Raw genomic sequence first — 52,549 nt, 5'->3', positions numbered from 1 at the left:
GGTATCTCTCTATGGTGTCTCTATGCTATCTCTATGGTGTCTCTATGGTGCCTCTATAGTGTCTTTATGGTGTCTCTATAGTGTCTTTATGGTGTCTCTATTGTGTATCTATGGGGTCTCTATGGGGTCACTATGGTGTCACTATTGTATATGTATGGTGGCTCCATGGTGTCACTATGTTATCTCTATGGTGTCACTATAGTATCTCTCTATGGTGTCTCCATGATGTCCTTATGGTGTCTCTATGGTGTTTTTATGGGGTCTCTATTGGGTCTCTATTGTGTCTCTATGGGGTATTTGTGGTGTGTCTATGGTATCTCTATGGTGTCTCTATGGTGTATCTATGGTGACTCTATGATGTCTCTATGGGGTCTTTATGGTGCCTCTATGGTGTCTCTATGGTGTCACTATAATATCTCTAAGGTGCCTGTATGGTGTATCTATGGTGTCTCTATGGTGTCTCTATGGTATCTCTACGGTGTCTCTATGGTGTCTCCATACTATCTGTATCATGTCTCTATCGTGTCTCTATGGTATCTCTCTATGGTGTCTCTATGGGGCCTCTATGGTGTCTCTATGATGTCATTATGGTATCGCTATGGTGTCTGTATGGTATCTCTATGGTGTCTCTATGGTGTCTCTATTGTGTCTCTATGGTATCTCTCTATGGTGTCTCTATGGTATCTCTATGGTGTCTCTCTTGTGCCTCTATGGTGCCTCTATGATGTCTCTATGGTGTCAGTTTGGTATCTCTATGGTGTCTCTATGGTATCTCTATGGTGTCTCTATGGGTTCTCTAAGGGGTCTCTATGGTGTCACGATTGTATATTTATGGAATCTCTATGGTGTCTCTATGGTGTCTCTATGGTATCTCTCTATGGTGTCTCTATGCTATATCTATGGTGTCTCTACGGTATCTCTCCATGGTGTATCTATGGTGTCTCCATGATGTCCTTATGGTGTCTCTATGGTATCTCTCTATGATGTCTCTATGGGGTCTCTATGTTGTCTCTATGGGGTCTTTGTGATGTCTCTATGGTATCTCTATGGTGCCTCTATGGTGTCTCTATGTTATCTCTATGGTGTCTCTATGTTATCTCTCTATGGTGCCTCTATGGTGCCTCTATGGTGTCTCTGTGGTGCCTCTATGCTGTCTCTATGGTATTTCTATGGTGCCTCTATTGTGTCTCTCTCGTGCCTCTATGGTGCGTCTATGGTGTCTCTATGGTGTCAGTATGGTATCTCTATGGTGCCTCTATGGAGTCTCTATGGTATCTCTATGGTGTCTCTAAGGTATCTCTATTGTGTCTCTATGGTGTCTCTATGGTTTCTCTAATGTGTCTCTATGGTATCTCTATTGTATCTCTATGGTGTCTCTATGGTGCCTCAATGGTGACTCTATAGTGTCTCTATGGTGTCACTATGGTATCTCTATGGTGTCTCTATGGTATCTCTACGATGTCGCTATGGTGTCTCTATGCAGCAGCTATAGGGCCTCTACGGTGTCACTATTGTATATCTATGGTGCTTCTATGGTACCTCTCTTTGATGTCTCAATGTATCTCTATGGTGTTTCTATGGTATGTCTTTTGTGTCTCTATGGTGCCTCGATGTTGTCTCTATGGGGCCTCTATGTTGTCTCTATGGTGTCTCTATGTTATCTCTCTATGGTGCCTCTATGGTGTCTCTGTGGTGCCTCTATGCTGTCTCTATGGTATTACTATGGTGCCTCTATTGTGTCTCTCTGGTGCCTCTATGGTGCGTCTATGGTGTCTCTATGGTGTCAGTATGGTATCTGTACGGTGCCTCTATGGAGTCTCTATGGTATCTCTATGGTGTCTCTATGGTATCTCTATTGTGTCTCTATGGTGTCTCTATGGTATCTCTATTGTGTCTCTATGGTTTCTCTAATGTGTCTCTATGGTATCTCTATGGTGTCTGTATGGTATCTCTATTGTGTCTCTATGGTGTCTCTATTGTATCTCTATTGTGTCTCTATGGTGTCTCTATGGTTTCTCTAATGTGTCTCTATGGTATCTCTATGGTGTCTCTATGGTGTCTCTATGGAGTCTCTATGGTGTCTCTCTGGTAACTCTAGGGTGTCCATATGTTGTCTCTGTGGTGTCTCTATGGGGTGTCTATGGTATCTCTATGGTGTCTCTATGGTGTATCTATGGTGACTCTATGATGTCTATATGGGGTCTTTATGGTGTCTCTATGGTATCTCTATGGTGTCTCTATGGTATCTCTATGGTGCCTCTATGGTGTCTCTGTGGTGCCTCTATGCTGTCTCTATGGTATTTCTATGGTGCCTCTATTGTGTCTCTCTCGTGCCTCTATGGTGCGTCTATGGTGTCTCTATGGTGTCAGTATGGTATCTCTATGGTGCCTCTATGGAGTCTCTATGGTATCTCTATGGTGTCTCTATGGTATCTCTATTGTGTCTCTATGGTGTCTCTATGGTTTCTCTAATGTGTCTCTATGGTGTCTCTATGGTATCTCTATTGTGTCTCTATGGTGTCTCTATGGTGCCTCAATGGTGACTCTATAGTGTCTCTATGGTGTCACTATGGTATCTCTATGGTGTCTCTATGGTATCTCTACGATGTCGCTATGGTGTCTCTATGCAGCAGCTATAGGGCCTCTACGGTGTCACTATTGTATATCTATGGTGCTTCTATGGTACCTCTCTTTGATGTCTCAATGTATCTCTATGGTGTTTCTATGGTATGTCTTTTGTGTCTCTATGGTGCCTCGATGTTGTCTCTATGGGGCCTCTATGTTGTCTCTATGGTGTCTCTATGTTATCTCTCTATGGTGCCTCTATGGTGTCTCTGTGGTGCCTCTATGCTGTCTCTATGGTATTACTATGGTGCCTCTATTGTGTCTCTCTGGTGCCTCTATGGTGCGTCTATGGTGTCTCTATGGTGTCAGTATGGTATCTGTACGGTGCCTCTATGGAGTCTCTATGGTATCTCTATGGTGTCTCCATGGTATCTCTATTGTGTCTCTATGGTGTCTCTATGGTATCTCTATTGTGTCTCTATGGTGTCTCTATGGTTTCTCTAATGTGTCTCTATGGTATCTCTATGGTGTCTCTATGGTGTCTCTATGGTGTCTCTATGGTGTCTCTCTGGTAACTCTAGGGTGTCCCTATGTTGTCTCTGTGGTGTCTCTATGGGGTGTCTATGGTATCTCTATGGTGTCTCTATGGTGTATCTATGGTGACTCTATGATGTCTATATGGGGTCTTTATGGCGTCTCTATGGTATCTCTATGGTGTCTCTATGGTATCTCTATGGTGCCTCTATGGCGTCTCTATGGTGTCACTATGTGGTCTCTATGGTGTCTCTATGGTATCTCTATGGTGCCTCTATGGTGTATCTATGGTGTCTCTATGATGTCTTTATGGTGTCTCTATGGGGTCTGTATGGTGTCTCTATGGTGATTCTATGGGGTCTCTATGGTGCCTCTATGGGGTGTTTGTGGTGTCTCTATGGTGCCTCTATGGTGTCACTATTGTATATCTATGGTGCCTCTATGGTATCTATTATGTCTCTAAAGTATCTCTATGGTGTCTCTATGGTGTCTCTATGGTATCTCTCTATGGTGTCTCTATGCTATATCTATGGTGTCTCTACGGTATCTCTCCATGGTGTATCTATGGTGTCTCCATGATGTCCTTATGGTGTCTCTATGGTATCTCTCTATGATGTCTCTATGGGGTCTCTATGTTGTCTCTATGGGGTCTTTGTGATGTCTCTATGGTATCTCTATGGTGCCTCTATGGTGTCTCTATGTTATCTCTATGGTGTCTCTATGTTATCTCTCTATGGTGCCTCTATGGTGCCTCTATGGTGTCTCTGTGGTGCCTCTATGCTGTCTCTATGGTATTTCTATGGTGCCTCTATTGTGTCTCTCTCGTGCCTCTATGGTGCGTCTATGGTGTCTCTATGGTGTCAGTATGGTATCTCTATGGTGCCTCTATGGAGTCTCTATGGTATCTCTATGGTGTCTCTAAGGTATCTCTATTGTGTCTCTATGGTGTCTCTATGGTTTCTCTAATGTGTCTCTATGGTATCTCTATTGTATCTCTATGGTGTCTCTATGGTGCCTCAATGGTGACTCTATAGTGTCTCTATGGTGTCACTATGGTATCTCTATGGTGTCTCTATGGTATCTCTACGATGTCGCTATGGTGTCTCTATGCAGCAGCTATAGGGCCTCTACGGTGTCACTATTGTATATCTATGGTGCTTCTATGGTACCTCTCTTTGATGTCTCAATGTATCTCTATGGTGTTTCTATGGTATGTCTTTTGTGTCTCTATGGTGCCTCGATGTTGTCTCTATGGGGCCTCTATGTTGTCTCTATGGTGTCTCTATGTTATCTCTCTATGGTGCCTCTATGGTGTCTCTATGGTATTACTATGGTGCCTCTATTGTGTCTCTCTGGTGCCTCTATGGTGCGTCTATGGTGTCTCTATGGTGTCAGTATGGTATCTGTACGGTGCCTCTATGGAGTCTCTATGGTATCTCTATGGTGTCTCTATGGTATCTCTATTGTGTCTCTATGGTGTCTCTATGGTATCTCTATTGTGTCTCTATGGTTTCTCTAATGTGTCTCTATGGTATCTCTATGGTGTCTGTATGGTATCTCTATTGTGTCTCTATGGTGTCTCTATTGTATCTCTATTGTGTCTCTATGGTGTCTCTATGGTTTCTCTAATGTGTCTCTATGGTATCTCTATGGTGTCTCTATGGTGTCTCTCTGGTAACTCTAGGGTGTCCATATGTTGTCTCTGTGGTGTCTCTATGGGGTGTCTATGGTATCTCTATGGTGTCTCTATGGTGTATCTATGGTGACTCTATGATGTCTATATGGGGTCTTTATGGTGTCTCTATGGTATCTCTATGGTGTCTCTATGGTATCTCTATGGTGCCTCTATGGTGTCTCTGTGGTGCCTCTATGCTGTCTCTATGGTATTTCTATGGTGCCTCTATTGTGTCTCTCTCGTGCCTCTATGGTGCGTCTATGGTGTCTCTATGGTGTCAGTATGGTATCTCTATGGTGCCTCTATGGAGTCTCTATGGTATCTCTATGGTGTCTCTATGGTATCTCTATTGTGTCTCTATGGTGTCTCTATGGTTTCTCTAATGTGTCTCTATGGTGTCTCTATGGTATCTCTATTGTGTCTCTATGGTGTCTCTATGGTGCCTCAATGGTGACTCTATAGTGTCTCTATGGTGTCACTATGGTATCTCTATGGTGTCTCTATGGTATCTCTACGATGTCGCTATGGTGTCTCTATGCAGCAGCTATAGGGCCTCTACGGTGTCACTATTGTATATCTATGGTGCTTCTATGGTACCTCTCTTTGATGTCTCAATGTATCTCTATGGTGTTTCTATGGTATGTCTTTTGTGTCTCTATGGTGCCTCGATGTTGTCTCTATGGGGCCTCTATGTTGTCTCTATGGTGTCTCTATGTTATCTCTCTATGGTGCCTCTATGGTGTCTCTGTGGTGCCTCTATGCTGTCTCTATGGTATTACTATGGTGCCTCTATTGTGTCTCTCTGGTGCCTCTATGGTGCGTCTATGGTGTCTCTATGGTGTCAGTATGGTATCTGTACGGTGCCTCTATGGAGTCTCTATGGTATCTCTATGGTGTCTCCATGGTATCTCTATTGTGTCTCTATGGTGTCTCTATGGTATCTCTATTGTGTCTCTATGGTGTCTCTATGGTTTCTCTAATGTGTCTCTATGGTATCTCTATGGTGTCTCTATGGTGTCTCTATGGTGTCTCTATGGTGTCTCTCTGGTAACTCTAGGGTGTCCCTATGTTGTCTCTGTGGTGTCTCTATGGGGTGTCTATGGTATCTCTATGGTGTCTCTATGGTGTATCTATGGTGACTCTATGATGTCTATATGGGGTCTTTATGGCGTCTCTATGGTATCTCTATGGTGTCTCTATGGTATCTCTATGGTGCCTCTATGGCGTCTCTATGGTGTCACTATGTGGTCTCTATGGTGTCTCTATGGTATCTCTATGGTGCCTCTATGGTGTATCTATGGTGTCTCTATGATGTCTTTATGGTGTCTCTATGGGGTCTGTATGGTGTCTCTATGGTGATTCTATGGGGTCTCTATGGTGCCTCTATGGGGTGTTTGTGGTGTCTCTATGGTGCCTCTATGGTGTCACTATTGTATATCTATGGTGCCTCTATGGTATCTATTATGTCTCTAAAGTATCTCTATGGTGTCTCTATGGTGTCTCTATGGTATCTCTCTATGGTGTCTCTATGCTATATCTATGGTGTCTCTACGGTATCTCTCCATGGTGTATCTATGGTGTCTCCATGATGTCCTTATGGTGTCTCTATGGTATCTCTCTATGATGTCTCTATGGGGTCTCTATGTTGTCTCTATGGGGTCTTTGTGATGTCTCTATGGTATCTCTATGGTGCCTCTATGGTGTCTCTATGTTATCTCTATGGTGTCTCTATGTTATCTCTCTATGGTGCCTCTATGGTGCCTCTATGGTGTCTCTGTGGTGCCTCTATGCTGTCTCTATGGTATTTCTATGGTGCCTCTATTGTGTCTCTCTCGTGCCTCTATGGTGCGTCTATGGTGTCTCTATGGTGTCAGTATGGTATCTCTATGGTGCCTCTATGGTGTCTCTATGGTATCTCTATGGTGTCTCTAAGGTATCTCTATTGTGTCTCTATGGTGTCTCTATGGTTTCTCTAATGTGTCTCTATGGTATCTCTATTGTATCTCTATGGTGTCTCTATGGTGCCTCAATGGTGACTCTATAGTGTCTCTATGGTGTCACTATGGTATCTCTATGGTGTCTCTATGGTATCTCTACGATGTCGCTATGGTGTCTCTATGCAGCAGCTATAGGGCCTCTACGGTGTCACTATTGTATATCTATGGTGCTTCTATGGTACCTCTCTTTGATGTCTCAATGTATCTCTATGGTGTTTCTATGGTATGTCTTTTGTGTCTCTATGGTGCCTCGATGTTGTCTCTATGGGGCCTCTATGTTGTCTCTATGGTGTCTCTATGTTATCTCTCTATGGTGCCTCTATGGTGTCTCTGTGGTGCCTCTATGCTGTCTCTATGGTATTACTATGGTGCCTCTATTGTGTCTCTCTGGTGCCTCTATGGTGCGTCTATGGTGTCTCTATGGTGTCAGTATGGTATCTGTACGGTGCCTCTATGGAGTCTCTATGGTATCTCTATGGTGTCTCTATGGTATCTCTATTGTGTCTCTATGGTGTCTCTATGGTATCTCTATTGTGTCTCTATGGTTTCTCTAATGTGTCTCTATGGTATCTCTATGGTGTCTCCATGGTATCTCTATTGTGTCTCTATGGTGTCTCTATTGTATCTCTATTGTGTCTCTATGGTGTCTCTATGGTTTCTCTAATGTGTCTCTATGGTATCTCTATGGTGTCTCTATGGTGTCTCTATGGAGTCTCTATGGTGTCTCTCTGGTAACTCTAGGGTGTCCATATGTTGTCTCTGTGGTGTCTCTATGGGGTGTCTATGGTATCTCTATGGTGTCTCTATGGTGTATCTATGGTGACTCTATGATGTCTATATGGGGTCTTTATGGTGTCTCTATGGTATCTCTATGGTGTCTCTATGGTATCTCTATGGTGCCTCTATGGTGTCTCTGTGGTGCCTCTATGCTGTCTCTATGGTATTTCTATGGTGCCTCTATTGTGTCTCTCTCGTGCCTCTATGGTGCGTCTATGGTGTCTCTATGGTGTCAGTATGGTATCTCTATGGTGCCTCTATGGAGTCTCTATGGTATCTCTATGGTGTCTCTATGGTATCTCTATTGTGTCTCTATGGTGTCTCTATGGTTTCTCTAATGTGTCTCTATGGTGTCTCTATGGTATCTCTATTGTGTCTCTATGGTGTCTCTATGGTGCCTCAATGGTGACTCTATAGTGTCTCTATGGTGTCACTATGGTATCTCTATGGTGTCTCTATGGTATCTCTACGATGTCGCTATGGTGTCTCTATGCAGCAGCTATAGGGCCTCTACGGTGTCACTATTGTATATCTATGGTGCTTCTATGGTACCTCTCTTTGATGTCTCAATGTATCTCTATGGTGTTTCTATGGTATGTCTTTTGTGTCTCTATGGTGCCTCGATGTTGTCTCTATGGGGCCTCTATGTTGTCTCTATGGTGTCTCTATGTTATCTCTCTATGGTGCCTCTATGGTGTCTCTGTGGTGCCTCTATGCTGTCTCTATGGTATTACTATGGTGCCTCTATTGTGTCTCTCTGGTGCCTCTATGGTGCGTCTATGGTGTCTCTATGGTGTCAGTATGGTATCTGTACGGTGCCTCTATGGAGTCTCTATGGTATCTCTATGGTGTCTCCATGGTATCTCTATTGTGTCTCTATGGTGTCTCTATGGTATCTCTATTGTGTCTCTATGGTGTCTCTATGGTTTCTCTAATGTGTCTCTATGGTATCTCTATGGTGTCTCTATGGTGTCTCTATGGTGTCTCTATGGTGTCTCTCTGGTAACTCTAGGGTGTCCCTATGTTGTCTCTGTGGTGTCTCTATGGGGTGTCTATGGTATCTCTATGGTGTCTCTATGGTGTATCTATGGTGACTCTATGATGTCTATATGGGGTCTTTATGGCGTCTCTATGGTATCTCTATGGTGTCTCTATGGTATCTCTATGGTGCCTCTATGGCGTCTCTATGGTGTCACTATGTGGTCTCTATGGTGTCTCTATGGTATCTCTATGGTGCCTCTATGGTGTATCTATGGTGTCTCTATGATGTCTTTATGGTGTCTCTATGGGGTCTGTATGGTGTCTCTATGGTGATTCTATGGGGTCTCTATGGTGCCTCTATGGGGTGTTTGTGGTGTCTCTATGGTGCCTCTATGGTGTCACTATTGTATATCTATGGTGCCTCTATGGTGTCTCTATGGTATCTATTATGTCTCTAAAGTATCTCTATGGTGTCTCTATGGTGCCTCTATGGTATCTCTATGGTGCCTCTATGGTATCTCTATGGTGTCTCTATGCTGCCTCTATGGTGTCATTATGGTATATCTATGGTGTCTCTGTGGTGTCACTATGGTGTCACTATGAGGTCTTTATGGGGTCACTATTGTATATCTCTGGTGTCTCTATGGTGTCTCTATTGTGTCTCTATGGTATCTCTCTATGGTGCCTCTATGCTATCTCTATGGTGTTTCTCTGGTGCCTCTACGGTGTCTCTATGATGTCTCTATGGTATCTCTAATGTGTCTCTATGGTGCCTCTATGCTATCTCTGTGGTATCTCTATCGTGTCTCTATGGTGCATCTATGGTGTCTCTATAGTGTCTCTATGGTGCATCTATGGTGTCACTATTGTATATCTATGGTGTCTCTAAGGTATCCCTCTATGGTGTCTCTATGGTATCTCTATGGTGCCTCTACGTTGCCTCCACGGTGCCTCCATGGTATCTCTCTATGATGTCTCTATGGTATCTCTATGGTGTCTCTATGGTATCTCTATGGTGTCTTTATTGTGTCTCTATTGTGTATCTATGGGGTCTCTATGGTGTCACTATTGTATATGTATGGTGGCTCTATGGTGTCCCTATGTTATCTCTATGGTGTCACTATCCTATCTCTCTATGGTGTCTCTATGGTGTCTCCATGATGTCCTTATGGTGTCTCTATGGTGTCTCTATGGTCACTCTATGCTGTCTCTATGGGGTCTTTATGGTGTCTCTATGGTGTCTCTATGGTATCACTGTGGTGCATCTATGGTAACTCTCTATGATGTCTCTTTGGTATCTCTGTGGTGTCTGTGTGGTATCTCTATGGTGCCTCTATGGTATCTCTATGGTGTCTCTATGGTGCTTCTATGGTGTCTCTATGGTGTTTTTATGGGGTCTCTATGGTATCTCTCTATGATGTCTCTCTGGTATCTCTGTGGTGTCTCTCTATGATGTCTCTATGGTATTTCTATGGTGTCTCTAAGGTATGTCTAATGTGTCTCTATGGTGCCTCTATGCTATCTCTATGGTGCCTCTATGGTGTCTCTATGGTGCCTCTGTGGTGCCTCTATGGGGCGTCTATGGTATCTCTATGGTGTCTCTATGGTGCCTCTATGTTTTTTCTATAGTGTGTCTATAGTATCTCTACGGTGTCTCTAAGGTTTCTCTATTTTGTCTGTTTGGTGCCTCTATGGTGTCTTTATGGTTTCTCTCTATGGTGTCTCTATGGTGCCTCTATGGTGTCTCTCTATCATGTCTCTATGGTATCTCTATGGTGTCTTTATAGTGTCTCTATTGTGTCTGTATAGGGTCTCTATGGGTTCTCCATGGTGTCACTATTGTATATCTATGGTGCCTCTATGGTGTCTCTATGGTATCACTATGGTATCTCTCTATGGTGTCTCTATTGGTATCTCTATTTTGTCTCTATGGTGCCTCTATTGTATCTCTATGGTGTCTCTGTGCTGTCTCTATGGGGTCTTTGTGGTGTCTCTATGGGGTCTCTATGGGGTCTTTATGGTGTCTCTATGGTGCCTCTATGGTGTCTCAATAGTATCTCTATCCTGTCTCTATGGTGTCTCTATGGTGTCACTATGGTGTCTCTATGGTGCCTCTATGGTAATATGGTGTCAGTATGGTATATCTATAGTGTCTCTATGGTCTCTCTATGGTCTCTCTATGGTCTATGGTCTCTCTATGGGGTCTCTATTTTGTCTCTATGGTGTTACTATTGTATATCTATGGTGTCTCTATGGTATCTCTCTATGGTGTCTGTATGGTATTTCTATGGTGTCTCTCTGGTGCCTCTATGATGTCCCACGGGGCATGCTGGGAGTTGTAGGTGCAGCATTGGGCGGCACCAGCGAGGACTACAACTCCCAGCATGCCCTGCGCGGCACCATTTTGTGGCAGAGTGCGGCCCTTTCAAACGGGCTCGGAGGGCAGAGGGTGATGGTCTGGGGCTGAGGGGGAGGATGTGGGCCTGAGGGTGCTAGGTGGGAGACGGAGATGATGTGGGGCTGATGGACATGATGTGGGGCTGATGGTGCTATGGGGCTGTTGTCAGGCTGGTGGGGTTGATGTGAGAATGAGGGTGTTGCTATGGGGTTGATGGGGATGTTGGGCTGAGGGTGCTATGGGGCTGATGGGGATGCTGTGTGGCTGATGGTGATGCTGTGGGTCTGAGGGTGCTGAGCACCCTCTCTTGTACCCCCCTCCCCCATTCCCACTGTTATTCCCAATCCCATCATTCCTTGCCCCATGCTTCCCTTTGGGGCACCCATCCTGCCTCACGCAATAGATGCTGAGCAACCCCATTGGTGCCCATCATTCCCTGCAGCTGCACCAGGACCATTCCCACCCGGATCATGGCCGGAAAACCGGGATCAGCGCTCGCATCCCCGCTCTCCTCCCTCCTCGCTCCCTGCAATTCCCAACCCTATCCCATCCTTTACGGGCAGCGTTCCTACAGCTCCGCATCCGAAGCCTTGGACGCCTACATTGAGGACTTCGACCAGAGCCAAGCAGATCCCTATGGAAGCTGCATCCATGGGAGCGTTCCCAAGGAAATCCGACTTCCCCAGCACTGTGCCAAGGGAAAACACGGTAGGAAAGGATCCTTTTCCCCCCTTCTTTTCCCATTCTTTTCCCCTTCTTTTCCCATTCTTTTCCCATTCTTTTTCCCCCTTTTCCTCCCCTTCTCCTTCTTCTTCTCCTTCTTTTTCCCCCTTTATCCTTGTATTGGACTCATCCATGGATTATTCCTTTGTTTTCCAGGCCCGGAATCTTTCCCTTCAACAACAAGCTTGGAATTCTTCCCTTCCTTGTATGGGGGATCCCAGGATCCCGACTCCATCAGCCTGACAACAGAGGAGCTTTTAGCCGTTCCCCCCGATGGATCCCAGCCTTTTCCCCACCCCATTCCATCCAATCCTAGGAATCCAAGGGGAGAATCCCTAAAAACCTCCCCTCTGCGTTTGGGAAGCGCTTGGAATTCTCATAGGAATCCAGGCAGGAAAACGCTGCCCAATGTCTCCAAAGGAAGCCCATACCCTATGGAAAGGTTTTCCAGCACTTTTCCTTGTGGGAATGAACCCGGATGGCTCACAAACCTCAGTGGATCCAGGATGAGCGGCATTCCCACTTTTCCCTGTCCGATGTGGCTCTGGAATTCCAACCTCTTCCGTGACCCAGCTCTGAATGGGATCAACCAAAGCCAAGCTTCCTCATCCCAGATCTGGAAAACAGGACCTCCCCATCCAGACAATTCCCACTTTTCCCTACCTTTTTCCTTGCATTCAAGAGGTGATAACGGGGAAGGAAGCTGCTGCTCTGCCTTTACACATGGATGTATCCCAATGGATAACTCCTCTTCGGACCACGCTAAGGGAGGTACCTATGGATTCCATGGCTTTTCCATAGCAATCCAAGGGGAACACGACCTCTAATAGGGAAAAGCAGCAATTCCCACTTATTCCCATTCCCCAAACTCCTCAATACCTACTAAAAGAGTAGTTTGGGGCCTCCTTGTCTTACACCTCGTAGTAGTTTTCCATATGGGTAATATGGATAACATGGATGCTCTTCTGTTTCAGAGCATCAGCTCCTCACCTTGGAGGCCATTCCAGAGGCTTGGAGCAGGGATGGAATCAGTACGGAAAGGGGCAGTATTCCTGCCACAACGGAGATCTTAGGATCATGGGAAGAGGCTCCGAGTGCTTCTTAAGGAACCAGAATCCCCCTTTCCCACCTGGAATGTTCCAATAGTCTCCCCCTTGGAGTATGGATTACGATGTGGGATGCACAGAAGCAATGGGATTCTTCCCAATGGATGCTCCGAGGGGAAACTGTGGGGCTCCCATCCTGCTGCTCTCTGCATCCCAAAGCCATTCCCAAAGGTCCTAAACCTCTTCCTTCTTCCCCATTCCATGTTCCTGGAGCGACCCCGTTGCATGTTGGGAGGCTATGGATGCTCCTCTGGCATTCCCAAAGGCAAACCTGATCCCTAAATTCCTGGAAGACTGCTTGAAGGACAGCTACAAGGTGAGTAAATGGGAAGAATTCCTAATATAGGGAAAACTGAGGGATTTTAGGAAGACTTGGATCCTCCATCCGCATCCGATGACCTCAATGTAAGGACATGGAGTGAAGCCAGAGGAATCCATGAGGAGGAGAACTTCCCTATGGAACCGGGATGGGAACATTCCAGGCACGGCCTCACCCCCTCTGCCTCCTCCTTTAGGTCCATGGAGGTCATTCCAGGCCTCGGGAAGCTCAGAAGCTGCTCCTGTTCCAGCTCCAAGCGATCCAAGCAAGTCTGAGCCAGAGGGAAGAGGTGGGAAAAGTCAGGATTCCTATGGAAGCACGGAATGGGATGGGTTGGAACTCATAGACTGGGGCCTACAAGTCATGGATCTATGCCCTTGGAATTCCATGTTTTCCACCTGATTCCCTTGGCTCCTTTGAAGGTTCCTGGAGGAGAAGAGCCGGAATTCCGAGTGTTTCCTATGGAGAGGACTCCACTCATGAACTCCATCCATAAGTGAGTAATGGATACTCCACCTATGGCAATAGATACTCCATCTATGGCAATACCTACTCCACCTATAGCAGTAGAGTTAGCAATTCCATGGAATTCCATCCAGTCTATGGAATTCCTCAAGGATTAAGCATCATTCCATGTCTTTGAGTTGATCTACTACTGCCTTGAGGTCCAAACAGTGATTTAACCTCATAGACAGCATCTTAATGTATTTTAGAACCTCTCAACTCCACAAAGGTCACACATAGAGTTAGGAATTCCATGGAATTCCATCCAATCCATGGAATTCCTCAAGGATTAAGCATCATTCCGTGTCATCGAGTTGATTTACTACTACCTTGAGGTCCAACCAGCCGTGTAAACTACATTGAGATGCTATTTCTAACCTCTCACCTACACCAAGCTTACACATAGGGATGGAAACTATGGAATTCCATGCAATCCATGGAATTCCTCCAGGATTAAGTATCATTCCATATCCATTATGGATAACACCACCACGGAACCTGCTCTCAAAGCCTTTCTTTACCCTCCTCAGGGCTTTACAGGGATGTCTCCAAAGCCTGGAAGCTCAAGCTGACCACCAAGGGGTCTCCTCATCCATTCCATAGGGAAAGGAATCCATGGAGCACATCCCTAAGGCTCTGGATAATGGAAGAACACAGTCACAGGATCCACTTTACCACCAGTACCTGCTCTTAAAAGCGATGGAGTATTCCTGGATTTGCTCCTGCTTTTCCGTGAGGATTATGGGATGGGTTGGAAGGGACTTTCCCATCTCCATCCATAGGGATCTGCTAGAGGTTCTCCAAGCTGGCCTTGAGGGATCCAACCCATTCCCATGTCCCACTGCCCCTATAGGGAAGAGCTTCATTCCTGTATCTCATTGGAGACTGGGTTGGTTCTCTTCCTGCTTCCAGGGAATCCTGATTCTTTTGGGAAGGGATGTGCTTCCCAAAGGCTGGAAAAGAGCACGGCCTCATTCCCTTCCATTTAATCTCCATTGGAGCATCCAAACCCCTTTAGTAGGACCTAAAGAGTGGAGTAAAAGGGTAGAGCTTTCCCCCTTTTCCCAGCCTAAATTGATGGAATGACATTGGAAAACTTGTTGTCATACTCTTGTTTCTTCCTGGAAACATGGATTGGATAAGCTCAGAATTCCACCTTCATTCTTCCTTGGAGCATCTTCATGATATCCATACTCCTGTTTCTTCATGGAAACATGGAATGGGTTGGATTGGAGGAGTAGTAAATCCCTTGGGAATCCTCTTCTACTCCTCCAACCCATCAGCACCTTCATAGGGATGAACTTCCCGAGATCCCAACCTCATCCCAACTGGATGAGCCCCATTCCCTGCTTCCCTGAAGCCAGAGTTGATGCTTCCATAAGGAAGCCCCTTCCTAACTCCTCTTTTTCTCCTTGTGGCCACGCTCCTGGATTTGATCATGGAATCATGGAGAGGAGCCGGAGCTGCCCAGTGTAGAAACATTGGGAATGCTGGCTCCATCCCATATGGAGCAGGGGGGAAGAAGTGCTCCTGCTGAAGCTCCAATGGGAGAATGTGGCTTCGGATCCCCATCACTTTCCCATTGGCTCCTCCGAAGCCTGAATCCATCATTTTTTTGGGAATGGGTCACCCAGGGCCTGGATTCTGACTCCAAGCTGGAAAACACTTCCCTATGCCTTTATTTTTCCTGGGATTGCAATAGGAAATAGATGAAAGGAGCTTTGTTTTTCTAGGAAAAGAGGGAAAACTCCGACGTTGGCTACTGGAATCCATAGGGAAGGGGGTGGCTTTCCATATCCATGCTGGTTTCCCACCCAATCCCATTTGTTATCTGTATCACGGACCAAAGGAGAGAGGCCAAGGTCAATGTAAGGAATGTTGTGAATCCATCCCTATGGAGTTGGAAAGGGGGGGGGGGGTGCTTTGGCTTCCCCTCCTCCTTGTGTTCCAGTGAGGAACCTCCTTGGTGGCCCCATTCTATGATTAAATTCCCTTTGGATTGGTGCTGGCTCTTTTGGAAGCATCAAGCTGGGAAGTGGAACCTACTCCAAGCTTCGGGAACACCATTGGAAAGCATGGAAGGGCAGAGGGGCTCTGCAACCAGGCCAAGAGGAGGGTTTGGAGCTGGGTGGAGGGGAAGCTCTTTGCAATGGGAACATGGGAATGGGATCGTGGAAGCCAGGGGATGGAAGGAGGAGCCCCATGGCTGAAGGACCTCACTGGAACCTTACTTCAGGTTTACTCCCTTTAGTAGCAGGGGTCGCTTAGGCCCACAGGAGAATGCAGAACAAGGAACTACTCCATGGAGAAGATCCCCACCTCATCCCTTCCATCCAGGCTGCTTCCGTATGGAGCTATGGAAGAGATGGAGGAGGCCTCTGACAGTGTCGTGGTTCACTCATTGCCCCCTTTGCTCCCCCAATTCCTGGAGAGTTAGGAAGGAGAATCCAAGGAATGCAACTCCTGCAGGTTGGGATAAGAACAGCTCAATAACCAAGGGATAACACAGATCACTCCTGCTACTACTACAAACAATAATGATAAAAGCAATAACAAGCGAAGAGAATCCAACACCTCACCAGCACCGACCCATAACTCACCCCACTGAGCACCGACCAATACCTCCTCCATCCCCCCAGAGCTCCAGCCCTTCCAGGTCTGTCCCGGTTCCATCCCGGCCATGATGTGCTATGGTATGGATACCTCTTTGGCCAGCCTGGATTGGGTATCCTATATCTCCTTCCTCCTTGGAAGAGAATGAGGATCACCAAGGCATTGGACAAAGCAAACACTGGAGCAGAACCGCAACCGTTGGTGCTATCAGCACCATTCCCAGCCCAAAAGTCAAATCCCAGCACTGCACCAGCTACCAAGAAAGAGGAAAACAACTGCTCCTGCTCAAACCAATAGTGCCTTCAGCTACTTCAAGCCTTATCGCATCCAGCTGCTGCTTCAGCCACCTGCCATTAATTAACAAGTGGGGCTCACAGAGTCAGCTCTGGGAAAATGGACGCAGACAACAGAGCTGCAAGGACAATGTGCAGCCATGCCCCAAAAGACAATTGACCTAAAGGCTGAGCCCAAGCCTCATCTATACTTTAGCTTAGGAAAGTCACAAAAGCTCCAACTCAACAGCAACCTGCTCCCTTCCCCTGCCCAAAGGGACCACTTCTTGAAGAACCTCTCTCCCACACCCACCTTACAGCTCTGTCTGACCCCTCCCCAAGCCCAGACTTTTACCTTAGCTTTCAGAGGGGCAGAGGTCCAAAGCCATCCTCCAGCAAAACCTCTTCTCACCTCACTGCCATATTCCTTCAGTACCCACATTCCTCTTCTTCATCTGCAAAAGAACACAGCAATGGTACACAGCTTATCAGTACCTTGACCAAAGGTGACCTTTGCCACAACTCCTCCTCCTGAGAACAGCCACAGAGTTCCACTGAAGCTCATCACCACCACCAAAGATAACAGAGAAAAAACTAAGAATAAAAAAACAACAGGAACTTTACACAAAGATACTTATTAATGTCTGCACTAGTAAGTCTTGACATGCCCTGAGGGTCTTCATTCAGACAATACCACTCCAAAGAACTAAACCAAAACCAGGAAATGGCAACAGAAAGAAACCATAAAGCTCTAAGGCCACAAACCCCAAACAACAGGACAACACTTACCCCGATGAAAGCCAGGCACTAAAGGAGCTCTGCAGTGAATGGGCTTCATATACCCCAGGGCCCACCCACAACCCCTCCCTCAATGCCCTGCGGCAGGGGAGGAGCAAGCAACCAGCTGGCGCAGAAGGAGCCTGATAAGTCACAGCCTGCTCTCTTTACCCCCATTTACCCCCAAAGAGCACCCAGACCCCATATATACACCTATAGCACCCATAGCACCCAGGATCACATGCACGCCCCTATAACAACCATAGAACCCAGACCCCGATCGCCACCGTTATAGGAACCAGACCCCCATTTACACCCCTATAGGACCTATAGAGTAAATGGGATTCTGGGTGCTATGCGTGCTATAGGGGAGTAAATGGGATTCTGGGTCCTATATATAGGGGGGAAAATTGAGTTCTGGGTACTTTGGGTCCTATAGGGGGTAAATGGAGATCTGGGTGATATGGGTCCTATAGGGGTGAGAAAACAAGGAGTGACTGGCATACAGCTGGCACTGTTGCGATGCCAGCTGTGCACTGAAGAGGCGCAGCACCAGTATCCCCTCCTGGCTCTTCGGCTCTGGGCGCAGGGGACAAGCGTTCATGCCCCTCTCTGCTGCCCGGCAGCCGAGGGCAGGCACTGCATTATTTGGACGCAAATGGACTTTTGGGGTGTCCTGGGTTCATCCGTTGCAGTCATTTGTGTCCTTCTTGTATCTGGTGCAGTCTGTGGTTTGAGTTCTGGGCTGGAACAGTTGCTGATAACAAGTATGTTTTGGGGGTGTTTGTGTTCAAGGCTTGTTCTGGGCACATGCTCCAGCCAGGTGGAGGAGGGGAGGCCGGGAGGAAGGAGAGACAGGACACCTGACCCAGGCTAGCCAATGAGGTATTCCATACCATAGCACGTGATGCCCAGGATGCAGCTGGGAGAGAGAGAGCAGGAGGGATGGAGCTCTAGAGGAAAATGGAGGAGGGAGCACATGGTGCTCGGCCGGGCAGGGTGGGGTGAGTTATGGGTTGGTGGCTGGTGAGGTGTTGTATTCTCTTCACTTATTATTTGCTGTATCATTATTATTGTGTTAGGCCTTAGCTATTAAACCGTTCTTATCTCAACCCTTGGGGGCTACATTCCTTGGATTCTCCTTCCTAACTCTCCAGGAGTTGGGGGACTGGGTTTAAACCATGACAGAGGGTTAAAGGAATTCCTTTGCTTAAATAAAAGTATTGTCTTTCTTAAGTACTTAACATGCCAAGGCATCGACTACTGATGAGGGGGAGAAGCAGATGCTTAGTTCTACTGATGAGGGACAAAAGCACATGCTCAGCTCCACTGGTAAGTGACAAAAGCAGATGCTCAGCTCTACTGATAAGGGACAAAAGCAGATGCTCAGCTCTACTGGTAAGGGACAAAAGCAGATGCTCAGCTCTACTGATGAGGGGGAGAAGCAGATGCTCAGCTCTACTGGTGAGGGACAAAAGCAGATGCTCAGCTCTACTGGTAAGACACAAAAGCAGATGCTCAGCTCTACTGGTAAGGGACAAAAGCAGATGCTCAGCTCTACTGGTAAGACACAAAAGCAGATGCTCAGCTCTACTGGTGAGGGACAAAAGCAGATGTTTGGTTGTGCTGACAAGTGGGGCAGAAGCAGACGGGACATGGACCAACCCCAGCACAGCCCCAGCCCACAGGTGAGCTCCTCACCTCTCCGGCTCCTGCCCTTCTCCTGCTCCCTCTGGCCTATGGCCAGGGGACGGTGGCCCAGCAGGGCCTGGCAGCAGGAGGAGCGCCCCGGGGCATGCTGGGAGCTGTAGTGCTGGGGCTGCCGGCGGCCATGTTGGTGCTGGGGCTTGCAGGTTGTGCTGAGGGGAGGGCCGGGGCCAGCGCTGAGGTGAGCGAGCCCCTGTGGAGATGGAGACAGCCCCGCTGTGGGCACAGGCACCGGGCACCCCGACTGCCAGAGCGCCGAGAGCTGCCCCAGCCCGGCCTGCGGCCTGCAGCTGGCCCTGGGCCTGCACAGGAGGAAAGGGGAGAGCACAGAGAGGCAGAGAAAGAAGGGCCTGGGCTGAAGAGGTTCCCTGGCAGGACGGAGAGCGGGAGCTGTGGTGAGTGCCCGGCCCTTGGGGCCGTGTCTGCCTCTCATCTCTCCAAGCTCCCCGCTCCCTTTCCCCTTGCTGTCATTGTCTCCCTTCCCCAGACCTCTCTTCTATTCTTGTGCTGTCCTCCACGTCCCTCTCTTCTCCAAGTCCTTCTTTATCTGTCTCTCTACCAGCCCCTTCTCCTGCTTGCAGCTCATTCTGTATCCCACCGTCTCTGCCTTTCTCCCTGCCTACTTCTCCTCTCTCTGGCTGTGTCTGCTGCTCCCAGACCCTTCCTCCATCCCTCTGCAGGGCTTCTGATGCTTCTCTTTCTTTCTCCATCCCTCTGAGCTGCTCCTTGCTCCTGCACTTCTCTTTCTCTTAGTTGTTAGTCTTGTTTGTTGCTGTGGTTTTAGAATCCTAGAATAGTTAGGGTTGGAAAGGACGTTCAGATCATCCAGTTCCAAGCCTGTGCCATGGGCAGGAACACCTCCCATTAAACCATGTCACCCAAGGCTCTGTCCAGGCTGGCCTTGAACACTGCCAGGGATGGAGCATTCCCAAGTTCCTTTGGCAGCCTGTGCCAGCCCCTCACCGCCCTCACAGGGAAGAACTTCTTCCTTATATCTAACCTAAACTTCCCCTATTTCAGCTTGAACCCATCACCCCTTATCCTGTCACTCTGGTCCCTGATGAAGAGTTGCTCTCCCACATCCTTATAGACCCCTTCAGACACTGGAAGCTGCTCTGAGGTCTCCATGCAGCCTTCTCTTCTCCAGGCTGAAGACCCCAGTGTTCTCAGCCTGTCTCCATACAGGAGCTGCTCCAGCCCCTGATCGTTCTCGTGTCCTGCTCTGGACTTGTTCCAACAGCTCCGTGTCCTTTTTATGTTGGGACCACCAGAACTGCACCCAGTGCTGCAAGTGGGGTCTCAGAAGAGCAGAGCAGAGGGGCAGGATCACCTCCTTCACCCTGCTGGTCACACTCCTTTGGATGCAGCCCAGGACACGGTTGCTTTCTGGGCTGTGAGCACACAGTCATGTTCATTTTCTCATTGACTGACACCCTCAAGTCCTTCTGGACAGGGCTGCTCTGAGTCTCCTCTCCACCCAACCTGTAGCTGGGATTGCTGGGATTGCTCTGACGCAGGTGTAGGAGCTTGCATTTGGCTTGGTTGAACTTCATGAGGTTGGCATTGGCCACCTCTCAGGCGTGTCAGGGTCCCTCTGGATGGCATTCCTTCCCTCCAGTGTATCGACCGAACCACACAGTTTGGTGTTGCTAGCAAGCTCTCCCTGCCCCTATTTGGTTTCTACCCACTCGCCTTTCCTCTACCCACCACGTCTTTTGATGATCTCTGTCAATCCTGTAGTCCTTACTTCTCTCTGCCCTGCTCCCTCTCCCACTGTTTGCCTCTCTTCCTCTTTCCCTGCTGCTTCTTTCTCCATCTTTGTGCAGATCCCTACCCTTTTATTCTTCTCATGTCCTTCTTTCCCTTTTTCCTGTCTTTCTTTCTTTCTTTCTCTGTCCCATTCCCTGTCCCATCCTTTCCTGCTCAGCCTCTCTGTCCAGCTGGCGGTGCCTTCTTTCACTCTGGCTCTGGAATTTTTCTTTCTCCCTCTCTTGACCTGATGCCCAGCAGTTGGTTTTGTCCTCCAGTGCTGCCCTGCTCTCTCTTCCTTCTCTCTCTGTCATTCTGGCCTGCTCTCCCCATTTTTTTCATTCCTTCATCTTGAGCCTGAAGCCCATCAGGATTTTCTGTTCCATCACTTTGTCTTGCATTCTGTCCCTGCTCTTTTCTCTCTTTCCCTTAGTTCTGCTGCCTTTCTCTTCTTTCCCTTCTTTCTCCACCTCTGCCCTGCTCCATCCCTCTCATTTTCTCTCTGTTTCTGTCCTGCTCCCTGTCTTTGCCCTGTCCCCCCCATTTTTCTGTCATACTTCCTCTTAGGGCTCCCCACCACCACTACCCTGTCCTGCTCTCTGTCGCTCTTATTTCTCAGTCACAGCACAGTGTGTTTTTTTCCTTCCATCTCTCTGTCCTCCTGCCCAGCCCTGGCTTTCTTACCTCCAGCTCTGTCCTGCTCCCCATCTCTTATTTTTGCCTGTCTTTGCCTTTGTCCTGCCTTCCTGTCCCATTTTCCCTCTCTCTCACCTGTCCTGCTGCCTTTGTTTTTCTTGGAGAATCGGTGACCTGCTCCCTTTCCTCATCTTTCCCTCTCTGTCCCCTGCCCAGGGGTGGCGTTGGGATCTGGAGGGTTGCCTGGGACCTGCTGTGAATCGCAGTCAATGTGAAATGGAACGTACCTGAGCTTGAATGAAATCGGACCGATTGCATCTGATTTTCTTCCCATTTCCAATTCCAACTGACTTTGTTGGTGCTGATGATCATGAGACCCTGATCTGCAAGCACACTGACGGCATCACTCACTTTGGTAATGGGGCGGGTGGTCTGTGATAAGGATGTGTACTTGCATGCTGGTGCTTTCATGAACATTCTCTGGTCTTGCCACTTCAAAGCTCTTCATCCCTTTCCAGAAACTTGAAAGACTTTGTTTGTTATTCTGGGGTTCACAAGGGAGTTGGACTGAACGTGTGGTAGAATGGGCTCTGTCAAATGGGAGAGAGAGCCCTGCTTTTTTGTTGTTTTCCAGTGTTCTGTGAGCTTCGGTAAGCAAATGGAAGAGTGGTAAAGAGTATTTTGAGAGTAACTTGTTCCTATAGCGTGCCTGTCTTCACCTTCTGGTGAACAGTTCTTTACTATAGTTTATACACAAAGAAGATGAGCTGTCTGTAAGGGAAACTTCACCAGAAGTAAGGCTAATTTTTCTAAATTTGGTACTCTGTTGCAACTGAGAGATGGTTTGGTGGTATTTACATCCCAGCTGTGTGCCAGTGTGTTAACACAGGCCATCAGGGTCTTTTCAGCAGTACTGCTGGACTGCAGGTGATGTGTGTGGGTGGTACCCAGACCCTAGGTGAAGCAGCTCTGCTGGCTGTTAAAGCTCAGAGGATGTGACAGAATGGAAACCATCTTTGTAGTAGACCCCGAACATCAAAGGTGTGGATGTGCTGGCGATATCCCAGCAGCCTGGAGATGTGGGGACTTCAGTGAGAGCCCAGTAAGGATCCCGTTTTGTGCTCCGGTAGAGGCTGTTTGTGCACACTGCCCCAGGAGGCATATTAGCATGGCTGCTTCTTTGAGATCTCAGAAGAGACGCTGCAGGATGCAGAGACTGTGGTAGCATTGCTTGTTTAAGGAGTTTGGTGTTACCTTTTGCCCCTTGCCTTCCTGTCCCACAGTACAATGTGCCCTTTCATGCCAGTGCAACACCTGGAGCAGCACAGTGAGCAGTGAATGTCTTAATCAGGGTGTTAGCACATTCCCGTTGCCCTCTGTGGGCTTTTCTGTAGCTCAGGGTGTAAGTGGAGGAGGTTTGTAGTTGCACAGTTTTCTAAAACCTGGATGGGGGTAGTGAGCTGCCTTAGAGCATTTGCAACATGCACTGAAAATAGGTGGCCAGGTGCACAAGTCAGAAGTTCTTGGGCTTGTTGCTGAAGCTTCTGTCTCCTTAAATGATGCATCTAAGGATGCAGTTGATTTTTCTGGGGGAGAAGCCGGAGGGTTCCCTTGTGCACGGGGATGCTTTTGTTAACTGTGTGTTTCTGCTTTAGGCCTCGTCACGCAGGCAGATGTTTTGCTGCATGTAGCCTTCTGACCAGCAGTGGCAACTCAAGAACCCCTGATGTCTGTCAGCAGCACTGGTGAGCAGCTGGGAATGTGTGTGTGTGTCCTGCAGCCTGCTGAGCCCCAGCACTGGCAGCTGGCTACCCTGGACTTCCCCCGCTGTCTCCGGTTCACCACAGAATGGCTTGCCCAGTCCCCATAGCCAACCTGACCCACATCCCACAGCAGTACTATTCAAGTTGTGTTTTCAGTGAGAGTCCTTCCTGACTGATCATTTCCTGGGAGGACAGTGCAATGATGGAGGTTAAGTGTCCCCCCATGAACAGAAGGCTTCTGTGGGCCTCGCCAGGGGCAATGCCTTGGAGGACGCCTTTCAGAATGGGGAGAGGAGTAAGAGTCTAAAATTCTTGAGCTGGCATGTGCTATTCAAGGAGAGAGGCTAGGACACAAAATATGGAATTTTGAGAGTAATTCTCTGTTCATGGCCATGAGGTGTACCAGTGAAACTGGGGCATCCTGAATGTGGTTTTACAGAGTCATGGAATTGTTAGGGTTGGAAGTGAAGTCTGGAGATTTTCCAGTTGAACCCCTTGCCAAGGCAGGGCCACCCAGAGCAAGTTACACGGGAATGTGTCTGGGTGGTTTTGGAATGTCTGCGCAGAGGGGGACTCCTCAGCCCCCCTGTGCAGCCTGTTCCAGTGTTCTGACACCCTCAGTGTAAAGAAGTTCTTCCTCATGTTGAGATGAAACTTGTTGTGCTTTAGTTCATGGCCATTGCTCCTCGTCCTGTCACTGGGTAGCACTGAAAAGAGTCTGGCACCATCCTCTTGGCACTTGTCTTTCAGATATTTCTGTGCATTAATGACAATCCCTTCTCAGTCTCCTCTTCTCTAGACTAAACAGGCTGTGATTCTTACCCATGATTGTTACACCTTTCAAGTGTTCAGTGATTTGTGCAGTGCCTACTCAACACACACATATAGTGCTGTTTTGGAAAGCAGCTCTAATTGTGTGGCATTGTCATCCATCTGCTTCTTTCTTGAGCAAGACATCCCTGCAGCTGGTCTTGCTGCCGTACCTTATCTCTCTGCAAGGTGAGGGGAGAGTTTCAGTGAGATGTGAGAGGGGCTGTGCTGCTGCTCTGTTCTGGGTAGTGCAGAGGTATCCTTTCTTCTTCAGAGCTGGGGCTGTTCTTCTCCCCCTTGCAGTGAGCTGGTGTTCTTTAGTTGTGCTGACTGAACCACATCTATGCAGTTTACAGTGTCAACTATATAGTCCTGAAGAAAGTTCATACAGCTTCATACTCTAAAGACCAATTGCTACAATAGTTAGGGAAAGAGATTTTCCTGACAGTCCCTCCTTTTCTTTTGACCATCAGGGTCACACTGTACTGTTCACTGTTCAAGGCCTGAGTTGAGTTCATAAGGTCACACAACAGTGAGAACAGGCATACATCGTTAGAAAGCAGAACAAGAGAGGGAGTATGGCAACTCGGCTCCTTTTAGTTCACAGTCCTCTACCTTTGTCTGGGAGTCAGGAAGTTTGCCACCCAAATAGATTTAGTGGAAATCCCTCCCTTACTTCATGTCATATTTTTAATGAGTCTTTCTCTTGTTTTTGTCAGTTTTGTTTTTGTGGTACTGATTCACATAAAACCCCCAGTGGCTGTTAGTCAGCAATGCACATAATCTGTAATGTGCATGCTCTGTCCAGTAGTTCTAAAAGGTGATCTAGAGCTAATTGACCCCATATTACCATTTGTGATAATCATTTGGTTTCTTCCTGTAGGGCTGTAACGCTGTTTGTGCTTTCAGGATTGGCTTTTTCTAATTCCCTTCAGGTATTTGCAGTAGCTTGTTCTAGTTTTGCAACCCCTAAGTGTGATACAAAAGCTGTTTAGAGCTACATTCTGCCAGAGGGCTGCAACAGGTTGGCAGTAGTTGGGAGTGAGGGGCTCAGAAGAGATACTGATTCTAAGGTGGAGCCTCTCCCAATGCTGGTGGCACATTTGTTACTTTTTAGTCCTTTTCTCCAGAGTTGAAGCAACTGTGGATGTGTGACACTGGGAAAATCCATTGGTTAATAGCAATAAACATAAATGGTCATTGGCTGCTTTGACTGAAGTCTGTGATTCTTTACGATGCACTCAAACAGCTTGTTCTGTCCCCTCCCTTTGCTGGCTCTGTGGCACGGGGGATGAGAGGATGGTCACTGTGTGAGGTCAGGCTGGGGAGACAGCAGGGACAGGAGCAGCTCAGGGCAGTGACAGGCCCAGGTGTGATGGGTCCCCCCCCCTTTGGGGTGCTCGGAACTGCACGGGATACAAGCCTTTTGTCACAATGCGCTGGGTCACCCGGGTGCACTGTGTTGTGGCACCTGGTGAAGGCTGGGGCAGAGGTGCTTGAGTCACCATAGAGGTTGGTTGGTCGATCCTCAGAGTGCTGCATGCGGGAGAGGACACTGAGGCCAGGCTGGGGCTTCGGGGAACTCTCCTTCCCTGGGCTTTGAGGAGGACTGGGGCTGGTGCCGACATCACGGCACAGGTCACTTGCTGAGCACCATAGCCTGGAGTAGTTAAGGTGACAAAGCCAGGGCCTCACTAAGCCAGGATGGAGGCGTGAGGCTCTTGTCAGCCGAGGCTGCCTGATATCTCAGGGCCTGGCTGTGGCAGAGTGCTGCATGCTCTGAACACCGTTGGCCAGCACAAGCTCAGCCCGTGCTGCTCACCCCAGCGCCCTCGGTGGGCTTTGCCGCGTGCTCTCACCTTCATAGAGGCTGCAAGGCCTCTGTCTGTCATTTGCCGAGCTAGACACAGTAGTGGAGCAGGCACTGCCTGGCCCCGACCATGTCTTGCATCCACTACAAGTTCTTCTCCAAGCTGGACTATGATACGGTCACCTTCAGTGGCTTCGACATCTCCCTTTGCGACCTCAAGTGCAAGATCATGCGCAAGGAGAAGCTGAAGGCAGCCAACTGTGATCTGCAGATCAGCAATGCCCAGACCAAAGAAGGTACGTGTGCGCAGCAGGTGCAGGGCTTTGGGCATGTCCTGGCTGGTGACATTGCAGAGCACCCCATGATGGCCGCAGCCAGCAGAAGCTGCATTCTGCCTTTTATGGCTCATCCCCACATAGCATGAGTGAGCCTGGGCCCATCCCGCCAGGTGGCAGGAGCACCAAGAGGGTAAGCAGTGCCAGGGACTAAGTGGGGTGGTGTAATGAAATCTGATTTGGCATCCTGCTGGCTACACCAGTTTGTCAAATGTGCACACTGATTTACGGTGTCCAGAATAGAGCCCTGAGCTTTCTAAACCCCTGAGGGGAGCCTAGGTGAAGCTAGATCTAGCCTTAGTCTCAAGCTTGGTCAATGGTTTATGTCTAATGGAATGCAGAAAAAGAAAATCAAGGGAGAATCAAGCTAAAATGATGTGCATAGAAACCGAAGATGAAAGAGAGGAGACCCTCCCACTGAGACACAAAGTTCAGAGTGCACCCACCCCCTGGCTTTCTGAACTCCTGAGAGAGCCTAGGTGTGGTTGGATCTAGTCTTAGCATCAGACTTGATCAAGCACATGTAAAGCACTGAGCAGATGAGACTTTGGAGTGGTTTGTGTATCTCCAGAGATCTATTGGTTTTGGAGCCTAATAGAAGCAAAAGCAACTTCAGTTAGTTCAGGAATGCAACCCCTCTATTAGCCGGCTGTCCTGTAGTGACCTCTGAGACCATTTTGCTGTTGGCATTCAAACTGTTTTTAAGAAAGGAAAAAGATTTAGCTGGTGGTGTTTGGTTATCAAACCTGAAAATGCCTTGAAAGGTACTGTTAGTGTGTTCAGACAATGAAAGCACGATGTTACATATAAGATTTGGCTTCTGTACCTGTAAAGGCCTTCTCTGAAGTGCTGTGTAGTTCATGATGTACTAATACATGCCCTTTTGAATATGTTTTCCCGTATTTCTGTTGGTTTCAGAATACACAGAAGATGCCCTGATTCCTAAAAACTCATTGGTAATCGTTAAAAGAATCCCTGCTGGAGGAGTTAAAGCTACCAGCAAAACGGATGTTACGTAAGTGTCCACACAGCATTGCATTCTTTGCTGTTGGTTTCAGTGTGTGAACTGTTTCAGTGCATATGAGGCATTCAGATTGTATCTTTCTTGTTAAAGCTTCCGTTTATTTTTGTTGTCACTGGGTGGATTTTCCTGTATAGGTCCTGAAGCAGACTTATGTTTTTAGGCCTGCTGGGATATGGGGTTCAAACTGCAACAATAGAACCTTTTAAAATGATTCTATGGGGTTGGTTCTTGGGGTTAATTTTTCTGAGAGCCAAGTTGTAGATCCTGTTTTGTCTGCGTGGAGAGATTCCTTGTTAAATGTGTTTGCTTTTATGGCTTTTAGAGCGAAGACAGTTCTGCAGTGTAGTGTAAACTTAAAATTTGCTCCTGTCTCAGAAGAGTCTGATTCTTAGTGTTTGACTTTGTCTTGTATCTGGGGGAGAGGGACAGGATATGTCAGGTATTCTTATGCCCCAAATGGCTGGGGCTTGCATACTGGCTATGCGGGAAATACCGATGCTTGCCAGCTGGCAAACCATGCAAACAAGTGAAGTTCCATTCAAAAGTGATTCCTATTAGTTTCCTAAAGCCAGGGTCTGTTTTGGGCAAGACGAAAAGAGCAGTGTCATAAAGTGTATTGCCTCTTGTGCAAGTACAGCGAAGGAGTAGTTAATCCTTTCCAAACCTGAAGCTTAGTAAGCAACTTAGCACATTACCAGCAGTTGGTGGCTATCCTCCTGATGCTGTTTTACCTGTCTGTGGGGCTAAGGAAAGAATGGCACTGGTCTTCTAGCATTGAAAATTGATGGGGCAGATCAGCTTTCTATTCCTTCAGCTGGAAACATTGCAGAAACAGGGGGTAGAGTGCTTAATGTTTGGTCAGTGAGTACGTGGAACCGCAGCAAGGTTTCAGATGGAATAAGTATTTCTTAAAATGCTGCAGCATTATCGTAAAACAAATTCTGGAAATTAAGACTTTATTTATTTTTTTTTGTCGCAGGGCTCCTCAGTCACACAAAATCCCAGGAGCAGCTTCTTTCAGGTGACATTTCTACTACTAGTTTTAGTCAGTACAGCGTATGTAACATGGCTAGTACTTTGGCACTTTCACGGCTAAGTATGGTAGATACCTGAGCACAGTGCTTGGGCTTCCACAAGGAAGCACTGTTCTAAAGGCTAAGCTGCTGACAGTTTTGTTAGTTCCTTGTCAGATGACTGACTTTTTTTTTTCTTTCACTGAAGTAAACTTGGCCTTTGAAGTGTTGGGGCTATCACTGTTCTGCCATAGAAACTAAAGTACTGTAGGTGACACCTGTTTGTAATACTAGGGATGTACAGATTGCCTGAAGTTACCTTCATAGTTTGAGGGTTGATTATTTAAGAACACAAAACTGTAGTACAGACTTGATATATTTGATACTTAGGTGGCAGAGAAAATATGAGCGCTTTCTCTTGCACGGGTGTGTTTTGTATCTGTAAGTCTGACTTACGACAAAGTAGAAATGGGATTTTGGAGGTTTTCTTAGTTGCGCTGAATGACCAAGAGATAACAGTTTGTGTATACAAATAAATGTCCATATTCAGTAGACTATCAGAACGTAATGTTGTGATGTTTGGGTTTTATAACTGATTTTCGGTGCTTTCTGTTGGGTACAAGTGCTTTAAGTTCTGATCACCTTTCTGTCTCCTCCTAGAAGTCGAACTGAGCCAGTGAGCAGAACATCGGAAGCAGTACGTAAAAACCCAATCTCACCCTTTTTTTCTACACACTGCACTGAATTCTAAACTATGTAACCTTGTATTAATTTTCCAAACATTAACTTCATGTATCTCCCAGTAAAACATAGTACAGATTGTCATTCAAATGTACTGTTTCATCATAGTGCAAACTGAGTCACGCCATCAATTTGCCCAGTTCTGATGTGAATGCTGGGATTTATGCCTAGTGATGCATGGTATTTCCTATTGCATATGCCAAAATATGTCCTGTGTGACTGTGTTGTGCAGATAGTGCCCGATCATCTTTAGTTCATGCAGGTTCCAGGTGTGCACAGTTGAACCTGGTGCCACGTTCGAGCTCTGTCTGCCTATAGCTAGTAATGTTGTGAGTTTGCACAGCCTCTTCTGTGCTTTTTGTAAAAGCTGCACGTCAGTAGTAGCTCTCTGCAAACACTGTGGCCCATTCCTAACTGGGGCCTGAGGACTTCATTGTGGCAAGCTACTGGCGTAGGCAGCTGGGAGGGAGGATGTGTTTGCAGGGGAGAAAAAACTGCCATGACTGTGCTTTGAATCCATGCTCTCATCACCATGAAAGACTGGGTTTGCTCTGACAGAAGAATAATAAAAATTCTCACAGTTCCCAAACTAATTTGGATCGTTTGTCCTGTGGTCTATAAAAATACAAGAATTCTTTTTTCTCCATTTTTATAGGTTACTCTGTCATAGTAAACACCTTTTTCTTTTTTAATTTGAGCAGTTTCTTTTTTTATAGACAAATTGGCAGGTTACTTTTGTGGCTGATGGTTCAGATGGTGTTTGGGTTTGGTGGGGTATAGTGAATTTGGCATCTTTGCAGTTCTTGAGAAGAAGGGCAGAGCACATGTTTCAGGGCTGCTTTTTTTCTTGACAGGCAGCTACTGTGTTCATCAAAGCATAACTGTATAAATGCATGTTTAAGTGATGAGACATTAACCGATTAATTTGCAAACTACACTGCAAGTAAGATTCCTGTAGTGATGCTTCCTTCTCCAATAAACTTCAGCATTTTTCACAAGGGCCCCTCTCTGAGATATTCTGGAGCAGTAAGTCCATCTCCAGTGAGCTGGTTAGTTTAGTTCCGTCTCATTAAGCACATAGGCACTTTTCAGCTGTCACAGGTTGGGACTTTATTCTGAACAAATACAAATTACAGTAGGTTGGAAATGCCTCTTTCAGTGACACGCAGTGGGTATAGTGCAGATTTTCAGACTGCAGTAGGGGTTAACTCTCGCTATGCTTTGATTCTAGAACTTGGATATGCGTTTATTTTTTGCTGCACAAAAGAATGGTGAGTCTTCTGCATCTAATTCTCTGGCCCAGCTTTCAAAGGTGTGTATATATATGTATTGTAAGATACTTAAGAATAAGTGTTTCCTTCATAATTTTAAGCCTTACTTGCAGTCTATAGATGGATAACTGTTGTCATGTGAACAAAACTTTAATTTTTAATAAAGTATTTATTTTAACCTTAAGAAGTATGTATAGTTTGATACTGTACTCTCAAGAGTACTGGCCAATTTGGGAAGACAGAAGGGGAGTGCCTTCTCAGCGCCAACACAATGTTGCAGCGTTACTCATCTTCAGGAAATAAAGCACCAGTACTTCAGAAGCTTTTACTGTTTTTCCTATGTTTCATTAATTTTGTGTTGGAATCTAACAGAATTTTTACAAAGGAATTTAATTGTCTGTATGTTATGGACATTTCAGGGCAGTTTGCAACAGCTGAAGTACAAGTGTTTCTGGAACTTGGACAATGGCATGGCTGGTTTTGAATTTATGGACGTTTGAGGCACAGAAGCATTCTTTGAATACTGCACAGTCCCACAAATTCCAGGCTCTAGACAGTGGAGAACACAAATTTGTTTGAATGCAGACTGTGTCATCTGTGTAAATTGTGTACTTGATTGTTTAGAGGACTATACCAGTGTGTATCTACAGTGTACTAGATGTGACCAACTGAAAGTGTTGCAGTGGCCTGTTTCAGGATGGAACTGCGTGCTCTTTTGGCTCAACACTGTAACATCAGCAAGACACTAATGACTGCACACTGTGCAAAAGCATAGAGTTAGCCAAGTCAATGCAAAAGATGGGAGCTAGTTCTTTCTCCTGAGAAGAGAGACAGGAGTTCATTGCTAAGAACTAGAGGTCTTCCCACCGGCAGCATCTTCCCTCTCTCAGTGAAGAAATTAAATGTTGTGCCTTTGGCTGTCCCTGCATGTGGCCTTGGTTCTGTAAACCCATGTGAAGTTTTACTCTCAGATGTGAAAAACTGTCCAAGTGGTGCACATTGAACCTTTTGAGAAACGCATGAACAAAACATAAAGCAGCTCAGAACTGTTACTTACTCTAAACACTTTATTCAGACCGGCTTAGCACAGGGGCATTGTGCAGTGAAATATTATTTGGGGAAATGCAGTTTGGATTGCCTACAGGACTGGATGGTCACGTTTATACTGAAGAGAGCCTTGTGTCTTGCTGAGGGATCAGAAAGACTCCCTTCAGTGCTTCTGTGTCTGATGCTGAATTTCAGCAAGCAAAAACTAGAGACCTGACACTAACATAGTGTGTTCTTTTTAATGCTGCAAAATGTAAATCATATAACTTGCAGACATCTTTCTCAATTAAATGCACAGTAACCATCTTCTTCTTCAAATGGGCTGGAGCTTCAAAACCAGTTGAAAACTATTGCTAGTGTCATTTCTTTTCCTCATCACTTCAGTCCACTTGGAAGAAAAGTGGATCGGTTACACAAGTCTATGTCAAGCCTAAGGTTTTGAGTGCCCAAAAAGGCTCTTTTCAAGTAGGCTAGCAGGCACATAAGCATCATTTACAAGCACAAAGTCTCCCCAGCACACTCTCAGGACAACTGTTTCATAGAAGCATCTGTTTTCAGGCAACATCAGCTAGTATTGTATTGCTGTGTACAGGATTGAGCAAGTGGTGTTGTCTTTGGCTGGCTGAGCTTGCATGTGTTTCTAATGTGTGCGTCAAATAATTCTGTGTTAAACAGACTGCCAACCTGGCTGAAGCCAGTGCTTCTGAAGAAGATAAAATAAAAGCCATGATGATACAGTCTTTCCGTGAATATGATCCAGTCCAGTAAGTGTTGATAAAGTCAAATCAGTTCTTTGATGACTATGGAAAAATTGTGTAGATGTTTGTTTTAACAGGAGAGACAAATGCATACCTTTCTTTTCCTGAAACCTTTTTAGTCCCATGAAGAAGCCCTTGGCTACACCTCCACCATCATATGTTTGCTATCGGTGCGGAAATCCTGGCCACTATAGAAAGGACTGCCCAAGAAATGGGGTAAGATTTTGGGGACTTGTGGTGTTACTTTCCGACCTTGTTTAATTTCTGACCTTGGCAGTCAGGTAACAAACACAGGAATAATCGTATGAAGAACTATTTATCTTGAGGTGAAATACAGAGGTTACATGGCAATGCTGAAAAGGCCCTCAAACTTCAAGGGAAAGCCGGGATTATAAATGTAATGTTTTCTTTTTTCTAAGCCACAGACATGAAATAAGTCCATAGATCTTTTCATCTGTGAATTTACATGCATATTTTTATGTATTTCAGTATTACTGGAAATGTTTCTGTTTTAACTCTTTTTAATGAGAGCTGGCGTTTTCAGTATTTTGCATGAAACCAAGATGTTTCTGTTGACCCCATCTATTGAATATTTGTGTGTTTTACCGACACAAGTCTCTGGCTGAGTGTTCATGCCCTTTAACATTAGTCACTGAATGTATACACATGAGGTATGAATTCAACCTTCATCCATAGCTGGTGAATAGATGTTTCTGCAGTGGCTGACCCAGAGCCCTGACTTAAGCTTTCTCTCTGAATTGTGCTTTGGGGGAGGATCAGGTTTGTGTGTCTTCTCCCAGTGGATCATGTGCTAAGGGATATTTCACCCTTAAGAAACCTGTTGTTAAGCCAAAGAATGTCGGCTCAGATCAAAACTCTGCTTAAGCCTTTCACAGAATCATAGAACCAACTAGGTTGGAAGAGGTGCATCAAGTCCAACTGATGCTTCAGGACTGCCAAATCCACCAGGAACCGTGTCACTAAGGCCCTCGTCTACGTGTGTTTTTGCAGAATTCAGGGACAGTGATTCCACCACTTCCCTGAGAAGCTGGCTTAGGAACAATAGGTGACTTAGGGACACCCTGGCCATGTTCATTTAGGAAAAGAAGTACTTTGGTTGAACAACCTTCACGCTGGGTAAAAGGAGAGGATTTCAAGGCTTTTGCTTCTTCCAGTCGTCACTGAACTGTCATTTTAAGTGTAGGTCTTAAGATGAGATATGTCTGCATTTCTTTTCTTAACAGGACAGAAATGTGGAGTCTGTTCCCAGACTGAAAAGGAGCACAGGAATTCCAAGGAGTTTCCTGATAGAGGTGAAAGATCCCAACACAAAGGGTGCAATGCTGACCAACACTGGAAAATACGCAATCCCCATTATTAATGCGTAAGTACAGGGATGCTGGAGAGGGACTGTTCATTAGGGACTGTAATGATAGGACAAGGGGCAATGGTTTGAAACTTAAACAGCAGAGGTTTAGACATAATAATATATGGATTATGGGTATAATGGATATATTCCTGGATCTAAGGAAGAAATTCTTTACTGTGAGGGTGGTGAGGCACTGGAATGGGTTGCCCAGGGAGGTGGTGAATGCTCCATCCTTGGCAGTGTTCAAGAGCAGGCAGGATGAAGCCTTGGATGATATGGTTTAGTGTGAGGTGTCCCTGCCCATGGCAGGGGGGTTAGAACTGGATGATCTTAAGGTCTTTTCCAACCCTAACTATTCTATGATTCTATGAGTACGGGATTAATTGGACTGACCAAATAGCGAATGAGAGAAAGCATGCATAAACACCTGAGTGGATAATGCAACCAAGTTGGACTGCATCTGTAATTACAGGAGAGGAAGCGCAGCCATTGCATTTTAACCTTAAAATCTGTGATGCTTGCTCGCATGAAAAGAGGGTGGTCATTCATACTTGTCAGGCCCCTGGAAGTTGGTTCAAGTTGCGGTGCACCAAGGATCTGTATTTCTGCAAACCATTTCAGTAGTGTTGACAAGGAGTCATTCTCTTTGAGAGCTCATTTTGCATCTGGTTTATGTTTCAAACGCTTCTTACAAGAATTGAACCAACAGCTGTTGGATTGAGATTTCCTCCCCCTCCGGGTTTTTATTTTACAGAGTTATGGCTATAGAGAAGTAGTTTCAGCTCAGTGCCTACAGTTCAGAAGGGTAATGTGGAGTGAGAAGAATTCCATCTAGTATCTTCTTTTGATAAAACGCAAAGCTTGGACAAGTATTCCTTTACCCATCTTTAAATTTGTTCTTTTTCCTTCCCCACACACCCTCCAGGGAAGCTTATGCTAGAGAAAAGAGGAAAAGGCCTCCATCTTTACCAGAGGAGCCATCCTCCTCCTCTTCTGATGGTCCTGTTCCAGATGAGCTGTTATGTCTCATTTGTAAAGACATAATGACTGATGCAGCTGTTCTTCCCTGCTGTGGAAGCAGTTATTGTGACGAGTGTAAGTGTTATTCCCATGTTGTTAATTGAAAACATCACATCTCATCTTCTGAAGCAAAAATAGCAGAGAACAAAATTACTTTGTTACCTGTTCTAATTAAAGCCTAAGTATACCCTGACTAGGAAAGGACTCAAAAAAAGGGGGGGCAGAAAACTTACTTCTCTTTCTACAGATCCAGTTACGTCCTCTTTACATGCAGAGGAGTGTCTAACTATGCATTTGATTACAGTATTAGGTACCAAATGTTTGCCCACAGCCCTTTCTCTCATACAAAATTATACAGCCATCTCTGGTGACTGGCTGTGGTCTGCAACAAATGGATAGTTAGGCATTTAATCCACATTCTTCTCCACGGAAGAGCTGGTTCAAACCTTCAGAACTCAGACCTACCAATGCTTTTTTTTGAGATGTGCTTTGTTCTTTAACTTTGGGGTCAATGACTTCTTGCTGTTGCAGACAGTGGAAAAAGGATGGGTTGAATCAGGAAGACACATCCGACACTCCAAATATTACAAGAGCAAAATGTCAAAACTGTGTAACTATTTGCTGCAGACTAGAAATTGTTGACACTTGAACATCTGCAGCTTCATGCTGTACGCTCGAGACCACATTCACCCATGAGTCATATACGTGTTTTGATTAGAACCAAACAGCTTTCCTTAGTTTGGCTAAAAACTATTGCATTGTGATTATGCTAATTATGCACAGGTATTAGAACGGCATTGCTGGAGACTGAGGATTATACATGCCCAGTGTGTCACCGGACAGACGTTCCTCCTGATGCTTTAGTTGCCAACAAGAGCCTACGCCAGGTAGTGTGATGACTTTCACATCAATTGGACAAAGAGCTCGTAAGGAGCTGAGAGAGAAGACAAGATTACTGTAATATTAATTTAGCCTTAAGCAAGGCTAAATTGAATAAGGCTAAATTTACTTTTCAGACACATTATCTCTGACAGCTCTTTAGAGACAATGTGGCAAATTCAGGACACACTTGTGTTTAACACAATCACCTCACTTTCAAATTTGGTGTTAACGCTCAAGTATTTACATACATGTGGAGGCTTTTGTTGGTGTATGTGCTGAAGTTTCAGGTTACCTTTATAACATGTTCCTCTGCCTCTAGGCTGTGAACAACTTCAAAAATGGTGTTGGCTACACAAAAAGGCTCCGTAAGGAGATCCAGCAGCAACCATCAGTACCCACAGGAGGTAAGTAATGACAGCTTTAGAATTTCTCTTAAACAATTACCTTCAGATAAGCTGAATGGGCTTTTTTGATTCTCCCCTCTCCAAAAGGTCCTCCGAGGACAGACAGTACCATGCACTGCCCAGGTGCCAGAACAAGCTGTGAACTGTAAGTATGCTATGGAAATTCAATATATAGTTACTTGTAACCTAGGCTGTAACGTATGAGATATAAGATAATGTATAACTGTGCTGCACCTTTTTCAGGGTCCTTACCTGTATCCTTCTGTTTCATTCCAAACAAAACCAACCGCTGGTATTTGGTTAATAGATCCTGCTCAGGTAGATGATTTGGATCTCATGGAGGGTCTGCAGAGGGAAAGTGGTTGTCTACTGACACTGCCCTGTGCCCCCTACATATGGATCTTTTCTGCCTCCTCCCTTGCTTTTGCCAGCACTGTACTTTATTTACCAAAGTATCCAGGACTACCTGTAAATCATTCCAGTCTGGATCTGGTGTTCTAATAATTGTCTCCATCACTTTAGTTACTTTTTCAGGATCTTCCCTAAAGGGCCCAGCTAACTCTTTCTAGGCTCATAAATCTGACCCAGAAAACGACACCTTGATAGTCACCTCCACCCCTGCTCCCTGGTGTAAGGAGCTTGTATACCTCGGAGAGCCCCTTTTGTTATTCACCTCATGATGGGGCTAGAGCTCTCTTCCCATCTGCATCCAAACCCACCCTACAAAATGCAACCCAATGGGGATTTCTTCAAAATCCTCCCTTTGGAGGCAGTGGTCCTGACCTCCATCCCAATACAATGTCCAGACAAGGAAACAAATCCTTACCCACTGCGCAGGGCATCCCCTGTGACTCATGTGGACAAGTTACCAAAAAGAAGCCTTTTGAAAGAAATAAACTCAGGGTCTTACCAAGGCCCCGAGTTGGTCTGGGATCTGTGGTTCCTTTCTGGGATATCCCCAGCCCTGGCGTGAAGGTCCCAGAGACTCCCCGGATCAGCAGGAAGCACAGCACAGGGTCCATGTTCGGGCAGCAAATGATTGAACTATGTTATCTCTTCAGTTTGCAGCAGCATTATGTTGGCAGCTGAAAGAGAAGAAAACCCAAACCAAGCTTGGGAGGAAAAAATTTAGAGAGAACGATGGTTTTGAATTAACTTCCATTTGTGTGTGTGTGTTGTGTTTGTTTTAAGATCCAAGCCTCACTGTCGTACTTCATCTTACTTTAGGAGGTCACATACCTGCTCCAAGTCAAGATCAGGTCCTTCCTGCAGTGGCTCCTACTCTGGATCATACAATTCTTAATTCCAGTTTACCTTCTTTAAATGTTGCTTCTCTCCCTAATAAAAATTTTGGAGAATTTCGCGTTCATAACAATTTCTGCATTCCCATTTGTTTTCTGAATTTGTACTTTAAGGGTTTCAGAAAGAATGCCCTTTTTTTTCCTCTTGGTGCCAGCAGCTCCCACATCTGTAACAAATTCTTTCCCCTCTGATTTAATGCCAAATAAGTTGCTCCTGTATCCACTAAATTCCACTTTATTTCCTCTAGTCCCTAGTTTCAGTTTAACCAGTGGATCTGCTGGGGTAGATTCCCCACGTCCCCGTCAGTCTAGTTCCAATTCTGCCGCCAGAGACACCCCATGGCACTGCCCCCAGGGCAGTCTCACTTCCAAGTCCAAACTCCCCACAGCGCACACCGATCCGGTCCCACAGGAGAAGAACCCACTCCCCCACCTCCGCCCCACATCCCTCCACTTCTGCCTCCCCAGCACCCATCCCACACTCAAACACAGGAGCTGCCGATCTCCCCTCCTTTCCCCTTGGTTTTCCTTAACTTTAAACATCTTTCCCCAGTATCACAACCTGAACAACATCTCTCCAGTTCACCTTTCAGTTCTTCCCTGTTCCTTTCCAAAGCCAAAATTAAGGGATCAGGTGGAGGTATATTAATGTCACATTCCGTCTGTCACTTGGGATGGTTTCTTAAAGTGAAAACCATATCTGCACACGTTACTTCATACCATTTTCCTTGCCAGCTCAAAACCAACGTTAATTGTAACAATGGACCATAATTCAAAGTTCCATTTTTAGGCCATTTTTCCTGATCTTCCAAACTATACAAAGGTCACCGTTGGTTACAACATTTTATCAACATTTTCTCATTTACCAAGCCCCCAGGAAACCCTCTCAGTTCTTCCCAATGTGACAAAATGCTCCCTAAAGGACTCTTTCTGCGCTCGCAGCCCAGAAAGCCAACTGTGTCCTGGGCTGCATCCAAAGGAGCGTGACCAGCAGGGCGAAGGAGGTGATCCTGCCCCTCTATTCTGCTCTCGTGAGAGCTCCTCTGCAGTACTGTGTGCAGTTCTGGTGTCCTCAACATAAAAAGGACATGGAACTGTTGGAACAAGTCCAGAGGAGGCCACGAGGATGATCAGGGACTGGAGCAGCTCCTGTATGAAGACAGGCTGAGAAAGCTGAGGCTGTTCAGCCTGGGGAAGAGAAGGCTGCATGGAGACCTCAGAGCAGCCTTCCAGTATCTGAAGGGGGCCTACAGGGATGCTGGGGAGAGACTCTTCATTAGGGACTGTAGTGACAGGGAAGGGGTAATGGGTTGAAACTTCAACAGGGGAGATTTAGACTGGATATAAGGAAAAAATTCCTTACTGTGAGGGTGATGAGGCACTGGAATGGGTTGGCCAGGGAGGTTGTGAATGCTCCATCCCTGGCACTGTTCAAGGCCAGTTTGGACAAAGCCTAACATGGTATACTTTAATGTGAGATGTTCCTGCCCATGGCAGGGGGGTTGGAACTGGATGATCTTAAGGTCCTTTCCAACCCTAACCTATGATTCTAAAATTGTATCAATAAGTGACCACAGTTTCTATATCATCTTGTTCCACAAGGGTGGCCTGGTATTTAAAACACATGAAGGAGATACCAGTGGGCTCCTTTCTGTTCCAGGACTGCTGACACAACATGGGACATTAGCACAGTAATTTTGTCCCAAGGTGAATTTGGAGCTTCTTCAATATTCATGACAATGGCTGCCACAGCCCTTGGGCATCTGGGCCATCCTTTGCTCGCTTCATGCAGCTGGTTTGAAAAACACATCACTGCCCTTCTGTAGGGTCCTGGTTTTCGAGCAAGTACCCCCAAAGCTATTCCCTGTTCTTCATAGGAATAGAGCCAAAAGGATTTAGTTCCATCTGGAAGTCACAGAGCTGCAGCTCTCATTAGCTCTGGTTTTAAGTTTCTCAAAGCCCCTCTGCTGAATCAGTCCATTCTAAAGAGGGAGGGTTTCCCTTCAACAGTTCATATAGTGGTCTTACCAGAACACCGTAATCATGGATCCAAAGTCTGCACCATCCAGTCATTCCCAGTGATGTCCGGAGCTCCTTGCCGGTTGATGGTTGTGGAGTCTGACAGATGCTTCTTTTCCAGCAGCTCCAAGTTCTCTCTGTCCTCCTGTTATTTCATATCCTAGGTAGGAAACTCGGGTTTGGATTAGTTGGGCCTTTTGTCTGGATACCCAATAACCATTCAGTCCAGAAAAGTTAATAATTCCACTGTCCACTGGATACATTCTTCCTTTATTTCTGTAGCAATTAATAGGTCATCCCCATATTGTAACAGAGTCCCCATCTGAGCAGTGGCTTCCATGATCCTAGTTCTTGTGCTCATTTCCAGAAATTGCTGGACTGTTTTAAACCCTTTAGGTAATACCATCCAAGTTAATTGAGTTTCCCTTCCTGTGTCAGGATTTTCCCATTCAAAAGCAAGTAAATTTTGGCTTTCTTTGGCCAACGGTAAGCAAAAGAAAGCATCCTTTAAATCCAAGATGGCAAAACATTTCTGATTATTGTTCAATTTAGTCAATAAATCCTACAAATTAGCTACTACTGGACAAATATCCTCTGCAGTTTTGTTGACTGCTCTGAGATCTTGAATCAAACTGCAATTTTTATCCTCCTATTTCTTTACTGTGCAGAATATTCCAATTCACATTCAATTAATAATATATATTTTAAAATTTATCAATGACTTTTTTTTTTCCCCCTTTGATCTTCTAATTCTCAGGGATATTGTTTTATTCTCCTTGGGCAGACCTCCCTTTTTATTTCCACTTTAACAGGCAAAGCATTTTTCACCTTACCTGGAACTTCAGATGCCCATACTCCCAGATACACCTGATTAAGGATTTCTTCTATTTCAGGGAGGTCATCCTGTTTGCTTTTCTGTTGAATTAAAGATAAACTCAAAACTGCAATTAACTGATTGTTTTTAGCTCTAAATTCCATTCTGCCTTCTTTAAATGTTGCTTCTCACCCTAATCAAGATTTTAGAGAATTTGGCATGCATAAAAATTATGAATTCCTATTTGTTTTCCCAGTTTGTACTTTAAGGGTTTCAGAAAGATGCCTCGGGTCCTTTGTGGTTGGTTGGTTGTTTTTTCTCTTTTTCTTGGTGCCCAGTAGCTCCCACATCTGTAACAAATTATTTTCTCTCAGATTTAACACTGAATAAGTTGCTCCTCTATCCACTAAAATTCCACTTTATGTCCTCTAGTTCCTACTTTTAATTTAACCAGTGGATCTGCCAGGGTAGATTCCCCAGGTCCCTGTCAGTCTGATTCCAATCCAGTTGCTGCAGCCACACCATGGCACTACCCCCCCCAGGGCAGTCTCACTTCCAGCGTCCGAACTCTCCCCCCCAGTTTCAAAGCAACCACTGCAGCTGTGGCTATAGCACGACCCAGCTTTTCCTTTCCTACCTGTTCCCGATTCCTATACGCTCTCCATGCTTCCTGCTGTCCACATTTATCCAACAGCCCCTCAGTCCCGTCCATGAATGTCTGTCCCCACTTGTTTGCCTGCCCCAGCACCCATCCCATGCTCAAACACAGGAGCTGTGTGAGCTCCCCTCCTTTCCCCCTTGGTTTTCCTTTTTTCCCCTCACCGTTGCTCACCCTGCTCTGCAGGGGCTGCAGATGCCTCTGCAACAGCACTGCTGCTTTAACCCTTTCTGAACCGGGAATGTGCATCTGCCACTTGGTGCCAGTGCAGGGATCTCTTGCTCCTTATGAATATCAGACAGGACAGATGCAGAGGGTGCTCCTCTCGCAGGTACCTGTGATAGATAATTTTACAGCCTATCTTCCTGATTACTGTTTTTAACTCTAAACATCTTTCCCCAGTGTCACAGCTGAACAACAGCTCTCCATCCATCTTCACTTTCAGGTTTTCCCTGTCCTTTTCCAAAGCCAAAATTAAGGGATCTGGCGGAGCTATATTAATTTTGCATTGCGTCTGTCACTCCACGTGGTCTCTTAAAGTGAAGAACATATCGGCATACATTACTTCATGCCATTTTCCTTGCAGCCTCAAAACAACATTCATTGTAACAATGTATTATAGTTCAGATTGCATTTTAGGCCATTTTTCCTGATCTTCCAAAGTATACAAAGGCCACCGTCGGTTACAATATTTTACCAACATTTTCTTATTTCCTGAGCCCCCAGGAGACCCTCCCAGTTCTTTCCAGTGTGCCAACATGCACCCTAAAGGACTCTTTTGCATTGATCTCTTCACTCTGCAGATTTTCCATTATCAATCTCTCACACACAGACATGGGATCCCACAGACACACTCTACACAGTTACAGAGACTAAAACTCTATCAAACAAACCACAGTTAATAACACAGTTATAACATCCTGTCACCAATACCAAAATCACAAGACCAAAATCCTTAATGTAACAAACCACAGGATCCAAAACCATTTCCCAGACACCCCCTGCATCTTGCAGGACCCAAACCACAAGAACACCTGCTTCCTGTGGGTGTATCCCAAACGGACGCCAGCAGCCGGGTGTACACCTTTACCTACGAGATTTCTTATCTTGATGTATGGAAGGCTTCCAAACCTTGCGTACACTTACCAACCCAACCCAATGACCAATGCAGTCTTTATGCAAGATGCCCCTTGCACCTTACAGACTATACAGAAGAAAAGAATACCTTTGATGAAGATGGTCCTTGTCTGCTCCCGCAGTGATCCCAATGAGTGGAGGGGAGCCCTGTCCTCAGCGGGTCCTGCAGCCGAGCAGAGAGGGTCCCATCTGGGGTGACAAATGGATACGGAGACAACTGCAGGAACAAACTTGCCAACACAGTTTCCAAGCTGACAAGCAGGTATTCTTTATTGCTGCACCGGCAGACACGGGGGATAGCTCCTCCTAACGTGTGTCCCTGTATTGCTCTACAGGCCATCCTTATATTGATGGCTTGGCTTCGCCAGTGAAGATTTGGGAAGGCCTTTACCCACACTTACTTCCAGCACGATGACCCACCCAGCTCCCATCTGACCATCCCACACCCATGGGCTCCAGAAGCTCTTGGAAGAGGAGGAGTCCAGGCAGGAAGGGGGAGCGACCTGCTCCCTTTCAAACCCATCCCCACCAACTTCCAAATGACAGGGGCACACAAGTAACACTGCCCTAGGCTTCAGGAACAGCACAGGGACAGAGTGGAACAGAGCCCCTGTCCCACAGCAAAACTGCATCAGAGGTTACCTCCAGCAACAGACACATTTGTTGGTGCTCGCCAGGCTTGCTGTGGCCTCCATGCAGCAGAGGCTCCCAAGTCCATCAAATGTGTGCCTGTAGCAGCCTCCTCAGCCTCGCAGCATCGACTGACAGCAGAGAAAGACACAAACAAATCCCAAGAACATTAAGCTGAGTGCAGAGCTTAAATCTGCTCCCCAGGCACATTTGCAGTTTTCAGTCACTATAAACCTGGGTGTCCAAAGTCACCTGGCACACACAGTGCTAGCAAGGGCACATCGCAGAGCAGCTCAGAGTGATGACAGATGCACCCTGGTGTAAGAAATCCATAGCACCCAGATAATGGAATCACAGACTGGTTTGGGTTTGAAAGGAACCTTAAAGCTCATCCAGTTCCAACCCCTGCCACAGTGTGACAATGGTACCTTTCAATCTACCTTCCTCCACCTGAGGAGTCCTGGCGATCCAAAAGAAAGTCTCCACTAAGCAGTGGGGAAAAGAACATGCAGGTGACATCTGACACATGCACAGCCTTGCTATGCAGTTGGAAAATTCACATGGGAAATGCTGGTTATTCCACCCATTCCTCAAACAACACAGACTTCAGGAGATTCACAAATTCTAGGAGACCAAGGCCAGGTTGGACAGGGCTTGGAGCAACCAGCTCTAGTGGAAGGTGTCCCTGCCCATAGCAGGGGGTTGCAGCTGGATGAGCCTTAAGGCTTCTTCCAACCCAAACCACTCCATGATTCTATGATACTCTGGATTTTGTAAGACAGGCAAATCAATGCTCTTCCTAAAATTTGCAGCTTTTAGGCTGCTTCCCAGAATATGGCACAACACAATCTTTTTAAGCTGAGCTATCACTCTGAAACTCAAAACTAACGCTTTCAGCCCTGCTCCTGCTTTCACCCAATACAAACCTCAAACAGATCTCCTGAAGATACTCACATACTGGTGTGAATCTGAGTCAAAGCAACTGCCTGTAACCAAGGGCAGTGCCCAGAGCACTTTACATTCAATTCTGCTTTAGCTAAAAACAGTAGGCTCCTATGGAAGCACATGGTTATTTATATTGCTCTGTTTATTTATATTCTATTTCTATTGCTCTGTCTCGTTTGAATCAACAGAGGGTGGGTGGCCAGAAGACTTCTCCATGTGACAGGAAGGCAGACTAACAGCTCTAGCCCAGTGACACAGTGGAACACCTCGCTGACCCCAGTGGGATAGGATGTGCGAAGGAGCACGACAGGGAACCACAAGCGTCTCCCCCCATCCCTAAGCCATCATCCCAGAACAGACTTTGCCCCAGAACCACAGAGACCCAATTCCCACTGCTTCTTGGCAGCTCTGACCAGCCTGGAGGACAACATCTGATTCAGCAGGGAGGGCAGAGGCCATGAACCACAATGCAGGCCTCAGCTTGAACCCAGACTTCACAGGTTCACCAATGCCACCTTCACTGGCCATGAAGGAGCTGCAGAGGAAGCCGCTGCGTTATGCCCAGAGGAAAGCTGATTTCACATCACTTTCCTGCTCCTCAACCAAGATCAATACAACTTCATTTCAATTTACTGGCTCAGGAAGATTAATTCCACAGCATTTGTTAAGCACTGAGTACTATTATTACCCAAACTGCTCAAGTTTGGTTCTTTTTCCTCTTTGACACAAGTGCCTAAGGACCAATATGTCTGAAGGATTAAAAGTCACTTCAAAAGCCAACATAAAAAGAAGAGGGATTTGAGAAGCCTGACTGTGTCATTCCCACTGCAGCACTTACACATCCATGGCCTGGCTGTCCCCAGACCAGCACATCTCAACTGACTGCTGTGGGCTGACATTTATATGAACACTTTCAAGAGAAAAATCAACTTTTAGGTCTCAAGTCTCCTTCCTGCCAATCAGCAGGAAATTAACAGCAGAAAAAAGCCTTCTGCTCAGCAGAACTGCCCTTCATCTCCTACAGCAAGGAGCACAGGGAGCCTGCTCATATGTCCCCATGGGTCTCTTGCATGCTGAGGTCCCAGGGCAGTGTGACTGTGCCCCAAAGTCCCCCACAGCTCCCAGGACACTGAGCCACCAACTACAGGCAGAGCTGCACCAGCTCCAAATCAAACTGTGTGAAGATGCAGATGCCCACCGGGCTGAGGACACTCCTGTCTCCTCACACCGGTTCTGTCCTTGCTGGGGGTTAGGGCACAGGCAGTTGTAGCCTCACCAGTCCCCTGAAGTGACTCTCCAGGAGACTCTATGGACAGCACAGGGGAAGTGGCTGCAGGAGCAAGCAGGAGGAACCCCCTCTTACATGGCAAAGGGGGCAACTGCCACATTAAGCAGGGCTTTGGGGACATCAGTGTCAGGCTGCTCCTACGTCCTGACCTCCCTCTCCCCATCCAGCTCTGTGGGAATGGACGAGATTCCAGCTTTTTCCTCCCTAAAGGAATAAACCCCTATACAGCACAGAAGAAAGAACTACTACCAGCCAAAAACCCTTTGGTATTTCATATGCCACATCCTCCAAGCCTCTCCTGGAGAAAGATATCAGCACTTCTAACATGGAACTTAGTCTCAAAAGCCAAATGCAAGACTGGGGACACCTTTATCTATGACTGGATGAGACCCAGAAGACCCTGTGCCAACTTCTGACAGACACCTGGAGGGACAGCCAAACACACAACTGCATTTTTTATGAAGTATATAGCTACCAAAACAAATACCTGCTGCAGCTTATTCATTGCCCAAAATCATGTCTTTTCTAAAAACATCTGTCAGCACATAGGGGAGGAAGCAAGAGGGCCTGACTTTGGAATGCCATAGTCACAACACAGCTAACCTGCCTTTTCAGGGAAATCCAGCTGGAGAATTACACATCAATATGCAGTATTGCACCCTGAATACTGATTGGCAGTTCTAGAGTGGAACAAATCTCTTCTCTCTCTTTAAAATTGTCTGCCATCTTTTCATCCCTTCATTAGCTATCTCAGTACAAAGTGAACTTAATGCACCACGTGTCATCTGAACCGGGTTTTAAACACTTCCTTTAAACTAAGCTGCTCTGTGACCTTTGGGTTACATTGATTTCAGTTTCAAAGAAAACAACAACAGAAAGAACACTTTGATCGGGTAAGCAGTTTTCTTCCTAGTCACACTCTGTCAACAATACAAGACATTACTAGCAGTTAGAAAGAACCAACTCTGAGTATGAGTTGCTGAGAAGCCATTCTTTGAAGTGCTGTTTAAAGACAACAAAGCCTTAAGGGGAAAGCACATGTCAGAAAGTATTTCTAGTATAGCAGAAATCCCCACTTGAACCTAGTGACAGACATCGTCCAGCCGGATCACTGGGCTTGTTCCTCAAAGCACAGGGAAGCTACACCAGTGATGCAGGGGGTAGGCTGTAGGCAGAAACACACACTCCCCCCCAATACCTGTACCCACCCAAACAACAGAATAACCCTGCAGAAAATACAACCATCAAAATAAAATAAGATTTGCAAACTCCAGCAAGTTATCCCATCATTCCTGGGGCAAATTAACTCCACAATGGCCTTCACTCCACTGCCATGACCAAAAGCAGAAATAAAACCTTTACAGAAATCACAAGCTTTGAACTTTCAGTGGTGGTCTCTACTGGAGCAGTTTTCACTGCACTGGCCTGAAGCTGCTAGCACCGAGTTCCTCACAACTCCATTACAACACATGTATGAGGGAGTGAATCCAGAGCTAGATGTTTGCTTCTAACTTTTACATTAAGAGTTTATGATAGATGGTACCATTCATCATCCTATTTCTAAGCATCCCTTTTTTTTCTTCTCCCCCTCTTACGGATGGATTTATTGACATAGAGGCATATATTTCAATATAAGGGATCTTGCAATGCACACAGTTCTAAAATGATTTGTTTTCCAGTTTCTACACTTCCAACAAATAGGAATATTTTGACTACAGGTGATGCATTTTTTCCTCCTCCTACACTAAGTAACTTGACAAAACAAAGATTCCACTTCATTTTCAACTACTTGTGCTATCTCAGTCTCAACTGCTCATTTGTTCTCATAGCACATTTAGTTTCCTTACGTGTGGATGTCCTGCAATGCTCATGCCCAATCTATGAGCGCCTGAAATAAAGAGGCTGACATGAGAGGCTTGAATACATATATTCTTGTATATGACAATTCCGAGTTTGAGGTGGAATGAGGGAAAAACAAGTGGAAAGAAACCCAAGGAAGTGGTCAGCCAGCAGGAAACATGTCTGCTACTTGGCAACAAGAAGCTACATTAAAAGCTCATTATAAAGTTTGCCCTGCACTGAAACAGAGCAAATCAAGAACCTTCCCCTGGGGGCAGACTTCACAAGGGCTTTCTGTGGTTTAGACACTTCCTCTGCAGTTGCACACAGGGCTCAGCTTTTTATTGCTGCACATGCAAGGATGACTGGAGAAAACACCTACAGGTGTTCTAACAAGATTTAGAATCAAGAGATTCTAATGTGACTTACTGCAACCCCGGAAGTTATGACAGCACTTTATTCTTTTAATAATCCATTCAAATAACAAAGCACAGCAGCATACTGGGGCATGGAAATGGCCTCAATGTAACTGGCAGCAGGACAGGATTTCTCTGGAATTAAGGATCTTCATTGTAAATAGTCTTTAAATTCCTGACTTCTGCCTCTTTTCATGGACTTCAGGCTTCTGGCCTTCCTCTCTCTTCTGCCTCTGTAGTGAAGTGACAGCGAGGAGTAAAACCGATACCAGCTCCTCTGCATCAGAGGCAGATGATATTCCAGTGCTCACACTGGAAGCAAAACCTGCTTTACAGCTGAGTTGTTCCCAAATTCATCAAAAGGAAGCAACACAGGACTGGGGAAGGGCTGAAACCATGCCATGACTTCAGCCTGCAGCTGTTCTGGCCCTATGACTGGAAGCCAGCTCCTATATGCGCCCCGTGCTCTTCCTCTCCCCACTCTTCTTTGGAACCATGCAAGCCTTTGGTGTGGAAATGGAGATGAAAGCAACAAGAGAGGTTCGAGTGTGTTTACTTCATAATCCATTTCAGCCCCAAAAAGTGACTTTGCAGACAGATTAGAGCTCATATGACAGTGGCAGCTCTTTTATTACTGTGGCACTTGTCCCCTGTGTACCAGAGCGTGACAACTGCCATATTCCTTAACATGGATCAAGAGACAGCTGAAAGGTTACAAACTCTACAGAGCTGCCACAAAACAGGAATGGTTTCATTACTTTCCTTTACATCGGATACCTTTGTGCAATCTGTAGCTGTTGAAGCAAGTCAGAAGAGTTTGAAATGCAGATTGTTTGAAAAGTGGTTTATGCTTATGCCTATGTTCACTTAAACATGTTACAACAGTCACCAGCACTCCAGCAAGACTCTTTCAAGTAACTGTGTGGGTTACACATCAGCTGGTAGCTGGATGCCCAAACATTCCAAAATCCCCCACATCCTCAGGTGTTCTTTGTCTTGTGTTCAGTCCTAGAAAAACTCTACAGAGAGAGGAAAAAAGAATCTTTCTCTTTAACCCTAATAAATCTTATTCAAACTTTCTATGATGAAACATGTACACCACTGAATTGATTTCCTGGAGCAAGGAGCTTGTTTATGATAAGTACTTGTTTGTGCTAAAAGAAAAGGTGTGACAGAAAACATGTAGGTGTATTTCTGAGGAGCAGCATGTAAAGCACAGCTCTGGACACCCTGGCAGCTGCCAGGGCTGGCCTCTGGGCTGCAGGGCTGGATTCTGCCAGACCCCAAAAGAAGAGGAACAGCCCTGAGCTTGTCCTTGGGATCCAAGTATCTGAGGACACATCAGGGAGCCCAGCAGCTGTGCCCAGAGCATGGAAAACAAGGACTGGGACAGCCCCTAGGGCTCCTGGGCACAGGCACTGCCTGGGGCCAGCACCCCAAAGGCTTCCTCTGAAGGCTGCTGGGCTGAGGGGCACCAGGTGTGCCTGGGCATGGGGGGCCCCGTCACCCCCATGTCATTGTGACACCACCTGGCAACGCAGCAACCACAACGCCCTGGGACAGAAGAAAAGGGAGCAGCTCCTGTGTCCCCTGGCAGAGATGGCCCAGGGCAGCCCAAAGACATCCCAGAGGAAGTCCTTGAGGAGCTGCGGGAGTTACTTGGAGGGGCCCTGAGGGAGGAAACCAGCACCTGGTCAAGGCTGCTGGAGGCCAGCTCCTGGCAGCACCAGCTTGGTAGCACATTGGATGGGAACAGTTCTTTTCAGCTGGATAGCTGTGGCCAGACCATAGGAATGCCACCTGAGGAGCACTGCAGAGCTCATCATCATCCCCTGTGGAGCCAGGGGCAGCAGCTGTAAGCAAAGAGATGCAGAGATGTTTCCAGGTATCTCAGTGCTGTGGAGCAGACACTGGTGCCTGCCAGGCATAGGGAGGGGGTTTCTTGCCCACAGGGTCCATCAGGCCAGGGGCCTTTGACCACTCTCGGGAAGTGCTGAGCTGGTTCTGGGTTGAGGGAAAATAGGACTTGGGGGTGTTCTGGGAGGTGTGATCAGCCTTTGGGGCCAGAATCAGGTCCTGCTCCCATGCTCAGGGATAGCCGATCGCCAGTGCTGGGGTCAGGAAGGAATTTTCCCCCAGGCACATTGGCCCTGGCCCAGGGGTTTTTCGCCTTCCTCTGAGCATCCAGCAAGACACTGTTAGGGCTCCTCTGCTCCATTCTGGCTGCTCCTGCACCACGAAGGTGGCACCTCATGTCCTGCAGCTGGGGGGGGAAGGCTTTTTTTCCCCCATGGATCTGAGAGTGTCCCTGTGGGTTTTTTGCCTTCCCCTGCAGCAGTGAGCCAGCCCTTGACAGGGCTCCTCTGGGCTATGGTGGCCCACAGGTTGCTGCTCCTGCTCCACGCGGGTGCCCCTCGTGCCCCACATCTGGGGGGAGGAAGCTTTTGCGACTCCCAGGGTACCCCTGGGGTTGCTGCTTGTCCTCTGTCACACTGAGCACAGCCCCTTGTCAGGGTCCTGTCAGCTTGGTTCTCACATGCTGCTCTCACACCTCCAGGGCACAACTTGTGCCCTGGCTTTCCCTGGCTCCATTGCCCAGTGCAAGCTTGGAGCAGGAGCGAGCTCTGCTCTTCTCTTGGCTCCATTCCCTGTGGTTCTTGCTTGTGCACAGCAGCCTGGGCTTGGAAGGGCTCCAGCCTTGTTGCCCATCAGCAGCTGCCACTTTCCAGCTCTCCCTGAGTGCAACACCTGTGCCAGGAGGGCACGAGAGCACTTTTCATGCATCCCGGAAGAGAATCGAAAGGAAAGGAAGGTAATGGAAAGCTAAGGAACATAGCTGAAAGTAACCGAACAGAATGGAAAGGAACATAACAGGAAAGAAAATAACGTAATGGAAGAGAGTTAAGTAATGGAGAATAAAGGAGGGCAATGGACAGGAAAGAATGGTAATAGAGGAAGCTGAGTAAGAGAAAAGAAAGTGAGTAACAAAAAGGAAAGAAACATAATGGAGAAGAAAGGAAAGAAATGCACTGCAGTGGAACAGAAATGAAAGTAACATAATGGAAAGGAAACAAAGAAACATCCTTTATGAAATGTCATTTTTAGGAAAGGAAACAACAGGAACATAAAGAAAAGAATAGAACAGAACAGGAAGGAAATGAAAGTAACATGAGAGGAAAAACAGGACAGGAATTTAACAGAAAGGATAACATAATGGAACAAAAATAAAAGAACATAATGGAAGAGGGAGGAAAGGAAAGAACACAACATAACTGCAAGTAATTTAACAAAATGGAAATGAATGATGAAGGAAGGAAAATAATGTAACAGAAAGTAGAGTAACATAATGGAAAGAATGGTAACAGAAGAAAGTTAAGTTACAGACAAGAAAGTAATATGAGAATACAATAGAGAAACATATTGCAATGGAACAGAAATGAGAGTAACGTAACAAAGGAGAAGAACATCATGGAACAGAAATGAATGTAAAGGTATAGGAAATACCACACTTCATAACATTTCCTTTTTTGGAAAGTAACAAAGGAACAGAACAGGAAGGAAATAAAGGAACGCAACTGTGAAAGTATCATAACACAAAGGAAATGGTCGTACTGGAATCAAAACTAACATAATGGAAGGGAGAGCAACGGAAAGGAAACTAATGGAAAGGAAGTTATAGTAAGAATACTAACAGCAAGGAAAAGAACAGGAATGAAAGTAATAGGAAATTAATACAAAGTACCGTAACACAAAGTAGCATAAAAAATGGAGAGTAATGTCTCAGAAAGTAAAGGTTTGCAACAGAAAGTTATAGAAAGGAAAAGACCATAATGGAACAAAAAGTAAAATAAATCTCGTTTCCACTTGTAACCTTTGTAATTTGTTTCTCTTTATAGTTGAAACGCCCCTGGCATTTCAGGCAAAGAAGTATCATCATTATTCAATTAATGATGAGTGCAGGCAGTGAATGGAACTAGAACAGTTGTGTTGAAAGTGACCTACACAGACCATGTAGTCCAACTACCTGATCAAAAGTGGAAGCAAGGCATTAAAGGCACTGTCCAAATGCCTGTTAGGGTTAGGGTTCCAGGTTTTAACCACCCTCCGGGTAAAGAAATGCTTCCTCATGTCAAGTCCAAACCTCCCCTGGTGGACACAGCTTTGAGCCATCCCCAGACGTCCTGGCACTGGGTACCAGGGAGAAGAGCTCAGCATGTCCCTCTCCACCTGTTCATGCAAAAGTAGTGTTAAACGTAGAAATCCACACAACAACCCCAAAAGTTAACGTAGTTATATATGTGGTGTCACAAGTTAAACAAGGCATGTTCTTCTAACACCAGTTAAAAGGACAAAACAGGCAAGAAACAGGTAACTCCTGTGGTCTGGTTTTTGACTTGCAATTAATTTCTCTTCCTTGCCTGTGGTGCTATGTGACAGTCGGCAATACCTGGACAGAAAGAAAGTCTGACTCTTCTGCCTTCTACAGGACTCCATGAACAACAGACATTACTGAACCACAAAATATGTCGATATATAATAACTTTGTCAAATAGCCATATATATCTATTCTTTATTGTAAACAATGTTGCACCACTGAGGACAGAGGCCAGTTAAGACTGATTAATAGCTGTGATTTGCAAAGCTTATAGAATGGAGAACTACTACCTTGCTCAGACTACACTGAATGGTCACTACAGATTTGATGACCTCTCTCATGTAAAAGCTTTTAGCAATTATTTGCCTTTTGCTTAGAAATATGAATTAAGAACAGACTTCTTCTCCAAAGTGCATTAAAGAAAAAAACCCAAAAGGGAATTAGCAAATAAAATGCATTTACCTGTCATGTTGCAGTAAACTTTCAAAGGCCTCAGTGCCCCACTGTCATCTGGATCTATCCAGTAGTAATTGGAAGTTTTGCCCAAGTGTTTGCATGCTTCACAAGAGTTCATGAATAGCTGGAATGAATTAAACCACAACAATAAGGATCTTCATATCTTGGAGTAAAAAATCCATAATGACAACAAACTGTCTTTATTTATATAACAAGAACTATACCCTCGAGATTAAAGTAATGTCACTGACATTCACAGGCAACAAAGCATCTCTCCAACAGAAACACATGGGATTAAAAGCTTGAGGCACACAATTTGATTCTGTTGGCATGTGACAGAAAGCCACGATAGGAAGAGAATTCCAATAACTCGGCTGGGGGAGAGGGTGGGTGGGAGGGGGAGGAACAACCAAACTTTAAGAGGATCTTTAAACCATTCTTGAAAATACTGTGGTTCAGAACTTGGTTTATACAGTGGTTTAAGATTTACATCACGAACGGCGACACTTTCATTAACACAACATACTTTTAGGAGATACAAAAAGAAAACTGGGAAGCTTTTTGGTGTAAATCTTAGGATTTTTCAGGTTTTCTTACAACTCAGAATAACATCAAGTTTCAAAACTTAAATTTCTCACTAGATGGAATACTTGTCTCTACACAGCTCTGCAGCTCCCCTTTTACTGAGCTACATAAAGAATAATCTGTTCCAGCAAGGTCTACAATTTCACCCTAGTTACTGGAAGCTTCATTGCTTTAGCAGGTAGTTTTCCTTCACCTCTCCATACTGTTTTTTATTTCAAGTCATAAAACTGCTTGTCAAATTGTGTTATCATTAATAGCTCCAGCATGATAATAAGCATTGTAGGTAGAAGCTTTTCTAGTAATTCCCATATTCTCCTTGAAACAGATGACTATTCCAAAGTTGTGTATTATACATGAATGAATTAAACCATTTCAGGCATAGAAAAAGTAAAACTGGTAGTTTATGCAAGCTGGTGTGTTTGTATACATATCACTTGTAAACTATGTAAGTATTTTTCTGTGCAGTATTTCAGAGGAGGAATGTGTAATGCTGCTTTGTTTTCCAA

General features: G+C 45.9%; 1 protein-coding gene and 2 long non-coding RNA genes across 6 annotated transcripts; 1 reads left to right on the top strand and 2 right to left on the bottom strand.

The window, feature by feature from the left end:
• Window positions 1-25,313: 25,313 nt before the first annotated feature.
• On the top strand, window positions 25,314-36,927 carry LOC115947330 (E3 ubiquitin-protein ligase RBBP6-like). Its single transcript, XM_034064613.1, has 13 exons — window positions 25,314-26,012; window positions 26,970-27,066; window positions 28,055-28,096; window positions 28,749-28,785; window positions 30,061-30,141; window positions 31,823-31,911; window positions 32,025-32,121; window positions 33,150-33,289; window positions 34,200-34,369; window positions 35,078-35,181; window positions 35,496-35,580; window positions 35,668-35,725; window positions 36,808-36,927. The coding sequence occupies exons 1-13, from the start codon at window positions 25,847-25,849 to the stop codon at window positions 36,881-36,883; spliced, it is 1,242 nt and encodes a 413-aa protein (XP_033920504.1). The 5' UTR covers window positions 25,314-25,846; the 3' UTR covers window positions 36,884-36,927.
• On the bottom strand, window positions 33,987-38,970 carry LOC117436477 (uncharacterized). Of its 4 annotated transcripts, none has more exons than XR_004549848.1 (6): window positions 38,910-38,970; window positions 36,820-36,918; window positions 36,491-36,692; window positions 35,833-35,925; window positions 35,621-35,734; window positions 33,987-34,417 (listed from the first exon to the last, which is right to left on the bottom strand). It is a non-coding gene; the product is annotated as an uncharacterized lncRNA (long non-coding RNA). The 4 variants fall into 4 exon arrangements; XR_004549847.1 differs by having other exon boundaries at window positions 36,491-36,665; XR_004549846.1 differs by having other exon boundaries at window positions 36,491-36,918.
• Window positions 38,971-41,641: 2,671 nt separating this feature from the next.
• Window positions 41,642-51,576, bottom strand: LOC117436519 (uncharacterized). Its single transcript, XR_004549859.1, has 3 exons — window positions 51,465-51,576; window positions 42,152-42,270; window positions 41,642-41,698 (listed from the first exon to the last, which is right to left on the bottom strand). It is a non-coding gene; the product is annotated as an uncharacterized lncRNA (long non-coding RNA).
• Window positions 51,577-52,549: the final 973 nt, after the last annotated feature.

Source organism: Melopsittacus undulatus, chromosome 7 (genome assembly GCF_012275295.1).
Source record: "Melopsittacus undulatus isolate bMelUnd1 chromosome 7, bMelUnd1.mat.Z, whole genome shotgun sequence".
Lineage (NCBI taxonomy): Eukaryota > Metazoa > Chordata > Aves > Psittaciformes > Psittaculidae > Melopsittacus > Melopsittacus undulatus.
This window is presented reverse-complemented; position numbering and strand designations above follow the sequence as displayed.

Excerpts from the sequence above, each read along its gene's own strand:
- LOC115947330 (XM_034064613.1), top strand. The coding sequence starts at position 25,847 with ATGTCTTGCATCCACTACAAGTTCTTCTCCAAGCTGGACTATGATACG. Across the intron at positions 27,067-28,054 it reads ACCAGCAAAACGGATGTTAC|GGCTCCTCAGTCACACAAAA; the intron begins GTAAGTGTCCAC and ends TTTTTGTCGCAG. Across the intron at positions 35,726-36,807 it reads GCCAGAACAAGCTGTGAACT|GAGGTCACATACCTGCTCCA; the intron begins GTAAGTATGCTA and ends ATCTTACTTTAG.